Source organism: Cavia porcellus, unplaced genomic scaffold (genome assembly GCF_034190915.1).
Source record: "Cavia porcellus strain 051 isolate PalLab524CR breed Dunkin Hartley unplaced genomic scaffold, mCavPor4.1 scaffold_6, whole genome shotgun sequence".
NCBI classification, from domain to species: Eukaryota; Metazoa; Chordata; class Mammalia; order Rodentia; family Caviidae; genus Cavia; species Cavia porcellus.
The window spans coordinates 90435837-90505480 of record NW_026947489.1 but is presented as its reverse complement, the minus strand read 5'-3'; the positions used below and the strand labels follow the sequence as shown (position 1 = coordinate 90505480).

Here is a 69644-nt window from a genome sequence, read left to right as displayed (position 1 = left end):
GGGTAACCCTGACTTGTGCCCTGCTGAAAGGCACAGGGTTCATGGCTCAGGGAGTTTGCGTCAAATCTGGGCCAGGACAGATGTTCCGGGCAAACATCTTTCCCTGCAATACCCAAGTCTGTCTGGCACCCAACCAGAACCAAAAAAAAGTTCTTTTATTGAGACAGAGTCTCACCATGCAATTCAGGTTCCCCTTGCACTCACTATGCAGTCTAGGCAGGCCTCAAACTCACAGAGATCCTCCTGTCTCAGCCTCCTGAGTGCTGGGATTGTAGTCATGTGCCACTAATCCTGGTTTTTAATTTTGATTTTAATGTTTTTTTAGCACTAAGGATCAAACCCAAGCCCTCATGGATGCATGAGATCATGCTCCCCATACCCAAACTCCACATCGTAAGGAGCTCCCCCACCATGCACAGCCCTGTGGGTTTCAGGGTGGGGTGTGTAGAGGAGGCTTGAAAGACTGCAGAGTCCCCTTCCTCCTGCTTCAGGACAGAGTGTCCAGGATATGGGGGTCAGAGAAGAGGCAGGAAAGCCAGGCGTGGTTGTGCGCCTGTAATCCTGCCACTTGGGAGGCTGAGGGAGGAGGATCTCCAGGAACTCGAGGCCAGCATGCACTACACAGCAAGACTGTTTCAAGAAAAATAAACACAGAGGAGACCCAGGATGGAGGCAGTGGGAAACTCCAAACCCAGAGAAATGGGGGAGGTGTGCACAGGGCTGCAGCAGTTGGGCAAGTCAGGGCTTCGCAGGGCAAGGTGAGGCTGACGGTGGGAGTGCCCTGACAGGAGCACCCAGGTTCCCCTCCCAGCCCGTGCTGGGGCTCAGCTGAGTCCCTGGAATGAGACACAGAACTCAGGCAGGAGGAGCAGGAAGGCAGAGACCAGGTTGGGCTGCATCATGGGACCAGAGACCCCAGCTCAAAAACGACAACAGAAAGTCAGCAAAGTGGGACAGAGAAGGAGCACGGCGCTCCCTGGCTCCCTGCAGACCACAGTGCCGCCGCCTCCCCTCTGCCCCCCTCCCCTGCCTTGGCCTCCCCTCCGCCAGGCTCTGCCTTTGAAGTTCTAGGGTCTCCAGCATGCACCGAGGCTCACTCAGCCCACCTCCCTCTCTCGGCCCCCTGTGGAGCCTCTCGCAGGGGCAGGGAAACTGAGTCACCCTCCACCCTCCCTGTTTCCAACACGCTGATTCCTAGGAACCCGGCCCCCATGTCCACAGCCTGAGTCCCAGGCGGTTGGCCCTCAGCATCCCCCACCCCACTTGGTCTGCAGAGATACTTTCCAAGCCAGCCATGGTGGCACACACCTGGGATGCCAGCCCTCAGAAGGCTGAGGTGGGGGGGGATCTTGTGTTGGAAGATGGCCTGGGGCTATGCATCTTTCAAATATAACAAAGCTAGTTATAGGTGTGGTGCACAACTGTGATCCATTTAAGGAAGCTGAGGCAAGAGGATTGCCACAAGTTTGAGGCCAGCCTGAGCTACAGAGAGTGAAGATATTCACTCGTACAACCCCAATGATTAAAGGTATCAAAATCAGGAAATGTCTACTTTTTTGTTACCCCATGAATCCATAGGACCGTGCCCTTCCTTTATTTGATCTGCTACTGGATTGTGTATTAGACTCCACTGTTAGGTCTCTTTAATTCACCTGAATCAGTTTCCAGACTTTCTGTTCTGCTTTTTGAGACAGGGTTTCACTACAGACAGGCCTCCAACTCACAAGGATCCTCCTGCCTCAGCCTCCAGAGTGCCGGGATTACAGGCTTGTTCATGATACCTGACTAGTTAGTTTTTAAATTTTTACCCTTTTTTCAGTAGTACATGTTAGCAGGACAGAACAATTACATTTATCACGGGGAGCTGCGACATGTACCTAGACCCATCCTAAATCTTTTTTTCCGAGGTGCATGAATCCAAAATCTTAATTCTTTTTTCTATCTCCTAATTTTAGCTATTTTTTCTCACTTAATACTGGGTAGAAGGAATAGTACTGAAGAGTAAAGTCAGGGAGCACCGAGTTAGATCCTTAGGTGAGCTTGGCACCTGCCCGTCCTCCTCAGCACAGTGCTGACTGGAACCTTTTGCCCATTTGGAAAGAGCGTTGTTTGCATTCCCGTGATTGAGCTTTGAGTTCTTCATGTATTTTACGTATAAGCCCTTCATCAGGGATGTGATTTACAGATAGCTCTTTCAGTTCGTGTCATGTTTTTCTGTTCTCTTTGTGTTTTCTAAGAAGAAAGTTTTGTTTTGAGACAGGGTCTCACTATGCAGCTCAGGTTGGCCTTGGGCTCACTTTGTAGCCCAGGCTGGTCTCAAACTTGGATCCTCCTGCTTCAGCCTCCAGAGTTCTGGGATTACAGGAGTGCACCACCACACATGACAAGAAAGGCTTTCTTTTCATTTATTTAGTGATATCTTTTGAGGAGAAGTTTTAAATTTTTTGTACATTTTCCTGAGTTCAATCCCCGGTACAAAAGAAAAAAAAAAAAAAAAAAGAGCTGGGGGTTTAGCTCAGTGGCATATAAGTGCCTGCCTGGAAAGTATGAGGTCCTGAATTCAATGCCCAGAAAAAAAGGTTTATACACTTTTGAGAAAATGGCAGAGTGGTGAACAACAGTGAAAGAGCTTCTCCAAGATTTGGTGTCCAGACGCTGGAATATAGCAACATGAGAAAGAGAAGGAGGCAGTGGAATATTAAACAGAATATTAAAAGCTATTGGAGAAAAGAAACAAATTACCTATAAAGGAAAGCCTGTCAGAATCACCGAAGATTTCTCCACACAAACATTTAAGTCAAGCTTGAAATATTTCAGGGCCTAAAGGAAAACAACTTCCACCTACATTAATATACCCTCCAAAGCTATCTTTCAGCTAGGTATGGTGGCCCACACCTATAATCCCAGCACTGGGGAGGCTGAGGCAGGAGGATCCCTGTGCGTTCCAGGCCAGGATGGGCTGCAAAGTGAGTTCAAAGTCAGTCTGAACTGCATAGTGAGATCTTGTCTCAAAAAAAAAAAAAAAAACCAAAAAAAAAACTGCCAGGTGTGGTGGCTCACACCTATAATCCCAGCACTCAGGAGGCTGAGGTGGGAAGATCATTGCAAGTTCGAGACCAGCCTGGGCTACAAAGTGAGCTCAAGGCCAGCCTGAACTGCATAGCGAGACCCTGTCTCAAAAAAGACAAAAATAAAATAAAATAAAACAACTATCTTTCAAAATTGATGGAGAAATAAGATACTCCCATGACAGAACATCTGAGGAAATTGATTGCCACCAGAACAGCACTTGAAATGTCCTGAAGGGCGTTCTAGGACAGAGAACAAGCACTACAACCCCATGAGCCCCAACAGTAGGAATCTGCCAGGCAAATAAACAGAGAGGAAAATAAATCAAAAACAGGAAAACAACATGAGAAGGATAAGTCAGTGCTTATCAGCTATAACCATGGGAATGGTCCCAGCTCACCAATCAAAAGAAACAATCAAGAAGCAAGATCCAGGGGCTGGCGATTTAGCTCAGCGGCATAAGCGCCTGCCGTGCAAGCAGGTGGTCGTGAGTTCGATCCTCGGTACCGGTACAAAGGAAAAAGACACAAAAAAAGAAGAAGCAAGATCCAATCATTATTCCAAATAAATTCATGGGGCTGGGGATTTAGCTCAGCGGCATAAGCGCCTGCCTTGCAAGCAGGCAGTCGTGAGTTCGATCCCTGGTACCGATAAAAACGAAAAAGACAAAAAAAAAAAAAAAAAAAACTACCAAATAAATTCATGGATGAAAGTCAGAGAATGGAAAACAATACTCTATGTGACAGGAACCCAGAAAAAAACAGAGTAGCTATCCTATTGTAGACAAAATGAATTTTGAGCCGAGACACATCAAGAAAGACAAAGAAGATCACTGCATTCTTGTTAAGGGAATAATCCAAGAGGAGGAGATACCAAACATAAATATATATGCACCAAGTACCAGCGTACTCAAGTATACAACAAATGTTAGTGGACACAAACTCAAGCACTAATAGGATTGTACTGGGAGACCTCAGTACCCACTGTCACAAAAAGGCAGATCAACTGGGGCAAAAAATCAATGAAATATTAGATTAAATCGAACTTTTAAACAAAGGGATTTAGTAGATGTCTACAGAGGGTTTCATCCCTGTAGATACCATCGGAACACACGTTCTCATCTGCACACGGGACTTTCTCCAAACATGCCACACACTGGCCCCCGGAACATGCTGAGCTAAGTGCAAAGGAACTGAAATTGTCCCATGGGTCCATGGGTGTTATCAGAACACAGTGCCGTGAAATTGGAAATCAAGGGCAAAAGAAACCATGAAAACTTCATAGATATGTGGAAATTAAATAATGCCCTCCTGAATAGCCAGTAGGTCACAGGTGAAATTAAAGAAGAAACTGAACAGTTTCTGCAAGTAAAAGATAATGGTAATGCGAGGGATTTAGCTCAGCACCCTAAGCACCTGCCTGGCAAGCACGAGGTTGTGAGTTCCAGCCCCAGTACAAAAAAAAAAAAAAGGGGGGGCTGGGGAGTTAGCTCAGCGGCATAAGCGCCTGCCTTGCAAGCAGGCAGTCATGAGTTCGATCCCCAGTACCGATAAAAAAGGAAAAAGACAAAAAAAAAAAAAAAACCGGTTAAAGGCAGATCAACATGCTAGAACTTACGGGATGCAACGAGCGCCCCCTGCAAAGGAAATGGATAGCGGTGAATTGCCAGAACAGAAATAACCTAATAACTTAATGTTGAGCCTCAAGCTTCTGAAACAGAAGAGCAAGTCAAGCCAGGAGCCTGGGAGAGGGAGGAAACTATACAGGACATCAATGGTTCAAAGGGTTGGTTCCTTGAAAGATTAAATCAAATGGACAACCTTATCAAAAAAGGAAATTAGAGACTCTAACCCATGCAATTTTGAATGGAAATGGTGAAATCACCACGGATGCTGCAGAAACCTAGAAGATCACCAATATCTACTTTAAGAACCTGAATTCTGGGGCTGGGGATTTAGCTCAGTGACATAAGCGCCTGCCTTGCAAGCAGGCAGTCATGATTTTGATCCCCGGTACCGATAAAAAGGAAAAAGACACACACAAAAAAAGAAGAAGAAGAAGAAGAAGAAGAAGAAGAAGAAGAAGAAGAAGAAGAAGAAGAAGAAGAAGAAGAAGAAGAACCTGAATTCTAATGAGAGGAAACCCAGGAGAAATGGACATGGTCCTGGATACATAGGAGTTACCAAAGCAGAATCAAGAACTAATGAAAATTCTAAATAACATCAGTTAATGAGATTGAAATGGCATTTAAAACCTACCAAAAGAGAAAAGCCCTAATGTATTTGCTGCTGAATTCTCTGAGAAATTTAGAGAAGACCTAACACTACTGGTTCTCAAACTCCAATGAAGTTGAAAGGGAAACAGTACTCCCAAATTCATTCCTGGAAGCAAGCATTACCCTGATACCAAAACCAGAGAAAGTTCCAACCAAGAAAGAGAGCTGCAGGTCAATCTCCATAACAAAAAGAGACACCAGAATCCTCAGTAAGATACTGGCAAACAGAATGCAGTAAATCATCAAGCAAATTATAGGCCAGGATCCAATGTGATTCATCCCAGGGATACTGGGATACGCAAACTAGCAAATGTGAGACACCATTTCACAGAGCCAAGGACAAAAATCATATGATAAAAACACACATGGTCATCTCAACAGGTGCAGAAATAGTATCTGACAAAGTCCAGCACTCATTCATGATGGAAACCCTGCAGAAAATTGAAATAGATGATCTTTATCGCAATCTGATAAAAGCCAACTATGACAAACCAACAGCAACATCTTACTAAATGAACCAAAACTAAAGCTTTCACTCTAAGTTCAGGAACAAGACGAGGATGTCCACTGTCACTGTTAGAGTTTTCTGGCGCAATAGAGAAGCAAAAGCACCAAACGAACAGGTTTACTGAGTTGACATGGAAAGGCGCACACAGCCCAGGGCGCCTGCGCTGTCTCCTCCTCGACCGGATGCAGAGAGCAGAGGGTCCTACGGCCTCTGATTGAAGTGGTGTATGGGGCGGATATCGGTGACTGTGAGGAACCGATTGGAATTCTCTGTGTGTGCCCACAGGAAGGGGAGTTGCAGTTAGGGCTGAGGAAGAAGCAGGGAGTGGTAGGTGGTCCTGCTTTGGCCTTCCGCCACCTTAGACCACCGCCATAACCGCCATAAACTACAGTGATTTATTCTAGGGCAAGAGCCTTTCATTCAGGCTTTGTATTGTTAGGAAAAGGGCGCTGTCTCTCTTACTACATCCTGCTGGACTGAGGCGTCCTGTTGGGGTTTGGGGTTGACGAGGTGACCGTGGATGCCCGTGCAGAAGCTGGTACCAGGTGTTCCAGTGCATGCAAGGATTAATCATTGGTGACCGCTCACATCCTAGATTGGAGAAACAGACAAGGTGCCACCAGGAGGCAGCCACTGTCATAATTAGAGGACCCAGGAGAGGCGGAAGGAAAGGTGTCCTTGGTCCAAATGTGTGGCTCCATCAGGGCCTTGGGGAGGAAGAACCTGAAAAATAAGCGTGGATCGGGAGGGCTGGGGTTCTGAGAGGTGCTTGTTCCCCGCCTGAAGGGCAGAAGCTGAACGTGCAGGGAGGACTTGTCCGTGCTCCAGGGGTTGAGCTGGAGAGAGGGAAGCATGAGGAACACAAGGCCTGACAGGGGAACCGTGTTTGGGGATTACAGAGCAGGAGTGGGAGGCCGTGGCTGTGTCACCATGCGTGACAGCAGATCTTAGAGGTGCAGGGGTCTCATGTCTAACCACACAGCTGAGGGCGGAGAGAACTAAGAATAAGCAACAGAGTGTAAGGGATCAGGAGCCAAACAGGACAACAAAACAGGACCGGCCTGAAGGTTGTGGCTGTGGGGCCCTGGTGAGATGGAGACGGGCGACAGGAGGTGAGCTGACCTCTCAGGATGTGCAGGGTCAGGGCAGGCAGGGTTAGGAGGGCACCGCTGAGCCTGAGTCACGTGGAACCAGGATGGCAGCCCAGCGACCCTGATCACCGTTGAAGGTCTGAGGAAGACCGGGCAGGCTGCTCCATTTTGGTTAAAGTCCTTGGGATGATTTCCTATAACGGGACTTTAGTAACTACATCAGCTATCTCCCTGGTTGTGGGGAAGGCTCCTATCCATCCTGAAAAAGTACAAACAAAGGTGAGAAAGGGGCTGGGGATTTAGCTCAGCAGCATAAGCACCTGCCTTGCAAGCAGGCAATCGTGAGTTCGATCCCCGGTACCGATAAAAAAAAAAACAAAGGTGAGAAGATGTTTGAGAGTTCTGTGGCAGGGCACGAGTGTAAAATCCACCGGCCAGTCCTAGCAGGGCTGTGTCCTGACATCGATGATCAGGACAGGAAGGGGCGGTGTGTGCCCCTGAGGAGGGGTCCTAGCACAGAGGTGGCAGTGGGAGCTGTTGAGACCTGGGGTGAACACCGAGGAATCCTGACAATCGGGGTTTGGGGGTGGTAAAAAGGCATCTTTACGGGCTATGAAGTGAGTGGTGGAGGGAGGGATGTGAGAGAGTGTAGCACAAGGGCTCGGCACCACTGTGAGCTGGGGTAACAGCATCACTGATTACCCTGAGGGCCTGTACCAGACCACAGGACCCCTTAGGCTTGGGTCCCGGGAGAATGGGAGTATTGTAAGGTGAATGGCTAGGTTTAAGAAGACCATTGTCTAAAAGTCGCTTGAGTATAGGTTTAAGTCCCCATAAATGTTTGGGAGCTATGGGACACTGGGGAATGGGAGGAGAGGAGACATTGAGGGATCCCCGAGATGAATTAAAACAGGCGTGGCATGGGTAGTGTGGATGGGGTTGGAGGTGCCCCAAACTATGGAATGACCAGAGAAGAAGGGAGGGGAGGGGATGGCTGTGCAGCACTCTGTGAGGGTGTCTGGAGGAGGAGAGCTGTGGGGAGGGAGCCGGTGAAGGAGACGTTAAGTCCCCACCTAAAGCGGGTGTGGGACATGCTGGAGTTGCTAGGAAGCTGTGGGTAAAGAAGGGTTTGGAGCCTGCCTGGAACGGGCTCAGTCTGCAGGGGCTGTGTAGGCTGGCCGTCAACACCCACTACAGAGACTGAGGACTTCATACAAGGGCCTGAAAATCAGGAAGAACACTGTACATGGCCTCCGTGTCCACAAGTGCAGAGAATGTCTTACCTGATACCTCCAGTGAACTTGGGCTCTGAGAAGGACACTTAATGGGGGCCCTGGGGGCCCGAGCCCCATCAATCCAGCCATGCAGTGGTGACGAGATCTCCTGTGAGGGCAAGGACTTAGAGGACGGCTCACCTGCTCTCTGGCGGCTAGGACAGTGGCTCCTCCAGTGGCCCGTGAGGTTGCAGAAGGGGCATTCTCTTCTCCAGAGTCCTTTTTGTCACCCTTGAAGCGTGGTCCGCGAGGGGCTCGGGCAGCTCTGCCTTGTCTTGTTTTACCCGACTCAGAGCTCCAAGTGTCACTGCTAAACATCAGATTGTTATTTTCCTTTTCATTTTTTATCTCTGTTGTTGCAAACATGAAAAGCCATATTAAGAAGGTCTCCCTGTGGGGTCTGAGGGTGAAGTGTAGCCTTTTGTCTTGGGATCTGGCCCACAGCAGGAGCTATCAGTCTCCTCCAGGGTCACAAGACATCTAGTCCTCTGTGCTGGCTCCGTGGAGGCCATAACCCTGACTGTCTATGATATTTTTTAACTGACTTAGCTGCCTGTTACAGTTTTCCTCTGAAGAAGAAACCCAAAGTGCCATGAGGGATAGTGGGCGATGACTGATCTGGCTTCTTAAGGCTGAAGGAGGTTGAAGTCAAGGATCCTCTGCAGAGCTTTTTAACTAGTAGCCCTCATTAGAGGCACTGCAGGCATTTTCCCCGTGGGTAGGTGTACAGCTTTAAGTCTAAAGGAGACAAAGTCAAAGAATAAATGAAGGATGCAGGAGTCAAATAATACAACCAAGGGCTGGGGGTTTAGCTCAGCAGCGTAAGCACCTGCCTTGCAAGCAGGCAGTCGTGAGTTTGATCCCTGGCACCAATAAAAAAAAAAATACAACCAACAGCGTATTTATGAGTATAATTTTTTTGTCTTTTTTGTTTTTTATTGGTACCAGGGATCAAACTCACGACTGCACACTTGCAAGGCAGGCACTTATGCCGCTGAGCTAAATCCTCAACCCCCATATGAATATAATTTAATTAACAGCTTCCCATAAGGAGGATAAGGATAATGTCCAGGGATTGTAGAAACTGACATGTCATTCATTTGTCATACACACATTTAGGTTTTACAACTTTATCTCTTGTGCTGCTAAAATGTCTAATGCCATCTGATTTTGGAGGATGGCCTGTTTAATTAACTTTACCTTTTTTATTTAGGAGAGAGATCAGCTGCAGTGTCATTTAAAGCCAGTTGAGTATAGTTAATTGTGGTCCCAATATGTGTCATATAACCCTTTTCTGGAAAAGATTTGGTGGATCCCAGCAAAAGGAATACAAAAGGAATTTATAATTATCTCTTAATTTTAGTTGTTGAGCACCTAGAAGAAAAAATTGATAATAGTATAGTGTAGTAAATTCAGTAAGCTTAACGTAGAACATTAAGTGGAATTACTATTTTTTATTAACCATGGGTGTTTTAACATTTGAGCACTGAAGAAATTTGTGACATTTTTGGACTGCTCACTATTTAAGCATCTCTAAATATAACACATACATTACATAAATTTTTGTTTAAAATTGTCACTTGACTGCTGTACTCATATTGGTCTGACCTGAATCTCCTGGCTGGAGCACAAGAAAAAGGCAGATGTGTGCATCTGAAAGAAAATACTTGTCATCATAAACAATCCCAATTTTATATTTGAAGGCATGAATATACCATCAGATCAGCAACAATGAACTGTCTTAGTCATATGAACTCTGTTGGGGTGACTGCCAGAGGGTATGGAGATTACTGGGGCTTCTGATTAATGAACAAGAGCTGGTTAAAGTTACCAGGTGGCCACGTTCTTATTCACCAATTGAAGTCTGGTCCAATGTTTCCTCACCCCTCTGGATTTTGTTTAACCAGTTTTAGCATGATTTTGACCAGCTGGCAGCCTAGGTGGAAGCATGCTTTTTAAATCTATAACCCAAATAAACCTTGACTAAATGATCTGAAAATGAAAAAAGAAAAAAGGAGAAAAGATTGTTGAGCTCAGATAAAAAGGAACAGCTGTTTACAGAGCAGACAAATGGACAAACATGGACAGAGGATCGGAACAGTATACACAGACTGGACAAACAGACAACAGATACACAGATTGACAAACATCTTTCAAAATCAGAGGGCACTCAAGTATGTTTGGCCAAGTTGAACTATAATAGACTAGGTGAACCTTTTGTAGTTTAATTAATAGAGATCTCTTGAAATAAGAATAGCAGAAAAGGAACCTGATGTATGGCTACTCCGGACAGGTCGGTGAGGGGAAAAAGGAAGCGACTCTGAAGTGGCCCCGAGGACCAGCCTGGCCCGAAGCGGGCAGGGACTGGGGCTGACAGCGCTGTGGAGAGGAGGTGTAGAGGGCACCGAGCAGCCACCCGCCCAGCAGGCGTCTGTGCGCAGCTAGCTGGAGACAGGGAACCTCCAGACGGCTACCGACGACCATGAGACCCACGAGCAGACGCCGGGCTGGTCCCGCCATGAGGGGCCGCAAGATGGCGGCGCGCGGTCACGCGGCGGAGGGCCGAAGATGGCGGCCGGAGCCCCGCAGGGTGGCCGCTGAGCGCCGTGTGGCCGGCTGGAGCCACGTGTGTGAACGCACAGCACCAGCTGCGGTGAGGCGGCTCGGAAGAGGGCGATGCAGGAGCAGGGGACAAAGAAGAGCCGCCTGAGCAGGCCGCGGGGGCCGGACGTGGGGACCGGGGACTACGGGGCGGCTCATCTCAGGGGTGCGGGGGGGAGGCGCTGGGGCCCCCACGGGACGGGGGGACACAGGCCGGGAGGGGCCTGCCAGCTTCCCGCCGCCACTGTGATGAAAGCAGCAGTGACAGGACAGCTTTGGGGGTTTCATGGCCTTCTAGAGGCCGAGAGCACCATGGTCACGAACCAGCACCCCAGAGGTGTTTTTTGGGGACAGGATGTGGCCCCCATGACCGAATTAAAAGTGGCTGGGAGAACAACGTGGCTTGGGATGGAAGAGCTGTAGCTGTGGACGCTGTCCTGGTCACACCTATCCAAGGGCCGTCACCTGTTTTGAAAGCCCCCACACCCGTTCTCCTGGACATCAGGGGCAGGGTCCCAGGGAACAAGAGGGGTACAGTGCTGCCTCGGGCTGTCCAAGGAGCGTGAGAACTGCCGTCTCTGTCCAGGGAGGCAGGATGGGTTTGCTGACTCAAGCTTGCGGATTCTAGGAGCGGAAACAGAAAACCCAGAGGGCAGCTCACCTGTGATGAGGGAGGGGGTCGCTGCTGCATGGGGGTCAGGGGCGGCAAATCCACAGTCCCCGAGGAAGGAAAGGGGGTTCATAGGCAGCAGCTGGGGCTGGGAGGGGATCCAGGAGCCAGCACCCCGCCATCCAGGCCTCAAGGTACCAAAATGTTAAGAGTCACCACTGGGATTCAGTGTAGTTCTGGAAACTTCATCCAGACCAATTAGACAAGAGAAAGAAATAAAAGGAATAATGATAGGAAAGGAAAAAGCTGTCATCATTTGCAGATGACATGATACTCTACACTCAGTGGCGGCGGGAAAACCCCAAAAACTCCACCCAAAAACTTCTAGATTTAATGACCAAACTCACTAGTGTAGTAGCTGGGTGCAAAGTCAAAATTCAGAAATCAGTAATATCCGACAAACTCACCGAGAGAAAAATTAGGGAAGCAACATCTTTCACAATAGTGTGTGAAAAGAAGAAAAAGGAGGGGGAGGAGGAGAAGACAGAAGAAGAAGAACAAGAAGAAGAGAAAGAGGAAAAGAGGAAGAGGAGAAAGAGGAAGAAGAGGAAGAGGAGGAAGAAGAGGAAGAGGAGGAAGAAGAAGAAAGAGGAAGAAGAGGAGGACCAGAAAATGGAAAGCTATCCCTTCTTGTTGAGTAGGAAGAACCAATATAGATATGAAACAACTTTCACATTTCACAGTGAAAATGGCCATACTTCTAAAAATTGTAATCCAGATTTAATGCAATCCCAATCAATATCTCACAGAATTAACAAGAACACTCCTCAAATTCACTTGGAACCAGAGGAGACCTGGAACAGCAAAGGCTATCCTGCACAGGCAGCTTCACAATCACTGATCTGAAGCTGTACTATAAAGCCTCTTGTTGGAGACCTCAAATTCACAATGGCTAGCTTTGCATGCTTCCCTGAGGGATCAAATGGAAGGTGGGGATTATTGGTGCCACCCATCTGGGATTTCCCATGGACTCTTCAAAGCATGGATCATCTCCCCTCTTGAGTCTGAGCCTTTGGCGAATTGTAATCCTCCGCCAGCCCCGCCTGTCACTGTGGGGTGCGGTGGAGGAGACCCAGCCAGAGATGCTGACTTCCCAGACATTATGCATTATTATACTTGTCTCTAGTTTTTATCTTTCTTCCCTACTCTTAAAACAGACAACTGGGACTCTTGGCTGGGTTCCTGATAGCTACTGTGACACAACCCGAACAGTACTGGCAAATAAACAAACATAACAAAACAAAAACCTGATCCTGATCCTGGATCAGTGGAAGCGATTAGAAGATGCAGAAACAGCTCCAAACACACCCAATTACCCCATCTCCTACAAAGCAGCCGAACCCCTTCACCGCAAGGACAGCCTTTAATATAAACAGTGCTGGACAGACTGGCTGTCCCTACGCTGATGAGTAAAATCCTGATCATGAACTAAACTCAAATCAATATGGATTAAAGGTCCAAATATTAAACACCAAGTCTGCTGGAAGACGGAACAGGCAGAACTCTTGAAGGCACTGGAAGGCAGGCAAAACTCTTATGACCAAAACCCTGACTGCACAGGAACTATCACCAAGAGTCAACAGCTGGGGTCTCATTCAAAAGCTTTTGGGGCCAGGGATTTAGCTCAGTGATACAAATGTGAGTTCAGTCCTTGGTACCAGACAAACAAATGAAAGAAAGAAAGAAAGAAAGAAAGAAAGAAAGAAAGAAAGAAAGAAAGAAAGAAAGAAAGAAAAAGAAAGAAAAGCAAGCCTTTGAACAGCAAAGAAACCATGAACAGAATGAAGAGACAAGCAGGGAAGGATTTTTTGCCAGCAATTCCTCAAAGAACTGATCTCTAGAATAAGTAAAAAACTGAAAAAAAAAAATCAGATCTCCAAATTTAAAGACCCAACCCAAAAATGGACATCTGAAATGAATAGACACTTCTCAGATGAAGAAGCACAAATGTCAAATAAATATATGAAAAAGTCTTCAGCATCACGGGTCATTTGAGAGATGTAAATCAAAATCCTGCTGTGATCCCATCTCACCCAGAAAGAATGGCTGTCTTCAAGAAATTACCCGACCACAGACACTGGGAGGCTGTGGGGGAAAGGAAGCCTTCTCCTCTGTGGACGAGGGTGTAGACTGGTGCAGCCACTGTGGAAATCAGTGTGCAGATTCCTCCCAAAACTAATGCCATTCTTTCTTTGGTACCAGGAATTGAACTCAGAACTCATGTATTCCTGGCAGGCGCTGTGCAACTGAGCTCTATGTCCAACTCACGTAGTAAATATGTTTTTCTAAAATATAACAGAATACTACTCTGCCATAAAGAAGGGTAAATTGGAGACATTTCAACATTTTTTTTTTTTTTTGACACATTGTCACTATGCAGCCCAGGCTGGTTTTGAACTCACTATGGAGTTCAGGTTGGCCTCAAATGTACAGGATCCTCCTGCCTCAGCCTCCTGAGTACTGGGATTAGAAGCATGCTCCACTGTACTCTTCAGTGAAATAAATCTGACACATTTACTGCATCACTTCTCTGGTGCAAGAAACTGAAAGAGTGAATAAGGACCAAAATGTGTCCTGGATATTGAAAACGAGAAGGAAATGTTTATTTTTTTTTTAATTTTATTATTTTTTTTTTTGTCTTTTTCGGTACTGGGGATCGAACTCACGACCGCCTGCTTGCAAGGCAGGCGCTTATGCCGCTGAGCTAAATGCCCAGCCCCCAGGAAATGTTTAAATGAGAAGGGGAATGAGGTGGGGAGAGGAAGGAAAGGGGCAAGAAAAAAACAGAAGGAAAACATGGAAACCAAGCTTTTGTAAATAAGGAGAGTGGGGTTGAAAGGAGGAGAGAAGAATGGAGAAAAATGGAGAATGAAGATGTATGCTGAGCCAGTTTCTGTGATAAATGTGATCATTATCCGGATCTAAAATGTACTAACTATAAAAAACTTTTAAAACTAGACCACAAAGTTTTTTTTTTTTAATGAAATCTAATTTACCAATTTGTGGATTTTTAAATTTTTATTTGTTTATTTTTGGGTGCTGGGGATCAAACTCACGATCTCATGCTTGCTGAGCAGGTGCTTGTGCCACTGAGCTAAATCCTCTGCCTTTACTTACCAGTTTGACATTTTATGAATTATATTTAAGGTTTGTTCCCTCACCCAATGTCCCCAAAATTTTCTTCTGGAAGTTTTTGAGTTTTATATTTATGTAAACAATTTAAATGGTCACATTAAAGTCTGTAACTGGGTTAATGTTTGTATCTCGGGTATTGTATGGATAGAAATTTATCTTCTCTTTGACTTTTTCCTTGTTTCCATAAGTACTGATTTACTTTTTTATCTTCATTTGGAGAGGGTGTCACTGTGTGCCCAGGCTGGCCTCAGACTTGTGGCGATCCTCCTGCCTCAGCCTCCTGAGTACTGGCATCACAGGCGTGCACAATCACACTCAGCTTCTCTGTGATTCAATAAAAAGGATACAGGTTGTGCATGAGCCTAACTTCCTGCCAATTATGCAGAGCAGAAGTTCTGTGTCACCACTAAATATAAAGATCATTTTATGGGGCAGGGATATAGCTTAGTGAACAGCTTCATGAGTTTGAGCCCAGATACAAAAACCCAAAACCAAACAAACAAGCAAAAAAAAAAAACAAAACAAAAAACCCACAAAACTTTTAAAATTACCTGATCATGACTTTTTTTTTTTTTTTTTTTTTTGATAGGGAACAGTTTATTTTTTTCCCAAACTCTAGGCTTGGGATTTAGCTCAGTGCCAGACCTGAGCACCTGTCTGGCAAGCACAAGGTGCTGAGTTCGATTCCTGGTTCCAAGCAACAAAACAAAACCCACTGGGCCCCTAGGATAGTGAGAGAGGAGCCCATAGCAGGTGAGATGGTGGGGATCCAAGGCTTGGAGACTGGGAATGAGTGCCTGCCCTGTGGGTTTCAGGACCCCACCGCAGGCAAGGAACTCTGGGCTGATGAGGGAAACTGGGTTCCCCAGGAGGATTGGGGTAGGGGGGTCAGAAGGAAAGGAGCCCAGCCTGGCTGAGGTCCCTGCCCTGGGCAGCCTGGCCTATGACCCCCTCACAGCTCCCTCTGTTTTCAAGCCGGCCCAGTGTGTGGCCCACCGGATCCCTTTCATCCTTGATGTAGGGAGAATCAATCAGCTTCTCCCGAGTCTGCCCACATGGAGGCCTGAGGGGGGAGCTGCAGAGAACCCCCAGCCTGGCTCTCAAATGGAAGTTTCTGACAGGCTGAACCTGGGGGATGGACAGCATGTGGTCCAAAGGCTTATTTTGGCTGACACAGTTATTGTGGGATGACTCAGGACGCACTGCCACACCACCTGACATTTTCTTTTTTTCTTTTTTTTTTTTTTTTTTGGTCTTTTTCCTTTTTATCGGTACCGGGATCGAACTCACGACTGCCTGCTTGCAAGGCAGGCGCTTATGCCGCTGAGCTAAACCTCCAGCCCCACCACCTGACATTTTCATAGTTAGTTAGATTCAGCTATGATCCCAGCACTCAGGAGGCTGAGGCAGGAGGATTGTCGCAAAATCGAGGCCAGCCTGGGCTACACAGAGTCTCAAACAAACAAAACAAAACAAGACAGAGACAGGAAGACAGAGGAAAGGAAAGAAGAAGGGAACAAGGGAGACTACTCATATTTTCAAATGCAAAGGAAATCACTGATAGTTATTTCTTTCTTTCCAGTTTTTGTTGTTGTTATTCAATGTATTTTATTATTAAATATACAGAATTTGCCCGCAAAATGTGTAGGAACTTCAAGAAAATAGTATGAAGTTTTTTCAACAAGTGTTATAAACAACAGTGGCAAAAGGGGAGAGGTATGATTATTGGTTGAGGAAATAAGACCTCTGTGTGTGTGTGTGTGTCTTTGAGGCCTTGTGTGTTAGCGAGTCCTCCTTAAAGTTCACAATGGCTAATTTTTGTTTGTTTGTTTGTTTTTGGTCTTTTTGAGACAGGGTCTCCCTGTACAGTTCAGGCTGGCCTTGGGTTCACTTTGTAGTCCAGGCTGGTCTCGAATTTGCAAGGATCCTCCTGTCTCAGCCTCTCAAATGAGTGCTGGGATTACAGGAGTGCGTCACCACACCTGGCTACAGCGGCTAATTTTGCACCCTTTCCTTTAGGGATTATTGGTATCACCCACTGGAGACTTCCCATTCAGTCTTTTTTTGTTGTTCCTTTTTGGGACAGAATCTCACTATGCAGTTCAGGCTGGCCTTGAGCTCACTTTGTAGCCTGGGCTGGCCTTGAATTTGCAAGGATCCTCCTGCTTCTGCCTCCCAAATGCTGGGATGACAGGCGTGAGCCACCATGCCTGCTTTTCCCATTAAGCTTTAGGGGTGGGCCATCCTCTCCCACCCATTAAGACTAAGGCTAAAACTACGGTGTTTAGAAAAAAACACTCCATCCCCACCCTCTTGAGTGTTTACAGGATTATACTTGCCCATTAAGTCATAGACCTCTGTGTCTTTCTGCCAAATTCGAATCTTTCGCTAGCCCTGTCTATTTCTGTATACATCCAATGCAGAGCAGTTGTCCTGCAGGGTCACTCTCTTGGCCCATCCGGATACACTGAGTCCCCAGTCAATTCCCATGTATGACTAATCTCCTGTGTTTGGTTGTGTTATTCCTTCACCATATCCTCAGCTCAGGCAATTGGGGCTCTCGGTCAGGTTCCCAAAAGCTATGTAGTTCAGGCTGGTTTCGAACTCACTGTGTAGTCCAGGCTGGCTTCAAATTCGTGGTGATCCTCTTGCTTCAGCCTCCTCTGTGCTGGGATGATAGACATGTGCCACCATACTCATCTTGAGCACTCAAATTTAGAACTAGAACAGTACCAATCTCCTGGGTCCCCTCTGTGACCAGCCATTGCCACTATCTTTGTAGTAAACAGAATCAGGAATTATGTATTCAGCATTCTCTTTAAAGTTTCAGCCACTGGATCTGTATCCCTGAGGTCTACCTCTTGTCACAGGAGGACTCCGGGCTTTTCCTGTCCTCCTCCTGCTGATGGACAGTGTGCTGGTAAAACAATGTTGTCCACGGATGTGGTAGTGCTCGCCACAATTCCAGTATTCGGGAGGCTGAGGCAGGGGGGTCTACGGTCCAGCCCGGTTTGTACAATTTAGTGACTTACTGAGATCGTGTCTCAAACTAAATAATAACAGTGTTAAAAGGCTGAGATGTTGCTCAGCGCAAAAGCCCTGAGTTTCCTCCCCAGTGCTGCAAAAAACACTTTCACAAACAAGCAAGCCAACGTCATGTTTGTTTTTTGTTTATTTATTGTTTGTTTTTGTGTATCAGGGATCAAACTTACCACTTTGTGCTTACCAGGCAAGCACTAAAGCCACTGAGCTAAATTCCCAGCCCTCTGTTTCTGTTTTTGAAGGAGCTATTTTTTTCTTTAAACACAGTAGTATATACAAAACAAAATGCAGAATTTAATCATTTTAAGGGTAAAATTCATAAACATTAAGTACATTCCCATGTCTGGCAAATAAATCCCATGCCCATGGACTGTTTGGCTACCCCATGCTGAAATTCTGTACCCTTTATGAGTTGCTTGCTATTTGCCTTCTTTGCCTGGCTTATTTCATTTAGCATGCTGGTTTTTAAGATTCATCCATGCAGTGGCAGATAGAATTCCATCGCATTTTAAGGCTGGAGAAAAACTTCTACTGAATTTGTGGCAGAAAAGTACAAGCCGTAAATCCAACAGCTGGAATTTTAAAATTGTTTGCTCTTCCAGTGCACGTACCAAAAATGAAAAACGAAATATGTTCTCCTGCTTAGTCACAGGCAGTGTTTTATCTCGCTGTCCTCTTGCTGGTCCTGCTACAACTGTTTTTCAAACCCCAGTTCTTGATTTGTGTTTCTAGGCACAACTGGCTTGCCTTTTCTGAGCGTTTTTGGCTGTTCAGAGGGCTGGGGCTTTCAGTAAGCCTGTGACCTGGGCTCTACCACAGGGGGCAGGGATCTGTCCTGGGGGAAAACTGGGCTCCAAGTGACAGACAAGAGCACACGTCTTAACGTGGTCACCGGGTGCCAGAAAGAAGACCCTAGGGCAGTTTTGGCAGGGTATCTGCAGAACCCCTTTTTGGACTTGGTGTCCCAGCAGTGTGGCATCCTGGAACAGGGACATGGCTGGTGGGTGACCCTGATGGCTGCCAGGGCTCCCTCAGCCCTGACTCCAGAGGAATTCGGGGCCATGTAACTGGACACGTGGATAGAGGGTGTCCTTCGGCCGGCACCGGGTCAGAACAATGGGATCACAAGCCAAGAGATGCCCAGGTAGCTATTCAGGGGTGGGTCCATTTGCCTGTAGGGCTGTGTTTATGGCATTTTACACAGTGATTCCGGTGGTTGTGTTAGTATTAGTATTTTTAAAAGACACTACTAGGTGAAGGCAGCACTTTTTCTGGTACCTTCCAGGTGGTCTCCACCAACTCTGGCTCACTATATCGTTTTGGACACCTGTTAACACCAACTTAGAGACCCGGAGTGGGTCTTCCTTCCCAGGCTCTGACCTGCAATGTACTAAAAACAAAGTCGCTTTTAAAGCAACATAAGACTCAGAAAGAGCCGTACAAGGAAGCCAAAGCTCCTAGCGAGGGTTCAGCTAATAAAGGCTGGGGACGCAGGAGCAGAGGGCTCTGGGCTTCTCAAAAAAAAAAAAAAAAAAAAAAAAAGTACCAAGTTTGCATCTGCGTGCATCACAGAATTCCGATGTCTCTGCACTCTCCTCTTCCCAGAAGGGGCAGAGGGGAGGTAAGTCAGAGGCCGGGTGGGGGTGGGGTGGAGTGGGGTGGGGGGTAGAGAGTGGGTGAGTGCGTTGTTCCAAAGAGGGAAGAAATGGGGTGGGGGTGGGGGAACAGAGGGACAGGAGGAGGATGAAAGGGGAGAAGAAGCCACAAAGGAAAAAGAGACATTGAAAAGAGGGTAAAGGTAAAAGGGGAGGAGGAAAGGAATTGAGTGTCGGGAGCCGGAAGAAAAATGGAGGAGCAGGAGGGGAGGGGGAGGGGGAGGGGCGGTGGGGGGAGGGGCGGAGGAAGAGGAAGGCGACGGGGACTGGGGGACCCAAGGGGAGCAGCGTGGGGATGACCTGGGCGTTTTCTGTCCTACACACTTGCCACGCGCGTTTCGGAAATGCAAAGAGAATTCTCCAGATGTGCTCTGCGCAGTGTGGTTGAAGGTTGACCCTGTATTTTGAGGCTTTAGAGCAGAAGTGAAATTGTACTAGTAAGATTCGCCCCAGATGCAGTGTTTGGGGCAGAGGTGTGTGAGTCACAACTTTTTCCTAGATGCACTCAAGAAATCACTTTATCTCAACTGAGTTAATCAGGTTTTTTTTTTTTTTGGATGTTATTTAGCAGGGTCCCTTTTGTTTGTGAAATTGGTTTGTATATGATGGAAACGTTCCTAGTGATTCTTGCCATTTTTTGGGTGGTTTAAATACTAATGAAATAATGTATTAATGTGGAAAATTCTAACTTTTAAAAGTACATGGCACCATTTTTTTCCCCTCTAGGGCTCTGAAATATTTGAGATACATCCTAAAAAGCAATCCTAGCTAGCATCAGAAATAAATCAATTAATCTTACTAGGAGTACAATTTTTAAAAAGCAAACAAATATAATTTATTTTTCACCTAGAAAAAATCTTGTAGTCTTCAAATACACAGATATTGTATAGCTAAACCTGAATTAACTTCATACAAGTTGCTATTGTGACATATCTGAAATAAAAGTTAGAATATTTAGAAGCTATGTTAATTTCAAATACACAATTATTTCATTACTATTTCTATCTTAAAGAATATTCAGATATAGAGTCCCTCTTTTTTGTTGCTTTCTTTAATTTGTTTTATTTTAAAAACATGTCTTTTGTTGAACTTTACAATTTCCCCCCAAAAGAACTAGTGATTTATTTTGCATTTTATGGGAACTAAACAACATTGTTCACTATCTTTTAAACAAATGATTTGGGGGTTAAAAAAAAAGAAGCAAAAGGCAGTAATTCTGCTGTGTATAGAATGTTTTCAACTGTTTCTTTTACATTTCTCATTGGGGCTGAGTAGTTGAATTTTGTAATAAGATGACTTAACATCAGTTTTCAAAAGTTAACAGGATAAATTATGCCCTTTCTTGCTAAAGGGTTTACATTGTAAATCTGAACTAAAACAAAAAATTGAGAAGTGTGTGTAACACACACTGTGTGACCCACAGTATACAAACAATTGTCCTTAAAATTCTTTTTCTACCCTGAGTTCTTGGATCTCTGTAGTAAATACATTTCTTTTTAAGGTTTGAAAGGCACTGAATGCTTTTGAATGAATGATCACTTGGAGAAGAACTTTGCTTTGTGGTTCCAGTTCTCTTACATTTTATGAGACATCCTAAACACATAATTATCCTTATTTATTTGACGACACAAAATGTTGCTTGTGCTTTTAAACTGGGACTAATTTACACTTTCTCCAAATTTATAGGCACTGAGAGGAACCACACTCAGACTTCAAACTGCAGGAAGAAACAAAAACTCCCCAGGCAGTTACAATGGAAAAACAAGCAAACAACAACAAAAATAAATAAAATTAAACCCAAACAAAACACACACAAAACAAAAAACCCACAAACTCCTGTAAAAATCTTTGAAATCAAAAGCTGTCAGGAAATGTACATTTTTCTTTTTCCATATTCCTAGCAACCACATTCTTATTTCAAAATTTCATTCAGTAGAAATATAAAATAAAAATTCTATTTTAATATATTTTCCTCCTGCTTGCCAATATTTTGTTTTGTTATATTTCAAAAATAAGCCTCTGTTAAAGTGTGCTGTATATTTTGAAGATTTTAACAAAAGAAAACAATTACATGTCTCAAATGATCTATTTTGCACTATTTACAAAAGTAAAAATTTGATGTATCCTATGATACACAGATAATAAGCAATGAATTGTGTCCATTGGATTGACTAAAAATGAGTTTTGAAAAATTTGGGAAAACATGGGAAAGTGTGTGGTACAACATCAGTGAAAAGATAAAATAAGGTGACAAAATATGTCTAATTTACAGATAGACAAATGCTGGAAACATTTAAGAATAAAATTAATTTTGTCCGGTGGTGAAATGGTTTTTAGAGTCTATATCCAATTTTTAAAATTTTGTTTTATTCTCTTATTTCTCCCCCTTTGCATGATTTGTTTACATTGGAGAAAATGGATCAGAGTCCTGTCTTTCAAAAGGAGGCAAATTAGTGAATTTCATCATTAGACCCAACCGTTCTGTTGGAAAATGGAGGAGGAGGAGGAAGGGCAGCAGAGGAACAGAAAAGGAAGAACAAGAAGAAACAACAATAATTTTATTATTATTCAAGGAAGAAAAGAATTTATCCTGCAGCTGTATTTTTATTTTACTCTTATAGAAACTGAATTTAACTCTGCATGGAAGATTCACCCCTCCAAGACAAAATGTAGAAAAAAAAAAACTAAACAAGTTAGTTTTATGTAAACTCAGCAATAACAACAATAAACCAAAAGCAAGAACAGAGGTAGAGCTGTGGGACTCCAAGTCTGACCGTTCCTCTCCCCGCCCTGGGAACGTGTCTCTCCGAGGACTAACCCTCCTTTCAGGTTAATTTTAGGCTCAGAGAATAGAAATGCAAGCTCTGATCCCCCTCCTTCAGCCCCCAGCCCGGCTGAAACGCCGGGTCACAGAGGCAGCGCTGATGTGAGCCCAGGGCTGAATTCAGCCCGACGCTTCCTGCTTGTGTCCTGACAGCGCGCGCGCGAGCACACACACACACACACACACACACACACAGGCACGCACAAGCCCCTTTTTGGGGGAAGGGTGTGTGGAATCAGAATTCAGTCAAAAGCAGATTTAAAAAAAAATCACTTTCAATTGATCAATAATCAATTTAAATGATTTTTAAATAAAGTACCGAAATATATTCATATTTTCTTTCCCAATCACTTAAATACATCGATCACTGGCTAGTTTCAGCTAACATTGTGACTTTTTTTTACGTATTTTTTAAATATGCTTTGGGATTTTTTTCTCAATTTATTTTTAAATGGAAAAAAGTTAACTTAAAAGTGAACTGAATTCATTTACTTAATCTTTTTTTCTTTTAAACTTTTAACTGTGGCATAGTAAAAGGTGGCTCGCACTGGGCAGTCGTTTAAAGGTCTGGCTGCGGGTTTTTGGTGCAGGGTGGGAAGCGCTTTTGTTGCAGCGACAGAGTAGTAGATTCGTTCCCCAGGGACAAAGTCCAGAGGAGCTTTTATCAACACCTAAAGATTTACTCCAGGAAGAAAAGACCCCTTGCAATAGCTGGGACGCGGATACCCTGCCCACTCACCCTCTTCCTTGATCCCCAGAAAAGATTTAAGGAGCCGGGGAGTGGGGGCTCCCATTTAGCAGAAGGCGACGAACACAACAGACTTATTGAGACCCTCGTTTTTAGCTTAAAAAAAAAAAAAAAATCCACACTCAGCCTCTGGAAAAAGTCCCCGGGCAGCAGCCACACACACAACCTTCCGGCTTAGAGCATCGCATCCTGGACTCTTTATTAATTTCCAGACTCTCCGTGCAGGCTCTAGCAGCGCGCGCCCCCAGCACCGCGGGCTGAGCGCCTACTGTGTGGCCGGTGCCGCCCGCAGCCCATTGGCTGCGCCCGTTTAAAATCCCGCCCGCGGGCCGGCGCCGGTGCAGGCAAAGGCGGGGCGCCTCCCACCTCGCCGAAGCGCGCTTCTGCCCCGCGACCCAGAGCTCCTAGCATTTTCATTCCTGTTGCTTCGCGGGAAGAAGAAAAATGTCATAAAAGCAGAAATCCGATGCACACGTAGCCGGCTAGCGCGCAGGCGGGCTGTGGGGTGAGGGGCGGCGGGGGGCTTCCCCGCCCCCCACACCCGGCCCCATTCCTTTTCAGCGCTCTGGGAAAACCGGGAAGGGGGACAAAGGTGTCCGCGTCGCCTTTAACTCCCTGACTTTGGGGACGATCTAGGATGGTCCGGCAGGAGGCCGACGGGCAAGTCGGGCTCTGTAAACGAAAAATAGTCACAATAAAGCAATTTGAGGCGCTCGCGGCAAGGCAGTCAACACGTGTTACGGGGGCTGCCCGGGCGCGGACGGCGGAGACAATGCGCTCGGGTCGGGGGCCGGGAAAGTGACCCCTTCCCCACCTGTGTCCTCGTGCGCGCGCTCCACAGACCCGACCCGGGCTTGCACCCGCTCCACATTTCTGGGGGCGACACCCTCCTCTGCAGGGCCCCAGGCCGCAGAATTCTGGGGGCTCCGGTGTCCCCGGTCGTCCGCCCCGCCAACCCGGCCCCGCCTCCCGCCACTCGTCTGCCTCGCCCGCCGAGGGACCTGGGCGCGCGTGCAGCGAGCGTCCCGCGCTCCGCCGGGGACCGCGACGCCCCTGCGTCCCTGCCCCGCCGCCCGGCGCCCACGTGTCGTCCCGGACTCCGCCGGAGCTCCCAGGACCTGAGGATCCGAAAGGAGTCGGTGGGAGCGGGGCGCCGGTACTTGGGCGGATCCGCTCCCCGGGCCCCGCGCGAGGGGGGAGGGGCTGTGCCCGCCCCGCCCCCCGTTTCCCCCGCGCCGAGCGGAAACCGCCCCTCCCCCCGCGGGCTGACCTGGGGACGTGGGCGGGGCCTGCGCGGCCCCCGCCCCGGGCCGCTCCCGCCGTGCCGCGCCGCACCCCAAACAAAGTTCGGAGCCCGCGACCCCGCGCCCAGCTCCACCTGGGCGCCCCCGCGGGCCAGAAAGGCGCCATGGGTCCCCCACCAGTCGCAGGCGATCGCACCCCCCCCCTGCACCGCGCCCCCGCGGGCCCGGAGTCACTTGGCGGGGTTTGGGGGCGCGCGCGAGCGCTGTCCTCTCACGGCGGCCCTGGCGCGAGCGCCGTGTGCTAGGTCGCCCCCCTCACGGCTCCGGTCAGCCCCATCACGGCTCCTGGGCCTAGCGTGCCGGGTCCCCAGGTTCCCGCGTCCCGGATCCCCGGGGGCGAGGAGATCCCTCCGTGGGGGAGGGGCGTGGGGGCGGGGACCCCGGCTCTCGGATCTGGGGGAAAAGGCGCCTTTCCGTTTAAATCGCCGGCTCGTGCGACCCCCTCCGGAAGACCCCCGCGTCCCCGGCTTCTCTTTGTCTCTCCGCCGCCCCCCGCTTGTCAGTCGGTAGCAGTTAACCGGAAGGCAGGGTGCGCCACGCAGCCCCCCAAAACGAATAAAAAATTCTTGGCGTTTCACCCTGGAGGAGCGGGGACCTCGGGTCCGGGCCGCCGAGCCCAGCTCGGGCGCGTGGGGGAGGGGAGGGGAGGGTGGGGGCGGGGCGCTGCTCGAGGCCGGGTCCTGGCGAGGGGGAGGGGGCGAGGGGCGCTCGGGGACTGCTCCCCGCACGCGTTCTTCCTGCACCCCGGGGCCGAGTCGGGGACCCCAGATTCCCTCCGAGACAGGAGCCCGAGGGGTTCAGCCGGAGCGGAGCGCGGCAGGCCGGGTGGCGTCGGGGGTCCCCTGCAGCCGGCGGGGTGGGTGGGGGCTGTCACCACGTGGCTCGCCCTTTTTTTTTTTTCCGCTCCATTTTTTTTTTTTCCAAGTCGGTTTTATTTAGAGGCGGCGCCAGGGCGGCCGCGGGGAAACGTGACCCAGCCCGCCCGGAGGGTCCGGCCGCAGGGAGCAGGCGCCGCGCCGCGTCCCCGCCCGCCCGCAGCCGCGCTCCGCCCGGGCCCGCTCGCAGCCGCGCGGGGTGCGCAGAAAGTTTGCGGCTGCCGGCGCTCGCGATCGGCCTCGTCCGGGCGACACCGCCACCATGAACAAGCTGTATATAGGCAACCTCAACGAGAGCGTGACCCCCGCCGACCTGGAGAAGGTCTTCGCCGAGCACAAGATCTCCTTCAGCGGCCCGTTCCTGGTCAAGTCGGGCTACGCCTTCGTGGACTGCCCCGACGAGCACTGGGCCATGAAAGCCATCGAAACTTTCTCGGGTAAGCGCGGCCACCACCTCCCCGGACGCGCACGACCAGGCCCCGGGCCAGGGACCCCGCCCGCTGCGCGCAGGCCTGCAACTCCTGGGACCCCGTGCGCCCCGGGGTGCGGGCTGGGCCTCCCCTGCCACGCCGATCACCCCTTGGGCCCCCCCACCCTGGCACCCGAGAGCCCCTCGCCCTTCCCCCAGCCCCGAGAGAGGAGCTTGGGGGTTCTCTACCCCTCCTTCCCCTTCGACGGGGCGGGTGTCCGGCTTGGCAGAGGGGGAGGTGGAGTTCAGGGCGCCCAGGCCACCCCGATCTGGGGGTTATTTCCGCGTCCAGCCTCTCCCAGGCCACCCTGGATGGCCCCTCCACTTGGGCACCCCCCCAGTGCTCCGTCCTCGGCCTTAGGCCTTTCTAGGTCCCCCACCCTCCTCGTCTTCGTTGTCCCCGCTTTCCCTAGGGACTGCACCCCTTGGACAGAGCCCGGGGTAAGGGGCTCCCGCGTCCCGCCCAGGGACTGGGGCTCGAGCCATTTTGATTTGAAAGTGGGGCGTGAGCGGGGCAGCGCGCAGCGCGAGTCGCCATGCTGCTCCCGAGACGCCGTGGCCGGGCCAGGGGCTCGCGCTGCACCCGCCGGGGACCCTGTGGCCCCGGGGCCCCCAGCCGCCCCGACAGGTGACCGCCTGCGGGCACGAACCTTTCTCCGGGGCTCCGAGGAAAAATAGTTTCCTTTCCCCACGTCCCCACCCCTTCCAAAAGCCAGCCCCCTCCTCCCTCTGCGGCTCGGGTGCGTGGAGGCCGGGCGCGCACACGAATGCCCTGCACATGTCCGAAGTCGGGCCCGCAGAGCGAGCCACACGTTTCTCTTCCGTGATTAAAACAAAAACTAAGCTAACAACGAATTTTTGGCTTCCACCATGCCTAAAACGACCTTTCCCCGTCGGCCTGCCAGACCTCCGCCCGGGCTCCTAGGAAGAACTGGAATCTCAGGAACTCGGGTGTCGTCCCTGTCCCCGTCCCTGTCCTTCCACCGGTCACTCCTTCCTGAGTATCCATGCCTTTTTCCCCCCATCTTTTTAAATCTTCAGGGAAAGTAGAACTACAAGGAAAACGCCTAGAGATTGAGCACTCGGTCCCCAAAAAACAAAGGTAAGAAACACGCCTTCGGGAGAAGGGGGATGTTTAGGGGTCCTCAGTGTCTCCCGGGGAAGAAACCCCACGCCGGCCTTTCCTGCCCCCAACGCCGGATGTTGGGGGCTGGGAGTGAAGATTTGGCCAAGACCTTGTAAATGGGTGGTTTGCAGCTTGTTCGGATGGAGGGTAGGAGAAAAGAAAAGTTTGGGCCTACTGGGAGATGCGGCTTGCTGAACGAAACGGGAGGGGGAAAAATCACTGGGCTTTAACAAACCTCCCTCAAACTGGAGCCATTTTTGTGGGGTAGCGAAACAATCCTCCGAGTTGATATTGGTGGCCGTCGCCTAGGGTGCTGCTTCCTCTGGGATCTCCCGTTCTGTGCCCCCACCCTTCGCACCCATAATTCCGAAGTGACTTTAGGGTGATGTTTTCCAAATCCCAGGGGCATGTGGCTCGAGCCCCCACTCCCAGAATTCTTCTATGTTGTGTGTTACATTTGTGTAACAGGCACAGACACTGGGCGTGTGGGTACATATTTCCACCAGGCCTCCTGCCCCCCAGTGCCTTGGCGTCTTACACTGACCCCTTCACAACTGTATTTTCCAAAGAATATTCTGCGGCTGCCCCAGTCTTCCGAGCCCCCCCCCCCCTTCAGCCCATTGTTACAACGGACCATCTGGGGTGAGAGCTTTGTTGAGGCTGTGAGCTGGGGCTCTTTGCATGGTCTAGAACTCCGTGGCTGAATGCTCTGTGTGTGTGTGTGTTCCAATACCCTCTATCCTTTCCAACAAAACGGGGTACCTCTGCGTGCTTGCAAAAAAAAAAAAAAAAAAAAAAAAAAAAAAATCATGGTGGATTTCGGATCTGCCGCCAACTCTTCCTGCTTCTGCCTTCTCATCAGACTTGAAACACTGGCAGGGCAGGGTTCTCTCCTGGCCGCAGCTGTGGGCAGCTCCCAGAAATCTTTGATCTCCCCAACCTTCAGGTCCACTTCCCAGTTGCTCTGCACAGCCCATAGAGCCTGTTCAGTGGGAGACGTGGCTGCGCGGGGCTGTGGTTTTTTGTGTTTCTGGAGAGCTGTGAGGGGTCCAGCTGGGAGGTTTGTCTGGTGATATTTAAGTAACTGGCAACTGTTGTATCCATGAATGATCAATACGCTTGTTACTATGTTTAGAGAGCTTGCACTGAACCTCAAATGTTTAAAACACTCTTATTGGGAATGTAATTAGGGTTAGGCATCAAGGGGCACTAAAATTTGAAGGAAGGAAATAGAGTACTGTTTGGAAGCATTTTCTGCCGATGAAACTACGAAACACTCATTAACCCCATAGATTTATTGAAGAGGGTGGAGGTTTGAATAGAGACGCTGAGAAATTCGGCCTCCTAACTGGAATTCTGGAATATGCAATCATTTTTCCTTTAGCTTTGAGAATGGTTTAGATTTTAAAGGGAATGAAATAAAAAGCAAAGTGAAATCACAACATGTGATGAAACAGAACTCAAAACGTTTATATTTTAATTTTCATGGTGCGCTGTGTTTGTGGATCTTTTTCCCCAAGCCAGCAGCCTGCTTTTGAGTCATTTTTGGGTTCCTTGTCCCCCCAAAACATGTTGCTGAGGGCTCTTTTGAGGTGGGATGGGGGTGGGTCCTTGTGAGGAGACTGGAGGAAAAAAATCTCCCTTTCCACATGGGTATTAAATGAGACCTTTTGTGTGTTCTTCCCTTTCCTGATACATTTTTTGAGTCCAAACATTGATTCGAGATTGTGCTTTCCTTTCTTTTTTGGGGGGGTGCCATGGTGAGGGTGAGAGGGTGACTTCATTTTCCCAGAGTGAGTCAAGTTTTCAAAAGCTCAGGATCTTAAAAAACAGTTTATTTTCCTTAAGTCCGTTTGCTCTGTCGTTTTGTGTTCTCTGAGGAAGCTTCTTGGGATGTCTTCAGGCTGTGTCTGAAAGTATTTCTGGACTCTGGGCTTCTTCCTGGCTTTTTTAATCTTGGGAAGAGAAAACCAGCTGATTAAGGATCATATTCCGAGCCAGATGAACTGCATGGAGGTAGTTTGTGTGTATATATATGTTCCTGAGTTTCCACTATTTAAAATAGAGGACTTTTCTTGATGAAAGTTAGTTTCAAATGAGTTGTAATTTAAATTTCTAAGGTCTCACAGAACCCAGCAACCTTGGTGTTCCTGGTTTTCTTTTCCTTTAAAGATGAGGAAAATCAAACAAAAGATGTATTACACAATTATCTCTGGACAGCTCCGATTGGAAAGTATTAATATATTTTGTTCTCATTTCAAAACCACTTTAATAAATATAATTTACATCTTTTTAAGAAGTCAAGGGACAACATTAAATTTAAGTCAAAAATAGCAATGTGGATCTTTCCAAACCCCTTTCTTAATTTCGTTAAGAATTTAAGCTTTTTGTTGAGAATTTATGTAGACATACAGAGTCGTGTCCATGGTTGGTGCTGAGGAGAAAAGCCAAAAGCATTTTGAAGAGTTGTGGAGTTTGGCCGTTTCCTTGGGAGAGACCAAGAGTGGCCAGGCTAGAGTTTCACAGTCCTAAGTTTGGTGATTGTCTCCAGGGGTGGGCTGAGAGTTGTGATTCTGTCCTTCAGGCTGATTTAAAGTGAGGTGGCTCAACATTTCCCCCTAAATTTCCAACCAGCAAAATGAAAACCAGTCTCCAAAGACCATGTGTCCTGACTTGACTCTTGCCTTAGAGTTAAATTTTCTGATGTTAGTGGCTTTTAAAAATACCTGTGAAAGTTTCTTATAAATGGTTTAAAAAAGTTGGCAGCTTAAAAAATGATTTATAGAGATTCTGAAGAACTTGGCTGACAAAGTATTTTCAAAACAAGCTCAAAATTTTACCTTTAGGAATAGTTTCCCATTTGATGAAAGAAAAATACAAACTTAGAGTTAAAGGCTGAAAATAAAGGGTTTTTTTTGGTTTTGAAATAAGGGTGTGAAAGGTACCAACAAGTGAAGTTTTCAGGTACTTTTCTGCAATCTGCTAAGTAGAGGTTAGTTAGTATCTGCATCAGAAAGGAAGCTGACAACCCAGGAGGAGACAGATACTACATATAAGGTTGTTCAATTTCAAGTGGAAACAATGTAGGATCCTTTATCAAAGACTCTTAAATGAGGTTAGATTTTTTTTTTTTACAGTGGAAAAGTAGCTAGTTCTTAAGTTTCTGTTTATTTTTGTAGAAAACATGCAAGTTGGTTCATTTTGTCAATTTTAACTTCTTCCTAGAAATTAAAGTTTATAAACTGAACTGATTTTCCTTCCTTGCTAGTACCTCCTAGTTCCTTGATTTGGTGGTCAGTGTTTCAGGATGAGACATTCCTAAGGGCAGCGTGTTTGGCTGTCCTGTAGAATTTTCCATAATCCTTGATGGCTTTCCATAATCCTTGATTTTCTGACTCAAATTAGAAGCATGAAATTTAGCTCTGATGGCTTCTCAGATGGAGAACTTTTTACTAATGAAGGGGTGGGACTGCAGTTGGGGGCTAAATTATTCAAAGTGCAGTTAATTCTTCCAGGCGAACCATTTTAAGTTGTATAGCTTTTGGTAGAGAAGAAAAGTTCTCCTAAAATCATGTTTCAGAGATGAAATGTGTAACACTTGCAATTGGAAGACAATTCAAAGATTCTTAGTTTCTAAGCTTTTAAAATTACCTGATTATGTATCATTTGAACTTGGCGGCGTGTGGTGTTTGTGTATGTACTTTTAAAGTGTATTCTGCCAGTGTGTTTATAATTGTGCCAGGCAGTTGAGACTAAGCTAGGCTAGTGCATAGACACTTGGAGCGTGATTTTTAAAATTTCAGATCTGATTCAGTTGAATGAGAAGGGAGACTGGCAAGTGCTGGTTGAGGTTCAGGGATTGGGGTGGAGACACAGATATTGATTATTTGTGGGGAGGGGATTGGGACCCTCTGAATGCGTGTGTGGTGTGAACCAAAGCCATTTGAAGAACTGTTCTTTCAGCTGTTGGAATCTAAATGTCAGCTCCTTCACTCCTTTCTCCTGAAAGATGCTGAGGAGGTGGCTGGCACCTTTCAGAAAGTGAGCTTAGATGTTGGGAGAGGGGTGTTAGGGACTCTAGGTGGGGAGCTGGGAGGAGCAGCGTGGAGAGTGGAGGGTTCCCGGCTTTCTTTTGAAACAAGACAAGCCCCTGCAGGCTGCCATCTCCCTGCCCAGTGAGGGGTTTGGGGGCCACAGGGTCTGTGCTGGGGCAGGGCTGTTTTGTGTCCGGAGTTCCCTGTGCCTCCAAAGATGACATCTTTCTCCAGGGTCCCCAAGAGTCTGGAAAGTTGTGCACCCTGTCCCTTGGCACCCCATCCCTTCCCTCTCACCCTCCAGTGAGAGACCGTCGGAGATGGGGTGAGAGGAGGAAACGGGGTGGGGGTGCAGTTCTTGTTCCGGCTGTGGGGCCCCTTGACCCCCGGGACAGAGCCTTGCGGAGTCACTTGGTCACCCGCAGTCTTCGCAGAAGGCGCCGTGTGGCCAGTCCGTAAGGTTGAGGAATGATAGGGTCCGCAGGTGGATTTTGCTTTGGCCACACAGGCCAGGCATCCGGGCCTTCGCTTGTAGGCTCTGGGACTCCCTCAAGGTCTTTGCCAGAGTTTGGCTCTGCAGGAACAGGAGTCCGAGGCTCTTCCCCAGTGGCCATGCCCTGCTCTGCCCCACCTTGAAGTGGGTGCCTGCAGGGAGATCGGGCCCTCATGGGTGGCCCCTGTGGGACATCAGACCCCAGCCTTTTCACCCTCAGGCACCCAGGGACCTGGCTGCCAACAGGAAACTGTCCTAACGAAGTGTGGGCCAGATACATGGACAATTCTAAAGAATTGTTGACCAAGCTGTGCAGATAGACACCTTGACACAGATCTGATTTTAGATCAGTGACATTTTGGTGGCTGGAAAGTGTGTGGGACTGAGGAAGGGATGGCTGGGAGCTGCGCTTTTAGTTTAAACAAGAATTTAAGGGGTTGGGGATTTTGCTCAGTGGCATAAGCGCCTGCCTTGCAAGCAGGCAGTCATGAGTTCGATCCCCGGTACCGATAAAAAGGAAAAAGGCAAAAAAAAAAAAAAAAAAAAAAAATTTAAACATTTTCCCTGAAGGAGAGAAGGCACAGAACTCAGCAGCCTCTCCTGGCTCTCCCCTCCAGCCTGCCTGCTCCCCTCCAGCCTGCCTGCTCCGTGCGGTCCACTTGGGTTTTCAGTGTCCTTTGGAAAGTGGGGTTAAGAGGTTCTTCCTTTTTTTTTTTGTTTAATTTTGAGTTAATTTCAGTTAAAATCAGTCGTCCCTGGCTGGATCCCAGAAAATGCACATTTTGGTTGGGTGTTTTGGTTTAGTGGTTGGATGGGGTTTGGATATGTAAGACATAAAATGAATTCAGAGATGGAAATAAACTCGCCACCGGTGAAGGTTGTCAGTGGGCTCCAGCTTTTTTAAGGCTCAAGAGGAAGGAAGCCGGGTAAGGTCAGAGTTCTGTGACCTCACTCCAAGTCGTCCAGGGGCTTTCTTCTACGGGGGTACAGAGGAAAGGTCTCCCAGGAGACAGAGTGTGGGGAAGCTGGGGCTCAGTTTCTTGTTTACATTTTTTGAGTCTCACTGTGTGGTTCAAGGCTGACTTTGAACTCAGCGATTCTCCTGCCTCAGTCTCCCTAGTGCTGGAATCACAGGCCATTGCCACCAGGCCCAGCTGAGCGTCAGTTTTAGTAACTGTCCCTTACCTCCCTCTCAGTGGAAGGCCTGGCGAGAAGGGCAGCCCGTTGGAGAAGCTGCAGGTTGTCTTCCAGGGGAAGTGGCATTTTATTCTCTCTCTGTTTTTCTTTGGTACTGGGAATCAAACTCACAGCCTTGTGCTTGCCAGCAGGTACTTACGCCACTGAGCTAAACCCCTGGGCTTTTTTTTTTGTCTTTTTGAGACAGGGTCTTGCTATGTGGCTCAGGCTGGCCTTGAGCTCACTTTGTAGCCCCCAGGCTGATCTCTTTAACTCCCTGTGATCCTCCTGCCTCAGCCTCCTGAGTGCTGAGATAAGACGGTCACTGCCACGCCTGGCTGCCTTTTACTCACTTGCTAGAGACTGTGCTGCTGCCTGGGCTGGGCTTCCGGGGGAGATTTCACATGTTAGGGTTACTGTCAAGTTAACCTGTCGGATAGGGGCGTGAGCCTGTGATCCCAGCCCTGGGGGAGGCTGAGGCAGGAGGATCATTGTGAGCTCAAGGCCAGCCTGAGCTACATAGTGAGACCCTGCCTCAGCAATACAAAGCAAAAGGAAACAGAATTAAGGATGCAGGGAGCTGTCTTTGTCCTCTGGGTCTGAGGAAGGAAGGGCATCTGCCCTCCCCTGGTGCAGAGGTGCCTGCTGCTCTTAGCTGAGCTGGTAAAATGGGGGTGCAGGCCCTGGGGGAGGTGAGGGAGCTTGCCTTCCCCCTCCTCCGCCCTTCCCTGGAGTCCCAGTCAGGAGACACCTCCAGCGCCACCCTCGGAACTGACCCTTTTGGGCGCACTTCCTCTGTTGGGCCCACCCAGCTCCAAGCTTGGTCCCCACACTGCACCCGAACTCCCACTGGCCCGTGGGCCGGGAGTGGCTGATCTTTCTGTTGGGCCTGGACTGGGAAAGGCAGGAGCTCAGGGGCTCACAGCCTGGGTGTGGTTTGCAGCCCTTGGACAGGCATGTGGCCTTCACAGGGACGAGACCTCAAGCTTCTCAAGGCGCCTGGACTCCCATTGCCTTCCTTCTCTTTGAAGGAGGAGAGGATGAGGCAGCCGGGATGCTGAGGGTCTGCTCAGAGGCAGGGGTGTTTATTCCACTTCCCCTCTGAGGTCTGGGAGCCGCTGGGGAGGAGGAAAAGTCCGACCCACTGAAATAGAGACCGCCGCTCTGGGTGGGTTCAGCGCTGTGGGTGGGTTTGGATCGGGAGCCCTAAATTAGAGGGCAGAGAGGATCTGGAGCCAAGCCACTGGGCTGGGGCTGGAACTGGGTGTCCTGGGCGGTGCTTGGTGGGGGAGCAGGGCGATGTTGTCTCCTTTTTGTTTGGATTGTGACTCCAGCTAGAGATGATCCAGGACCTCCATCTGGTACTGAACTGCCTCCTTAGTCCAGGGTCACTTCCAAAGTGCGTCCTCCAGCTGGGCGTGGTGACACACGGCTGTCACCCAACACTAGGAAGGCTGAGTCAGGAGGATTGCCGTGAGTTTGAGGCCAGCCTGGACTACAGAGAGGACCCTGTCTCCAAATGCCAAACCAAAACATAGTGTCCACTCCTGAAACTTTTCATTTTATGTGAAGGAGAGGAAAATCTGACTGAGGATTCTTATTTAAATGGTTCCCCCATTACTTACTGCGGCCAGATCTGCTTTGGAATAGTAGTAGAGAGAGTAGGCGGAGAGGGACTTTTTGCAGAATGAGTGCCATGGGTCCCCAGGAGGATCTGGAAGACCCCCGAGTCTCTGAGGGGATCTGTGACTCCATCCCCACCACCAGCAGCCTTGCCTGGGGATACACGGGGTGGGAGGGGATGACTCACTACCCAGTCTGGCCATTGAAAGAGTTTACAAGCCTGCCCTGTGGCCCGAGCTCTAATCCCAGCCAAGGGAAGGCTGAGGCAGGAGGGTGGGAGGTTTGAGTGCCTGCTGGGTGGGTAACTTAGTGGGTGTGCAGCTGGGGAATGGAGGACCCTTGGGCCCGATCCTCAGTGCAAACCCAAACCCAGCTGACGACAGACCCGCACAGCGCACGTGGGGAGGTGTCTCGGGGAAGCTGTGAGAGCCGTGGGAGCTGCCAAGCCAGAGCCTGCTTCCCACCGGTCTCCAGCTCCTTCCTGCATTGCCCGTTTATCTTTTTCTTCCTGCTTTTCTAGTGTCCTGTGCTGCTCTCTGCAAGGGAGAGACCTTGGTCTTGTAGTGGGAAGTATATTTTATCAATTAGTATTTTTCAAGAAAACTCAAGGTGTTTCCTTTTTATGCTTGTTCTCTCTCCGCCTCTCTTTCTCTGGGTCTCACCGTGCAGTTCAGGCTGGCCTAGAGCTCAGTACCTCTCCTTCCAAGCAACCAGGATTACAGGCAAAAAAAGACAATTTTTCTTGCTTTTGTTTTTTTTTTTCAGGCAGAGTCTTTTGTAGTTTAGTGTGGTCCTGAACTTAATATGTAGCCCAACCTGGCCTGGAACTTGGGCAATCCTCCTGCTGCATCCTCCCAAAGTTTGCACCATCATGCCTAGATTTAAAAAAAAAATGATCATTTGGGGACCTTTATTCGGTTTTTCCTACAGACTGGGCGTGGTGCCTACACCTCTAACCTCATCACTTGCAAAGATGAAAGGGAGGTTTTTAGCCCAGGCCCAGCCAGGGCTCTTTGTACAGTTTCAGGCCGAGCTGAACTGCATAGTTAGATCCTGTCTCAGAAAAACCAAAAAAACCCACCCAAATATCAGGTTTATTGGCCCTTGCCTGTAGTCCCAGCACTCAGGAGGCTGAGGCAGGAGGATCCCCGTGAGTTTGAGGCCAGCCTGAGCTACATAGTGAATGCAAGGTCAGCCTGCACCATATAGTGAGGCTCTGTCTCAAAATTAAAACAAACAGAAGAAGAAAATGGGTGCGGGCCCTGCCCAAAGCACCTTAGATCTTGGGCTTTCTTTATTCTTTAGGCTCAGGGCTTGGGGAGGGCCCTTCCTGGGGAGGGGTGCAGGATGAATCCCTGTCCCCAGCATCTCTTTCTAGACCTGAGGATACCCTCATCACGACCTCAGTGGAGGGAGGCTCCCAGCTAAGCAGGGAGAGGGCAGGAGCGGGGCAGGGGACCCTGGGGGCCAGTGGCTGCATCTGGGGAAGGGCTTTCTCCCTGAGGGGGTGATGATTAGATTAGTGGGGAGAAGTTACAGGTGGGGACCCAGATGCAGACACCCTATTAACATCACAGAACTCCACATCTCTTTGTTCTCTTTGGCCCTGAAGCCCAGGCTGGCCTCTAGATTCATAGGAATCCTCCTGCCTCAGCCTCCTTGAGTGCTGGAGGGGCAGATATACATCGCCCTGCCTGGCTTTGACACTTACTTCCTTGAAGCCCCAGAAGAACCCCAGAGCTCCAAGTGGCACCCATAACCCACCTGAAGGCAGGCCTTGAACAAGTGGGGCTCCTGTGTGTCTCTCCACGGATGAGCTCTCCTGGGTGGCTTGGGGTGACTTAGGGGCGTTAACTGCTGCCTGCCCTCTCCAGGTGTGCAGGCTGGGGGTTTTGTGGGATCTGGGTTCCCTGTCTCTTTCCCCTTCCAAGAAACCTCAGGAGATCAGCTGCAGAGGAATTTAGGGTTCCCGCATCCTCTGACAACCAGGAGGCTCCAGGCTGGAACTTGTGTCCCCTCTGATGGTTTGGGTTCAACCCAGGGCAGTGGGAGTTTAGGGGAGGGTGGTTGCTGGCTCTAATTGGTTGGATCATTCTGTTCCTGAGGGACAAAGAACAGACTTTAAGCACTGAACTAAACCTCCAGTCCCCTTCTTTGGTCTTTTTGAGGCAGGGTCTCACTACTGTGCAGTTCAGGCTGGCCTTGAGCTTACTCTGTAGCCCAGGCTGGTCTCCAACTTGCAGTGATCCTTCTGCCTCAGCCTCCCATGAGTCACCACACCTGGCTTCAGTTGTTACATTTTTGACACAACACTGTGGCTGGTGTCATTTTGGGCCAGTCAGTCCACTCCCTTTCCGAGCCTCTTTCTGGACCTGTAGACCAGAAGGGGCATTCTCAAACTGGGCTCAGGAGGCTGAGCCAGAAAGATCCCAACCTGGGCTGCTAAGGAGTCCAAGGCCAGCCTGAGCCGGTTACACAGGGAGGCTGAGGCAGGAAGATCAAGGAGGAGCCAAAATCAAACCAAAGCAGCAGCACTCTCGGCCCTAACGCGAAGCAGAGTGGGTTATCAGTCATGCCCATGAAGAGGCCGCACCCCAACGGGCATCCTCACCCTCGCCTGTCTGCTCGCTGCTGGCTGGCTGGCTGGCTGCTCTTTGCAGAGCCTCCCGGAAGGCTTAGGGACCCGGCCGTCCCAGGCAGGCAGGGGAGGCCCAGCCCCACCCCCCTGGTTGGAGCCCCCTTCCCCTCCCCACCCCATGGCAGGCGCCCCTCCCCCACGGCCAGCGCGGAGCTCGGGGCTGGATTCGCTGGAGGAGCCCGGGCGCCCGAGCTCGGGTTTCCCAGTGGCTCTGGAGAGAGACAAAGGGCAAAGTCCCGGTCCCCACCCCCACCCTGCAGCCCCGGCGCGGGTCCCCTCCCCCTCCCGCCCTGGCCGGGCCTGGGGACCTGCTTGGAGCCCCTAGGGGTTGAGTTGGAGCAGGGCAGGGTGGGGAGCAGCCTGTGGCCCCCTCCTCGACTTGGGGTGCCTGCTGTCCCTGCCCACCCAGGGGCCAGGGCCAGAAGGGGAGGCCCAGCATCCCCGCCCCAGCTCAGCCCTGCCCCAAGCTGCCCACGGGGTCCCCTGTGCCCTGGCTGCTGGTGCCTTTCAGGGCCTGAGACACTGGTGGCCCTGACTTCTGGGGAGGCCACTGCTGGGCCCCCTGGCTGCTGGGGAGGGAGGACCGGTCCCGCCCCGGCAAGGCAAGGTCCGGTGATGACAGCCCTCTGGGAAGTCCTGGGCTGGGCAGAAGGAGCTGGGAGAGGGCAGGGTGAGGGGGCCAGGAAGGCCCTGAATTTCCCTGGCGGTCTTTGTTGGCAGGAGGGTAGCAGGCGTACCCCCTCTCTGCTGCTCGTGGGTGTAGTCCTCCGCACCTCAGGGGTCTCTGGTTCCCAGGGCACCAACCGAGTGTCTGCATGGCGCCGAGGCTTCCTGAGGAGTGAGGTGGGGGCCGGAGATGCTGTGCCCCTGGGAGGCCCCAGAACCTCTAAGAGCTCAGCCAGCGCCCCCCAGGGTACAGTGTCTCTAGCTTGCTCTCCTGATGGCCCAGCTGTGCTCAGAGCCCTTCCCTGCCTCCCTGCCTCTCTCTTTCTCTTCCTTCCTTTTCCTTCTCTCCTGTTGTATCCTCCCTACCCTCTACCCTTGTCTTTTTGAGGCAGGGTCCGCAGTTCAGGCTGGCCTTGAGCTCACTTTGCAGCTCAGGCTGGTCTTGAACTCGCAGCGATCCTCCTGCCTCAGCCTTCCGAGTGTTGGGATTACAGCCATGAGCCACCATGCCCGAATATGCTGTTTTATTTCTGCAGCACTAGAGCCTGAAACTCAACACTGAGCTGCACCCCAGCCCTCCTCTTCCTTCTCCCGCTGTGAAATGAAGTCTGGTTAAGTTGCCCTGGTTGCCTCAGACCTGTGCCCCTCCTGCTGTAGCGTCCTGAGCAGCTGGGTGACAGGCATGTGCCACCACACCCAGCTTCGGTCACTTCTTTAGTCTTGCTATGCATTCCAGATGGGCCTTAAACTCACTGTTGTAGCCCGACTGGGTGATCTCCCTGCCTCGGCCTCCTGACCACCTCCTCTTGTCCCCATGCTGCTGGGTTTTCCCCCGTGATTTCTTACGGACATTTCCCACACCCAGGACTCTTCTCCTCTCTGAGGTGCTCCCTGTGTGACCCACTCTGAGGTTAGAAGAGAGCAGGCAGAAAGCACAAGGGTGGACCAGGTGGCCGTGGGGTGTCTGAAGCAAGATCCGTGGTTCCGGCTTCTGTTTGGCTTCCTCTCCTGCTCCCCCGATGGGCGAGGGGGGAGAACCCACTGGCATCCGTGTGGGCCCGCGTGTTCCAGGCTGTGGGTCCCGTAGTTGTGCAGGCCTGGAGCTGTGACCCCCCCTCTTGGTTCACAGATCCCTGACAGCCGCCCAGGCGTATTACAGGGTCGTTAGCTCTTCTGCAAATTAAATCTGTGCCCAAATTAGAGCCAGCAGCCACTTGGCACACACTTACCCACAGAGAATGTGGGCATTTTTCCCGCACCCGACGCCGGCTCTGCAAGCTTCTGTTCTGTTGACAGCTGACTCTTCTCCCGTGAGAAGGCAGCGCAGCTGGGGAAGTGAACCCTGGGGTCCCGAGTTCCAGTTCCTCTACCGACTTAGCAAGTTTGTCGTCCTCTGAGCCTCAGTTTCTCCTTCTATGTCACGAAGGTGACTTTTGTTTTCTGAGACAGGGTCTCACTATGTAGCTCTGGTTGCCCTTAACTGTCAGCTATGTAGCCTGGACTGCCCTCAACTCATGGCCCTCCTGCCTCAGCCTCCGCAGTTCTGAGATCACAGGGGCACGCCACCATGGCCGCCTTGGGGGACTGTTTGGGGGCAGGATTAGGGGTTTCGTTTTCTTGCTGTCTCAGCATAGGAATCTGATCTCCTTCGAGTGGAACCTCCTGGTGACAGGTTAAGGGCTGGGTTTGGCTGTCGTCTTCCCGGATTGCTGTGAAATGTGGGTAGGCGACGTGGGGACGCAGCCTCCTGCCAGAGTGTGCGTGCCACTCAAAGGGCCACGTGTTCACGTGGCGTCCCTGACTCCCAGCCGCCCGAGGTCTACTCTGTTCTGTCCGACTCGGGGCGGCCGGTGGCTCCCTGTTCCCAGCCCGGAGCCCTGACCCCGTCAGCCCGCCCGTCTGGCTGCCCGGCCGCTGGATGGCCTGGCACAGGGCCCTGGGCATGGGGCCAGCACCTCCTCCCCCGGCCACGCCCACCTCTGCCTCAGCCTCGGCCTGGCCGCTTCCTGGCCCTTTCTTCCTCTTCATGCTTCTCTCTATCCTCTGTCCTCCTCCTCCGAGCAGAGGGCTGGGGAGGAAGGGCTGCTTCCGGGTGATTTCCGGGAAGACCGAGGTGGGCATCGTGGGCACTTCCCTTTGGGAGGCTCCGATGCTCCAGAGCGCTGCCCTCTCTGCCCATCTGTGTCAGCCACCCTGGCTCCTCCTGTCACAGCGCCAGCAAGGCCACCTGTTTCTGAGGCCAAGGCCCCTCGGACAGCCGTCCTGGGCTCTCTTGTTAACCTCGTCTGTTCTCTTCCTGTTCGGGATCACTGGCCAGGACGCCTCAGGCCTGGAAACTCAGTGAAGGCAAGAGCCCGGCCTGTCCCTGTGCCAGCCTGGTGGCACACAGCCTAGCACTGAGGGGCCCAGCTAGGGGGAGCTCCATGGGGAGACCCCCATTCCCAGTAGCCACATTAAAGAAGAAATAGGGAAACAGACCAGGCGTGTCTCATGCCTGTCATCCCAACGAGAGGCTGAGGCAGGAGGATCCCTGAGAGAGTTTGTGGCCAGCCAGAATGCACCACAAGACCTTGTCTCTAAAAGCAAAAGTAAATAAATGTTGTCCACTCAACACGCAGCCAGCCTCAATAGCAGTCTTATCCCTTTGCAGGGGTCTTGAAATCTGGGTAACCCACATGCGTGTGTTTTTAAACTTAGCTCATTGCCAAATTCAGAGGCTGGGTTTTCCTTGGAGCCAGACGCCGTTAAATTCACGGTAGCAGAAGTTAAATTTCCACAGCCCTTGGATTAGAACTAAAAATCCAGTCCCTCTGGGGCAGTAGTTACACTACAAGTGTCCAGAGGCCACAGGTGGCTGCGGCTCCCCCAGCAGCTGGGGGACAGCCACGTCCAGTGCCACAGCCACTATGGTCACCTCTGGCATGCAGACTCAGGCAACTGGACTCTTCTCCAGGAGGGGGAACATGTCACAGCTGCAGGCTTCCAGATACTTGATTAGAAATGGGTTAAGCTCCCTGAGTGTCCACAGGTTTGGAAGAATTTTGTTGTTTGCACTTTTGTGACATTCTTTTGGTGTTTTGCTGGCTGTTTTTTTTCCCGAGGGGGTTGTATCAGGAATTGAACTCAGGATCTTGTGCTTGTAGGCAGGCACTGTGCCACTGAGCATAATCCCCAGCTTGCTCTTGTTTTTCTGAGACTGGGGACTGAGTGTCACCATATAGATTAAGGTGGCCTCAAGTTCCAGTGGGCCCTCCTGCCGGTGCTGTGTTTAGTCAAGGGCCACTACCCCCAGCTTTGGGTGTGTCTTTTGCTGTCCAGGTTTTTCTCTTTTGGCACCAGGAATTGAACTCAGGCCTTACACTTGCTAGGCATGCGCTGTGCCGCTGAGCTACATCCCTGGGCCCATGGGTGGGTGTGTCTTTTACTTATTATTTGTAGCAACACTGGGCATTGAACCCAGGACCTTCCCACTGAGCTACATCCCCAGCCCTTTGCTTTTATTTTTTATTCTGAGACAAGGTTCCCCTAAGTTGCTCAAGGCAAGGCTAGAATTTGCAATCCTCCTGCCTCGGCCTTGCAAAGGGCTGGAATCACAGAGCGTCCACCATATCCAGCCTGCTTTTGTATCTTCCGCACACTTACGAGATTTCAAAGTTTTTGAGAGTTCCCCAAATCTTGATATCGTGTGCACACAGTTCACATTTTCCCCAGTTATTTAGACCATGGAGGCAGAGAGAATTCCTCTAATTCCGAAGGCTTCCTTTCAGGCAGGCCGGTCTGTCTCTGTCTCTGTCCGTAGATTGGAAGGTGCATGACCTCTACTCCTATTTTCCCTGGTGGCAGGAACCCAGTTGGCCTGTGGTCTGGCCTTGGGTAGGGGCCGAGGTGAAGGTGAGTCTCCCAGTGGCTGCAGGTGAAAGTTCAGGCTACACTCAGGTCCCCTACCTTGACGGATTCCAAAACCGGCTGTGCCCCTTCACCTTGGGTTGGTGCAAACCCCACCCCCATTCCTGGCAGCTTTCCCGGGGGGCCCATTTACAGCGAGGGGTGGCCCCCTCCCTCAGGGAAAGGGTGTTGGAAGAGGACAGACCAGTTTGGCAAAAGACTGGGACTTTATTAATTGCTACCTAAAACAAGTCAGTTGAGGTGGTGCATGCCTGTAATCCCAGCCTTTAGGAGGCTGATGCAGGAAAATCTCCAGTTTGAGGCCAGCCTGGAAAACATAGACCTTGTCTCAAAAGACAAACAGTGCCAGTGTGATGACACTCTGGGAGGCTGAGTCAGGAGGACTAACACAAGTTGGAGGCCAGTGAGATTCTGTACTAAGCCTCCCCCCACCAAAGAAACTCCCTGAAAACAGTGTGGGGACATACAGCAGGAGCCAGAAGTGAGACGCTTAGAGGAGAGCTGGGGTGTCTTGGCCTTGGGGCGGCAGCACCTGTAGGCCTCGCTGAGTGAGCTGCACCTTGCCCGTCAGTCACGGCTGCAGGCTTTCGGGTTTGGATCCGGACTCTGACTCCTTCCTGCCAGATGTGAAGCCGCCTGAGGCTCCTGGGGATGGCCTGATCTGGTGTGAAGACCTCAGGGCTAGGGGTCCCCAGCAGCAGTGGCTGCCTTCCCGTCCCCACCCTGTCACTGTTGACTGCGCAGTGACATCTGTGAGCCTGAGGGTGAAGTAGGAGCCCTTCGCCCGTTCCTGCCCAGACTGGGCCCTGGGCCTCCGCCATGGCCTCTGCCGCTTTCCCTTCTGGGCACCACAAGCCCGGGCAGCTGCACCTGGGGACCCCCTCTGGCCCTGCTTGCTGGCTGCTTCTCCCTTTCCAGCTACAGGGCAAGGGAAGTGCGTTTGGAGACTGCTGGGGTTCTCTCTACTCCTCCCACCCCGTACTCCTCCCACCCCGGCATTTTGGAGTGCAGCAGAGCACTAGGTCTTGTCCAGCAGAAGCTGGAGGTGGAAGGGCAGGGTGCAACCCCCCCGCCCCCGCCAGTGGTTTTCTTCTTTCTTCCTCATCTCCGCTGACTCAGAGCTCAGTGTGCGGCCCCAGCTGTCCCTTTCTTTACCACCTGGGACCCTGGCGGACTCCTGGGACCCTGTGCACAGCTGGCCTTGTGTGGCTCCTGCTTAGACCTTAAGCAAAAGTGGGGGAGATCTAATGTGATGAGTGTGGGTGACCGGAGCTCTAAGTGCTGCCCCGGCCAGCCGTGCTTGGTCTCCCCGGCCTCCGATGCACTTGTAGAATGAATGAATGGACGCTCAGACGGATGGACCATGAGCGTCCCCAGACCGGGTGCAGGAATGAAGCTTCAGTGGTCAGCACTGCCCCTGAGCTTGGGCCTAAGAGGAATTAGGTGGCCGGGGGCTTAGAAGACAAAGGTTCCTGTGGCCTGGGCTTCCATAGCCCCTCCCTGCTGGGTTTGGGTCGCAGCTGGGGGCTCTGCAGTGTAGCCGGCAAGTTCCCAGGGTGGGGTGCCTGCCCTGCAGGGCTGGGGGAGGCCGAGAGGCCCTGCCCTCCTCCCTCCCTCCCTCCCCTCCCCGGCGCATTCCACACATTCCAGACGATGTGCTGGCCAGGGCTTCCAGGATGTGGATTAGTGTCCTGCACAGATTCGGTTTCACCACTGCCACCCTGCCTGTCCCCTGAAGGAGAGCCCTGAAAATGAAGGTTTGACCTAGGTGATGGGAGGCATCTTGGGAAGGACTTCAGTCCCTCCCCCCTGGTCCAGGGCGGGTCCTGGTGCCCAGCCCAGCCCTGAAGTCATGCAGAGCCCATGACTCTAATTCCCACCTCCTGGGGGACCTCCGGTGTGATTTGGCCATTACTTTGGGAGCCTAACCCGGGACAGATGTGGGTACCCTTGGGCCAGGGATTGGGACCTGAGGCCCCAGGAAAGATGTACTCAAGGTTCACTGCATCTGCCAGCAGCATAGAGCACCTCAAAAATTCTTTTCTCCTTGATTTTTTTCTTTTTAAAGACAGGATCTCATTATGTAGCCCAGGCTGGCCTTAAACTCACAGGGATCCTCCTGCCTCAGCCTCCTTAAAAGCTGGGCCTGTGGGTATGCACCACCACCCATGGCTTCAGAGACTGACTTCTCCACGGAGCCTCCTTTTCTGTTAACTCCTCCCAGTAAGGCTCTGCAGAGCTGGAGGGACCCTGGAGACCCTTGCATTCCCTCTTACACCCGGACATGCACGGTCCCTGCATTGACTCTGGCACCTGGAGTCCTTTCCTCCCCACTGTGGAGCAGAAACAGGACTTGCATAGCCTCACTTCATGGCCGATCCAATTGGAGGACGGGGTGGAAGGTGGACCCTCAGGCCGGCCTGGGTCATGCCCTCCGATGGGGCTTTCTGGCTTTCTAGTTGAGTTCCTTGATGTAGGAGAAAAAAATTCCTGACCTCTACTGTAGGTCCGTACAGAGTTTGTGTTTCCTAAAATCCTAGAATGAATTTTAGGAACAACAGAGGTTAAGAGCAGCATCTATTGATTGAGAGAAAGAAGGCTGCTGTCTGAGAGACAGAGGGATCCGGAGCGGGTTCCAGGGACTCTGTTTTCTAGGGGTGAGGTAAGGGTCTAAGGTGGGGGGAACTGGGAACTTGCACAGCAGACGGGCATGAGGTGGGACACAGTTGTGGTCAGCCAGAAGGTTTAATAGTTCAAGTTAAAACTGGCCAAATTGGGGACAAGAGAGGAGGCCACTCGCATAGCAGGCGAGCATGCTTAGGGTCAGTGACTTCCTGTAGGCTGGGGTGATGATTTCTGGCCTCCCAAGGTATCCCTAGGGTGTGGTGCATTGGTTTACCTTCTGTCAGAGGCCTGGCCCACAGCAAGAGGTATGTGTGTGCCCCCCAGGGTCACAGACATCTATCTGGTCCTCTGTGCTTCCTTCCTGGAGGGCCCAGCCCCGCCTGACTGCCTGTAAAATTTCTCACTAGCTCAGCTGCCCGGGGCTTGGTGGACTTATCTTGAAGCAAGCTTGTGATCAGGGCGGCACAGGGGCAGATTGGCAGTTGATTGAAGAATCCAGTGGGTCTTGAGCCTAGGGAGGAGGGCACTGATCCAGGTGGTGAGGACCACAGCACCTGGAAGCTTCCCGGGTAGTTACATTAGTGAGGGGGCCTTTGAGGGCCACGGAGTTGGGAGATTGCAGGCTTCACAGGTGAGGCCCTGGGTCCAGTCCCCAGCACTACAAAACCAGCAAAACCAATGAAAGACGAAACCAGAAAAAACTTAGATGTCAAAGGTACATTTTGTAGGGTGTGGTGATGCATGTCTGTAATCCCAACACTCTGGGATGCTGGGGCAGAAGGATCGGCACCCAGGCTCGTTGATGAATCCCCATTTCCAAATAAAAAGGGAGGCTGGAGGTATGTAACTAGTGGTGAAAAAGTAAAATGGGACAGAAGGCACTGAAAGAGGAGATGCAGACAGACGTGGTTGAACACGCCTATAATCCCAGCATTTGGGAGACCGAGGCAGGAGTATCGCTATGGGTTCAAGACCAGCCTGAATGACAAACCCAGAGGTTCCAAAAGCAAAAAAAAAATGTGGCTAGCCAGGTGTGGTGGTGTACTGCTGTAATCCCAGCACTCTGGAGGCTGAGGCAGACTGATCTTCGCAAGTTCCAGACCAGGCTGGGCTACAAAGTGAGCCCAAGGCCAGCCTGAACTGCATAGTGAGACCCTGTCTCAAAAAGATAAAAAGAAAAATGAGGGCTTTGCCGGGAGGGGAAGGCGATTGGAGCAGGTCAGGTGCCTTAATCGGGCCACCTTAGTGTTTGCCAAGGTGCGGCTTAGGTTTCCTTTTAAGTACCCAAGGCCAATCCCTTCGGCTGGCTTTATAAATATTATCTCCCACCACCCACCGCCTGTGAATAGGGATTAACCCTGCCTTACTTAGGAGGAACTGTGGCCGCAAGTTAAATAATCTTTGAAAGACCCGAGCTAATAAGTGGTTCAAGTCCGGGTCTGTGCCAAGGGCTTAGCCAAACTATTGTCCTGCTGGAATTTGCGCTCTGCCAAGCCCCGAGAGGTATGGCCTGGGCTTCCTAGCAGAGTGTCGGGTAGCTGCCAGGGAAACACTTGCCAGAGGAATTGGTGACTTTTTTTGTTTCTGAGAGTCTCGCTAGGTAGTTTAGGCTGGCTTCGAACTCTGCAGTCCTCCTGCCTCAGCCTCCCTCAAGGTGGGAGTACAGACATGCACCACTACTCCAGTCTAATAACTTCCGTGTTCCTTGTTCAAGTGCCTGAGAGTAGCAGGGAGGGGAGGGAGATGCTGGCTGGCTGGAGGAGCCAGGAAGACGCTAAGAGGTCTAAACAGACCAACACTGAGAGAGTCCACCTTCAGCCTCAGTCCCTAAAACACCCTCGGCGACGCCTGCCTGCGCCTGTGAGCAGACGCCGAGGAGGTGAAACCTGGGGCCAGGACTGGAAACTGCCAGGAGCTCACGGCCCTCAGCACCTGGATCTGCCTCTCACTGCTGTCCTCTTTCATTTCAGGAGCCGGAAAATTCAGATCCGAAACATACCGCCCCAGCTGCGGTGGGAAGTGAGTGTCCCCGGGCCTGAGTAGGGGTTTGTGGGGTGGGGGTGGCCTGGATCCCAAGCTCCAGGTGGGCTGGGTTGGTGGCAGAGGCCTCTCCACCTCCAGGACTGGTTGGCTGCCATCACTAACTATCCCAGGACTCCAACTTTTGCGGGCGTCCGCAAGGCGGGGCATTAGCTGGTGGGCGTGGCCTGAGTGACTGGGCGGGGCATTAGCTGGTGGGCGTGGCCGGGAGGTAGTGGAAGGCAACCCAGGGGCCCAGTTGCTGCCAGCTTCTCCGCAGACCTTCGCTGTGCCAGCAGAGGAAGCAGGTGGGGGCTGCGGTGGGGTGGGCCTGGTCGGGTTGTGTTGTAACTGCCCCTGTCGTCTTCTGACCTCAGGTGCTGGACAGCCTGCTGGCTCAGTACGGCACCGTGGAGAACTGCGAGCAAGGTGAGATCAGGGGTGTGGAGGGTTGTGGGGGCCTGGGCTTTAGGCCCTGCTGTTTCTCAGTGGAACTGGGTTTCTCTTCTGTCTGGTGGGAAGCTTGGGTAAATTCCCAGCATGAAAGACCCAGCCTTTTAAGGTGATGATTTAGGGGTGCAAATTGTGTATTCCATCTGCAGAAGTCTACTGCCCTTCGTTGGGTTTTTGACACAGGTCTCTTATGATACAGCCCAGGCTGTCCTGAAACGAGTGTCCGTCCTCCTGCCTCAGCCTACTGAGTATGGGGTTACAGGCACCACCGCTCCCGGCCCCCAAACCCTTTCACTTTAAAAACATCTTTTTCCTTGATATTGGCTAGAATAACCCACAGGTCACCTTTTTTTTTAGACACCTCAAAGATGTGTCTTTGGTCAATGTAAAAAAAAAAAAAAAAAGTAGAGAGTTTATTAGTTAATACGGTTTGATGGGCGGTGGGGCCACAGAAGGAATAATCCAGAATCCTAAATCATCAATATATGCTGGAATTTTAGGGTTGCTCCAGGACTGGGGTTATAGATTCCTGCTGGGCCTTGTGGCTGCAGGCCTATCAGCGGGAGGGTGAGGCAGGAGGACTTCCAGGAGTTCGAGGGCTACATAGTGATTTCAGGGCACCCTGAATGACAGCAGAACCTGTGTGTGTGGGGGGGGCGGGGTCTAATGCACAAAAACAGAAATTCACCTCTTTGTGGCGTGCACTGGGGTGTCTTGATCCACGCATTCCCTGGTCACCTGGCTCTGCAGACCCTGGTTGTCTTTCAGGGAAAACTCCCATCTTGAAGCCACCTGACACCAGTGTGCCATCTGCAGCCCTTTCCCCCAGCCATGTGGTGCGCAGCACCCCCAATCCCTCAGCACCCAAATACCTTCTGCTGACCTTTATGCTCTCCACCCCTGCAGTAGCATCTTATTCTCCCCTGAGCTAGACTGAGCCAGGGGCTGCGCCCAGAGCTACCTCCCTCAGTTCCCCCCTTTTCAGACGGGGCCTTGCCCCAACTCCGATCCTCCCGCCTCAGCCCCCCAAGTGCTGGGATCTCAGTGCTAGGATGCCTGTGATCCTCAGAGCCGGAAACCCTCCCCTGGGCAAGACGCAGGCAGATTTTCACCCTTCCCTGCGGGGCCAGCAGCCACCCTGTCCACACCTCCAGCCAGGACTTTGGACACTGGTGAGGTGTCCTTGGGGACAGGAAGGGTTCTGGAGGGACTCGGAGTCCCAGGCTTCCTCTGCCCAGGTCTTCCCTGCCCGTTTCTGGGCTGTTTGCTCCTGCAACCCTGCTCCTTGCCCGTGTGTTGATGGTTAACTAATTTCCCTCTCCGAGGCTGAGTTTGTCTTTGGGGCCGGGCCTTTATGCATGTGGGGGTTCCCTGGTGCAGAGCGGTTTATGGCAGCCACACCCCTTTCCTCCTGCCTTTTGGGGGGCAGTGGGTGAGGAAATGAAAATGGGAGAAGGGAAGGCCAAAGGCTGTTGGGGATCCTGGTGGCCAGGATGGGTCAATGGTGACTTCTCTGACATTACTTGAGGGTTTTGGAGGCCAGCTCACCTTCTGCACCTCTTCTTTACTCAGCTCGAGGAATGCTGGGCTTGGGGCTTGGTTGGTCTCAGGCCTGCTCAGGTCTGACACCTGCTCTCTCTCCACAGTGAACACGGAGAGCGAGACCGCAGTGGTGAACGTCACCTACTCCAACCGGGAGCAGACCAGGCAGTGAGTGCCTTCTGGGCTGGGGTCCCTCTGCATGGCTAGGACCACAGCAGCCGGGTGAGGGGTCATTAGGGGTCCAGAAGGGCTGGAATCGTCCCTGGCTCAGTTCTGAGTTGGATTTGGCCGACTCCGGACTCTGAAGAGGACTTTTCGCGATGTGTACCATCTGTGTCCCCTGCCTACACATCTCAGAGGTTCCTGAGCTGGGCACAAACCTCTCAGGAGGGCAGGCGGACAGGCTTTGCTGCGTTGACAGCGCCATCTAGTGGCGACGGAGGGAAATGCAGGGTCCAAAAAAGGGGTTCCAGCGAGATGCCCACTGGACCAGGTAACTCCGGCAGTGATGGTTTAGAGTCTTGGGCTCACTCACGCTTTCCAGGGGCCCATTGCAAATGCTCTGCTGCTGAGCCTCGGCCCCAGCCCTGCCAATTCCCATTAGATGGCACCTCCTCGGGTCAGGATGTTCTAGAGGTTTCTGCTGCCTCTGTGGCCACCCAGGTGTCCTGGCTTCTTTTTATATAGAGCTTGCCTGTGGTGGCCAAGTGATTTCATTCAGTGTGGTGGCTTGAACCCAGGGCCCGCTCCCTAGCTCAGTCCCTACTCCTGCATAATGTTCTTGAATTTCGAGACAAGATCTCATGAAGCCACTTAGGCTGGCCTGGAACTTGTGATCCTCCTTCCTCAGCCTTCCAGGGTGCTGGGATTCCAGGCATGTGCCTCCTTGAGCCGCTCTTGTGAGCGTTTCTGACCCCCGCCAGCCTTGGGAGTGGATGGTAGATAACGCCTCCCTCCACGCCTGCCCCAAAGCCCCAGATTAGACCCTCACACACGAGCGTGGACCTCCATGAGGTGAGCAAGCCATCCTGCTGCTTAACCTCCCAGTTTCAAAGATGCGGCAATGTAAAGATTATTCACATGGTCACAGCCAATGCCAGTGGATCAGGGTTGGCAGCCTAGAGAGAAGTCCATGGCAGAGGACTGAGCAGTAACAGGCCTCCTGGGAAGTCCTGGGAAGTGCAGGAGCCAGGTGTGGGCCCGTGGCAGACCCTGGTGCCCTGGGTCTCGCAGGATGCCCGCCGACTCAGTTTTCCTTCTGCCTCTCTGCTGGGGAGCACCTCCTTCCCTGTGGAGCACCTGACCTGTTGTCCCTTCCCTGTCCCCAGAGCTATCATGAAGCTTAATGGCCACCAGCTGGAGAACCACGCCCTCAAGGTCTCCTATATTCCTGACGAGCAGATCTCGCAGGGGCCCGAGAATGGACGCCGGGGCGGCTTTGGCTCGAGGGGTCAGCCCCGCCAGGGCTCGCCGGTGGCCGCAGGGGCCCCAGCCAAGCAGCAGCAGGTGGACATCCCCCTCCGGCTCCTGGTGCCCACGCAGTATGTGGGCGCCATCATTGGCAAGGAAGGCGCCACCATCCGAAACATCACCAAGCAGACCCAGTCCAAGTGAGCCTGGGGCCCTCAACAGGGGACGTGGGGAGGTCAGCGCTTTCCTCTTAGAGGCTGGGCTGTGGACCTTCCGGAGTCCCTGCCTCCAATCCTGCATCCCCTCCGAGGGCTGGGCAAATGGGAGGGAAGAGAGGGGCTGGGGTGCACCGAGGTTTCTCAAAAGTTGAGTGTGGTGTCCCCTGCCTATGATCTTAATCCTCAGGAGGCTGAAGCAGGAGGATCACCAAAGTTTGGGGCCAGTTGGGGCTACATAGTGAGACCGAGGTCTGTCTGAATTACAAAGGGCAATCTTCTCTCATCCATCCATCAAAGGGCTCTCTAGGTTTTCCTTTAAATTTCACTGAAAGTCCTGAGGGTCATCTTCTTCCAGAGCTTGGGCAGTGGAGACCCCAGAACTGGCCAGAGTGGGGGCCACCACCCAAGATTCTGGTCAGGTGGCGTTTTCGCCATCTAGCACAGCGCCCCCCCCTTGCTGTGGTCACAGCTGATCAGTGTGCTTGGCAGGGACACACGGTGACACTGTTTCCTCAGCCTCCATATTAAAGGTGGCGCTTTGCTCAGTGCTGGGACAGTGACTTCCTGTTACTGCTGCAAGTCCAGTGAGAAGTGGGGTTCTAGTGCAGCCCCCCAACCTCTCCCCAGACCCTGGTAGGCCGGGGGGACAGTTAGTGTCACCTGGCCACCCCTCCCTGGACCCTCTTGGCCCCCCAGTTTTGCCCTTGACCCATCTTCCTGGAAGAGGCGGGGGTCCCGAGCCTTAGAGGGAAGGAGCCCTGGAAGCCCGGTCACTGGGAGCTAATGGACTCTTCCTGCCGAGCAGGATCGACGTACACCGGAAGGAGAACGCAGGCGCCGCGGAGAAGGCCATCAGTGTGCACTCCACACCCGAGGGCTGCTCCTCAGCCTGCAGGATGATCCTGGAGATCATGCACAAGGAGGCCAAGGACACCAAGACGTAAGTATCTGTGCACCGGGCTCAGGGAGCGCCTGCCTTTGGATTTGGGACCCTCCTGCATCAGCCTCCTGGAGTGCCGAGATGATCAGGGTTCAAGACCGTGACTTGCCTAGTTGGGCCCACATTTATTAATTTTATTTTATTTTATTTTATTTTTGTCTTTTTGAGACAGGGTCTTGCTATGCAGTTCAGGTTGGCCTTGAGCTCACTTTGTAGCCCAGGTTGGTCTTGAACTCACAATGATCCTCCTGCTTCAGCCTCCCGAGTGCTGGGATTACAGGCATGAGCCACCACACCCGGCTATTGGGCCCACAATTAGATAGCAGTAAGGACTCAGATCCTGAGAGCCAAGGGGTAGTGACTGAATATTGCTGTTAATTCCCTCCAAAAACTTCCTTCTTGTTCCCTGTGTTTTCTGGAGTAAGCAGTTCTGTAAGTCTAGTCCTTTGTCTCTTGGGATTTTTTTAAAGCTCTCCTTATGCAGTTCAGATTGGCCTTGAGTTTGCAGGATCCTCCTGTCCCAGCCTCCTGAGTGCTGGGATTGTAAGTCTCCACACCTGGCTCTCATGAGCATCTTTATTTATATGATTCGATAAGAAAAACAGAACACAGTGCCTGCTGCTGCCGGGGGCCATCTCGTGGAAAGCCAGGCTATAAAACCTGACGCAGGCGACTTGTGGTTTTTCCCAGCCAAAATGTCCAGCGCCTTTTTGTGGCATTTTGAATCAGTTCTGGATATCGGGGCAGTCACGACAACACTGAAGACGGTCATGAAAGAGGACTTCCAGGGCTGCTCCAGAGAGTGACAGGAAGGCTGGGTGTCAGGATGCTCGCCTCTAATCCCAGCCCTTGGGAGGCTGAAGCAGGAGGATCGCTGAGAGTGCCATGCCAGACTGGGCTTGCAGCAGGAACTGCATGATGAGACCCTGTCTCAAAAAAATAAAAAAGTAGCTAGATCGGTGGGACAGATACATGAAGTGAGCTGGGAAAGGTATTTACAGCAGTGTGTTTTTGTTCTGTGAGGTTTTCCCCCTTTTTGTCTTGGTTCCGACTGGCCTTATGGGCACTTTATAGCTGAAACTGGCCTTGAACTTGCAGTGATCCTCCTGCCTCATCCTCCTGAGGTGAGAGCTGGGATTACAGGCATGTGTCACCGTGCCCGGCTGTTTTTTTTTTTTTTTTTTTAAACATGGTTATCTTTAAGTTATTGATAATTCTTCTATCAATATCTAAAGATATTGATAATATCTTTAAGTTATTGATAATTGTCCAAATAGTATTAGCACAAACCTTTCTTTTTAGTGAACAAAGAGAAATTAGTAATATAACTAAACTGTCTTTTATATATATTCCTTTCTTTTCCCTTCCTTTTCTCCGTTTCCTCATCCCAGTTTCCTTTTCCTGTTTTACAATACCTGTGGCACATTTTGTATCTTGTGTACTCTTTCAGCTTCACACACGAGAGACTGTTTACACTTGCACGCCTGATTTGTTTGACTTCTAAAAGTCTCTAGTCTGTCCTGAGTAGTACTCCATCATGTTAAAATACCACCTCTTTTTTTATCCGTTCCTCTGTTGATGGGCATTTGCATTGTTTCTAAGATTTAGCTATTACAAATTCTGCTGCTACAAACATGGGTGCACATATGATGTTATTAATTCTTCTGGAAAGGTACGTAGAAGAGGGGCAGCTGGGCCAAGTTGTACCTTTAATCCTAGCTTTTTGAGGACTCTTCACACTGATTTCCACAGTGGTTGTCCAGTCTATACTCCCACCCACAGTGGAGAAGGGTTTCTTTTTCCCCACAGCCCCTCCAGCATTTGTTACTGGTTGATTTCTTGCTAATATTTATTCTTTCTGGGGTGAGGTGGGATCTCAGAATTGTTTTAATTTGCATCTTTTGAATGACCAGTGACGGCGAACGTTTTTCATGTATTTATTTGCTGCTTGTATTTCTTCATCTGAGGACTGGATTTATTAGACGTGCATTTTTGAGTTGGGAGGACTGGTTATTTTGAGTTCTTTATGTGCTCTTGATAGTAATCCTTTGAGGAATAGCCGGCAGAAATTTTCCCCCCACGCTGTGGGCTGTCTCTTACTCTGTTGGTCTCTCCTGTGCAAAAGCTTTAGTGAGAGGAGATCTCAGTTGCTGATTCTTTGTGATAGTTCCTGAGCCATCTGGGGTTTGGGGGTCTTCTATGTAGAGTATCGTGTTATCTGCAAAGAATGCTAGTTTGACTTCTTCCTTTCCATCTGATTCCTTTTATTTCCTTTTATTTCCTTCTCTGGTCTAATTGCCCAGGCTAAAGTTTCCAGGACCATGTTGAGTGAGAGTGGAGACAGTGGACATCCTTGTCTTGGTCCTGATTTTAGAGCGAGAGCTTTCGGTTTTTGTCCATTGGTGCAATGTTGGCTGCTGGTTTGTTGCAGGTGGCTTTAATCAGATTGAGATAAAGACCACCTACTCCAGCTTTCTGTAGGATTTTTATCATGAATGGGTGCTGGACAAAAGGATTTTCTGCATCTGTTGAGATGATGATTTTTGTCCCTGGCTCTGTTATATGGGGCATTACATTTATGGATTTACCTATGTTGAACCATCATCCCTGCATTCCTGGGATGAATCCCACTTGGTCATGATGTATAATCTTCTTGGTGATTTGCTGCATTATGTTTGCCAGTATCTTACTGATTTTTGCATCTGTGTTCATTAGGGGATTGGCCTGTAATTCTGCTTCCTTAGTTTGACCCTTTCCAGGAACGAATTTTGGGAGTATTGCTTCCCTTTCATTAAAGAGTTTGAGAGGCAGTGGTGTCAGGTCCTCTCTAAATTTCTCATAGCAATTCAGCAGCAAATCTGCCCGGGCCTGGGCTTTTTTCTTTGTTGCTAGGTTTTTATTTATTACATCTTTGGGCTGGGGATTTAGCTCAGCAGCATAAGCACCTGCCTTCCAAGAGTGTAGTTGTGAGTTCGATCCCCGGTACCACCAAACCAAAAAAAAAAAAAAAAAAAAATACATCTTTGATTTCTTTGATTGATATTGGTTCATATGGGATTATTATATCTTCTTGATTCAGCTTTGGTAATTCATATGCAGCCAGGAATCGGTCCGTTTCTTGTGGCTGTTTTGTCATTAGAATACACATTTTCAGAGTAGATGTAGATCTGGGTTTCAGGATCTGAGGGGATTTTACCCTTTTTATTCCTGGTTGCATGGATTTGAGTCTTTTCCTTTTTTTTGTTAACATTTGATAAGGGTTTGTTGATTTTTAATCTTTCAAAGAACCAACTGTTTGATTCCTTGATTCTTTTTTTTTAGTCTCAGTGAGTTAATTTCTGCTCTGATCTTTATAATTTCCTCCTTCATGAGCTTTTGGCTTAGCCTGCTCTTTTTCTAGAAGTTTGAGGTTCATAATTAAGTTGTTATTTGCACTTGCTCTGTTTGCCTGTTAGGGGTGTTCACTGCTATAAATTTCCCTCTTTCTGTTTTCATTGTGTCCCCTAAGTTCTGGTAGGTTGCATTATTGTTACTCAACTGTGTGTGGGTTTTTTGTTTTGTTTGTTTCGGTCTTTTTAAGACCGTTTCACTATGCAGTTCAAGGTGGCCTTGAACTCACTTTATAGCCCAGACTGGCCTCCAATTCACAGCATTTTTCCTGCTCACCCTCTCGAGTGCTGGAATTACAGTACACGCCTGAGCCACCACACCTGGCTAGGGTTGTAGAAGCTGTGTGATCTCTTCTTTAGGTTCATCTGTGACCCATTGGCTGTTCAGCAGGGTGCTGTTTAACTTCCATGTGTTGATGAAGTTCTCGTGGTTTCTTTCGCCATTGATTTCCAATTTCACTGTGGTCTGATGGTCTGCCTGGGCCAATTTTTGTTCCTGGCGTTCACCTCAGTCGCATGTTCTGGGAGCCAGTGTGTGGGTGTGTGGGGAGCATCTGGGTGCAACTGAGAAGCTGTGTAATCTGATGTCATGGCTGGAACACTGCAGACATCTACTAAGTCCTCTTGTTTGAAAGTTTGGTTCAGTTCTATTGGTTTTTTTTTTGTTGTTGTTGTTGTCTAGTTGATCTGTCTTTTTTGTGACAGCAAGGTATTGAGATCCCCAATCATTGTATTAGTGCTTATTTGATGTTTCATGCCCATTAATGTTTGTTTTATATAGTTGGGTGCACTGATAGATATATATCATATATACGTAGTTCTTTCGAGGGGTACTGGGAATGTAAACGTATATACAAGGATGTAGTGACTGTCTTTATCTCTCTTAATCAGTCTTGGCTTGAAATTGCTTGCAAAATAGAAAAGCTACCCCTGGAAAGTTCTGGGTTCCTTTCACATTAAGTATTATTTTCCAGCCTTTGTTTTCCAGTCTTTCAATTCGTTTTATAATTAAATGTGTTTCTTGTGTGCAGCACGTTGTCGGATCTTGCTTCTTGGTGCATTCTGCCAGTCTGTAGTCTTTTGATCGGTGAATTGAGACCATTAAATTGATGGTTACAACTGATACGTACCCAGTCCTCAGAAGGCTGAGGCAGGAGGATCCTTGCAAGTTCAAGACCAGCCTGGGCTACAAAGTGAGCCCAAGCCCAGACCGAGCTGCGAAGTGAGACCCCGTCTCAATTGATTTACCCTCGTCATGTTCCTTTCCTGTTGTTAGCTACCCCCATTTTCCCCCCTTTCTGTTTGTTTGCTTTTCCTTGTAAAATTCCTTCTGTTGAGGTTCATGGAATTGTAGTCCTGGTTATCTCTTTCTAGAAAGTCCTTCAGAGCACTTTGGAGTGCAGGTTTGGTCGGCACAGATGTTCTTTGTTGTGGAAATATCCTATTACTTCATCAGTTTGAGGAGATAGTTTTGTGCGTGCATCCTTCTGGGTTGAAGGTTTTTTCCTTCAGAACTTGAAATACTTCGCTCCAAGCTCGTGGACCCGAGGGCTTGTGCTCAGCAGTGAGCCACAGTTGGGGTGGCTTCCCTTGATGGCAGGTCTGTTTCTTTTCCCTAACAGCTTTTAAGATTCCGTTCTCGAACTGCATTTCTGGAGTCTGGACTCTGGGATGGTTGGTTGGTTGGTTTGTGGCTACCTGGAGTTCTGTGTGCGTCACCTGTGTGTGCTCTTTTTCTCTGCCGGGAAGTTTTCTGCCATGGTGTCTGTGAACAGGTCTTTTTCACTGATGCCAATTTTAAATTATTCTTGTGGGCCTTGTGTAGCACCTCATGGTCCTTTGCTATTTTTAAGCACCTGCCTGGCGATTGCGGGGTGGGGAGATGGATCCCTGCTACCGTGCCCCGCCGCAAAGAAATCTTTCCGTATCTGAAATCCTGTCCTCAGGTTGGCTTACTCTGCCACAAAAATTTCCAATGGCGGTTTTATTCTCCCGCATATCTGCTTGGTTCGGCCTTCTGCATTCTGTTCGTTTCCCATGTCGAGCATTCAGGGCTTCCGTGATTCTCTGCAGCGCGTCTGTGTTTCTGTCCATATCTGCCCTAGAGCTCGGCCTTCACTGTGGACACCATCTCTGCAGTTACCTGAGCGATTCTTTCTGATTTGTCTTCCAGTGCCTCACTGCATTGCTTTGTTGTTAAGGTTAGGGTTCCTGGGGTGATATTTGTGGCTGCTTTATTACTGGCGTTTAGGACCCTGGGGTAAAGAGTGGCTGCTTCTCCGAGGTGTCTGCCGGGTGCAGCTGGCTTTTGGCTTCTGAGTCTATCGCAGGACCCTACCTCTTCAGTTTGTTTGAATGAGACATTACCGCTTGCCTGGCCCAGTCTCCGGCACTGTGCCACAGTATTTTCTGTGTGGTCTTGGGCAGTCTCCGTGGTGGAATGTGGGAAAGAACAGCCGTTTAGAATATTTGTGTCGCTTTTGGCTGCAGTGGTACCAAGAGCATCAGACACAGCGGAGAAGGCCGGGGATTTAGCTCAGCCGCCCAGGCGCTGGCCTAGTAAGTGTGAGGTCTTGCCCCTAGTACCAAGGGGCGGACGGGGTAAGGGGGACCCAGTAGATACAGCCTAGGAAATGACAAACTGAGCTGGCCATTAATTTGCCACTTTTAACCACATGAACTGGATCTGTGATTGTGTAACAAAGTCTAAAACCAGAAAATGATACGCGTACAAACCCTTAATGTGTCAACTTTGACCTCAGGGTTTAAAATGTAAAATGGGTAGAGTAGAAAATAGAGAAGTGCAAGAAGAGGAAGCGATTACAAGTAAGGTTGGGGGGCACAGGGGCTCACGCTAACTTTGGGGAACTGGTGCAGAAGACTGGAGGGAAAGAAGGAAGGAACAGAAAGAGACGAACGGGGCAGAAACAACCAGAGAGGCAATTGCGCAAATTCACGCTCATGAAGAAACACGACCAGACAGTGAAGGGGGAAAAGCAAAAAACAAATCACAATCACAACAAAATCACAGCAGAAGGGAAAAGGGGGGACAGAAAAAGCCCACTTTCAAGCTTGCCTCTGCCAGCCCCAGGGGACCTGGAGACAGAGCCCCATCCCAGCTGGTCTCAGCCTGCATGTTCGGGCCAGGACCAGGCCCCGAGCCCTGCCCTGTGAGCCTGGCCGGAGCTGGAAGGGGCTCTGAGCTCTGACCTCAGCCTGCCCGTCTCCAGGACGGCTCCAGGCCACCTGCCGTCCGTCTCATGCAGGAGGACAGAGGCCTCAGCCCTCACTGCCAGCCAGCACAAACTTTCCCGTCAGCTGACGCCCGTGCATGGTGCCATGGCAGGGGCGGCACGGGGTGGGGGGAGGGGAGCGATATGGTTTTTACTATAATGGAATTTTTCTGGTATGGGGAATCGAACTCAGGACCTTGCATTTGCCAGGCAAGCACTGCGCTGCTGAGCTGACCCCCAGACTATTAGGGATTTTTAAATATTTTGAGACCAGGCCCAGGCTAGCCTTGAGCTTGGGACAGTACTCGAAGTATTTGGCCATCTGGGTGTACATGTACACAATACCTTAGCAGTATCTTTCAGCAAGAAAAACACTGAAGAGTGAAGACCCAACAAAGTTAACGAGGTAGAATGAAAATCTGCTCCAAATACTTGTTTCTGAGGCAAAGGCACCTCACACCTGTTCGGTTAAGAAACCCATCCTCACAAGACAGAACCGTTTTTTAAGTGGGCCCTGGAACACATAGCTGCTGGCCGAAGTCCACACTATTGAGCGGTCTGGCTCTGCACTTCAGGCTGGCTGGGGTCCTCCTTCCTCAGGCTCCCACACTGGAAGCCTGCCCTTGGCGGGGCTGTGATAACGCGTACCCAGCCTGTTGGCACCGCTGTTGTTCAGACAGAGTGGGGACCCCAGCCTGGGGCCCCTCGCTGGTTTTTGTGTGCAACACTTTGGTCCTGGAAGTCAGAGGTGGCTTGGTCGCTGGGCCCCCGTGACCACCGTCCAAGGCGCTCTGATTACCCCGTGTCTTCCGCAGGGCTGACGAGGTACCCCTGAAGATCCTGGCCCACAATAACTTTGTAGGGCGTCTCATTGGCAAGGAGGGGCGCAACCTGAAGAAGGTGGAGCAGGACACGGACACGAAGATCACCATCTCCTCGTGAGGCTCCCGGGGTCCCTGCAGGGGGTGGCGCTTGGGGTGGGTGCTTTGTCCTCAACTAGGAGCCGGGGCTGCAAGTCCTTGGGCACCTAAGGGCCAGGTCAGCTCCTGGCAGTGCTGTGCCCTGTCAGTCTTGAGTGGGCACAGTAACCCTAACAAAGCAGCAGATGATGGCCTTGCACCTTGGGGATGCTGGCTGCCTCAGCCTCCTGCCCCACGTGATCGGTGCCCATCGCTTGTCACAGTGGCTTCATGTAGATGTGCTCAATGGTTGCCCTGGCAACCACCTGGCATCCCCAAATTTAGTGGCACGGAGAGTAATTCGCCAGCAGTTAGGTAGTTCAGGCTGAGGTGGAAGGATGGCTGCAAATTCAAGGTTGCCTGGACCACATAGCCAGGCCCTGTCCCCAAAGGCTGACAGACAGAAGCGAGGTGGTCTGGAGATCAGCTGGTCAGCCCGCAGTGGCCTCTGGGCCTGGGCAGTGTTGGTGACACCCCTGTACCTCTGTCTCCTGCCAGGCTGCAGGACCTCACGCTCTACAACCCTGAGAGGACCATCACTGTGAAGGGCGCCATCGAGAACTGCTGCCGGGCCGAGCAGGAGATCATGAAGAAGGTCCGGGAGGCCTACGAGAACGACGTGGCCGCCATGAGTGTGAGTCTCGTCCCTCTGCTGCCCTCCCTGGGTGACGGGCAGGCAGGACTGCCGCAGCGCCACCTGCAAGCTCTGGGCAGATTTGGGCACCGACAAGGACTCGGTCCTTACACAAACCTCAGGCCCTGTGGCTTGGGGAGGGAAGTGACCCCGGGGTTTGCAGGTAGGAGGGAGAGCTCCCGTTGTCTTGGTCTTCACGGTGAGGGGCCGTTTCTAACAAGCAAAGGAATAGGAGCTGTGGGCTGGGGATTTAGCTCAGCGGCATAAGCACCTGCCTTGCAAGCAGGCAGTCGTGAGTTCGATCCCTGGTACCAATAAAAAAAACGAAAAAGACAAAACAAAAAAAAACAAAACAAACAAACAAAAAAAATTTCAGAAAAAAAAAAAAAAAAGGAATAGGAGCTGTACCAGAACTGTCACCTGGGCAGCTAACAGAAGCTGTGGTGTGCTGGCTGGGGACAGGGTGGGGTTCACAGCCCATGTTCCCTCCGGGGCCTGTGGGTGGCCCTGGGTTGCAGGTTCACTTCGTCAGTGACAAAAGCCCCAAACTGATACCCTCACAGGACCACACTGAGTTCTGGCCAGGCTCCATACTTATCATTGGAGTGAGTTCGTTCTTTCTTTCTTTGGTTCGTTTATTAGTTCGTTCGTTCGTTTTTTTGGGACAGGGTCTCACCATGTAGTCAGGCTGACCTTGAGCTCAGTATGTAGCCTGGGCTGATCTCAAACTCCAGAGGAGCCTCCTATCTGCACCTCCTGAGTGCTTGGGCCTTTGGTTTTTGGCTTTGGTCTCGTGAAACAGGGTCTTGTTCTGTAGTTGAGTGTGGCCTGAGCTCACTGTGTAGGCCAGGCTGGCTTTGAACCTGTGATCCTCCTGCCTCAGCCTCCCACATGCTCCACCACACTGGCTCCAAGTGTCTGTAAAAGTGGGGAAACCACAGGCTGGGCAGGCTCTTGTGCCCGAGCATGTTCTCCTTGCATGTGGCACCCCCTCCAGGGGGCTCACCCTGCTTGCTTAGCCAGTGCCACACATGAAGTCCCAGCCCTGCCCAGATGAGCTGACCGTGATCCTGACCTGTCCCTCCCCTCTCTTCGCAGCTTCAGTCCCACCTCATCCCCGGTCTCAACCTGGCCGCCGTGGGGCTCTTCCCGGCCTCGTCCAGTGCCGTCCCACCGCCCCCCAGCAGCGTCACCGGGGCTGCTCCCTACAGCTCCTTCATGGTAGGTGGGGATCCCATCCCAGGTGGCCCCCTAAAGAGGTCCCTTTTCCCGTCCTCCTCGAGGTCTGGGAAGTTTATATTTGCAATCCCATGGAAGCGTTGTTGGAATTCTAGTGAGTTAATTCCAATCTACCACCCCCTAAGCAACCCACGGAGAGTAAAAGGACACTAGGACATATTTATAGCACGGGCAGCTGAGGGGTCCTAAGTCTGGCCCAGGTGAGGGTTCAGGGAACGAAGGCCTTGACCCAGGCCCCACCCCAGAGTTTATTAGTTTGTGGAGAAGGGAGTGGCTGGGGGATGGGTAACTGGGAGGATGGCGGAAATGACATGAGTACCCCGGCTGGGGGAGCTGGGAGGTCTGGAAGCACCTCGAGCATTATGCAGAGAAGGCCGAGCAGAAAGGCCGGGCTGCAGAGCATCTGGTATGAGGAGGCCGGGGCTTCAGTTCTGATGTGTTCTACCTCGGGCGCTGGCTGTGCCAGCCTGCTGGGCTGAACCTTTTGGAGAGACACTGTGGTGGGGAAAACGGACTGATGTCTGCCTTTGAAGATCAACCCCAGTACCTCAGCCAGCCCCGTTTAGATTGCTCAGAGCCCTTTGAAAGGAAAGGAAATGACCCAGCCAGCTCTGTACCGGGTACGGGGAGACAGGGCCGGGCCAAGTTTAATCAAAGTGGAGGTGACTGCTTTGTATTCAAGGAGAGGGCTCCCCCCACCCCACCCCCGCTCCTGGTGGTCTCCACAGCTTTCCTTAGGGACCCCAGCTGCCGCAGGAGTCTCTGTTGCCCAGGGAGAGGAAGTGAGTTTCAGGGGCCTCCAGAGGCTGCTGGAAGCTGCACGACTTGCCTGGCCACCGCCTCTCCCCCTTGACCTAGTTGGGCTCACAGTATCCTCTGGCCGCCCGGGGTGGCAGGTGGGGCTGGGGCCATGGGTCCTCAATTGTCCCCTGGTAGTAAGGTGCCCCTGTCCCGCAGCAGGCCCCGGAGCAGGAGATGGTACAGGTGTTCATCCCCGCCCAGGCTGTGGGCGCCATCATCGGCAAGAAGGGGCAGCACATCAAGCAGCTGTCCCGCTTCGCCAGCGCCTCCATCAAGGTACCGGGTCCCCCGAGGCTTCTGCGGGCCTGGAGGGGTTTACTCCTCCAAGTAGGGTCTCCTCTTCCCCTGGCCTCGTGGTGTTTTTGCTTTCCACCTTGCTGGATTCTCTGTGAGTGCGTCCAGGGCTTCCAGCTGGGTGGGCGCCATGTGGGTGTCAGCTCCAGCCTGCTGCCCTATGACATTCTGGGCACCCAAGCGCCTCACCAGGTTGGGGAGGGGCAGGAAGCCTGGGAAAATGTCCGTCTGTGACCCCCTGTTACCCTGCAGATTGCACCGCCAGAAACACCTGACTCCAAGGTTCGAATGGTCATCATCACTGGACCGCCAGAGGCACAGTTCAAGGTGACCTTCCCCACCCAGAAGGGTTGCAGCCACTTCTCTTAGCTGCCAAGGCCTCGTCATGCCTTTTCCAAAGGGTACACAACTCTCAGGAGTGGGCATGGTGCCCTTGAGCCCCGTGTTTCCTCCCCTTCAGTGCCTGCAGCTGCAAGAGGGCCGGGGTCAGGGAGGAAGTCAGGGTCCCTGCATTTGACGCCAAGCACTCTTGGGTTCTTAAACTTGAAGTCAGTTGTCACAACTCCTAGGCTTCACTAGGATTGGGCTGTGACAGCTTTCTGGCCCAGGAGAGGGTCGGACAAGGCTCCTCTCGGTCAGCTGGTCATTGCTGCTGCTTTGGGCTGACGTCCTGGGTCGGGTTAAATGGATGCCTGAATCATGATGTCCCCAAGTCTGCGCGATTACGGTGGGCAGGTGGTCACAGGTGTCCACCCTCTCAGGTTGGGGTCTCATCCCTCTGCCCACCACCCTGTTGGCCACCTGATTAATAAGCACCTGCTTTGCCAGGCTCAGGGAAGAATCTATGGCAAACTGAAAGAGGAGAACTTCTTTGGACCCAAGGAGGAAGTCAAGCTGGAGACCCACATACGGGTGCCGGCTTCTGCTGCCGGCCGGGTCATCGGCAAGGGAGGCAAAACGGTGAGCCCACGGGCCCAGCTGGAGGCCTCCTGCCCTGTCCTGGCTGCTGTGGGGCTCCCCAGTTGCTTCCAGCTTGCCCAGCTCAGCTTCTAGTTCTTCCACTGCTAGGCCTCTTCCCTTGAGGTCTGCCTGCCTGTGCCTGCTTTTTTCTTTGGGGGGGCAGCACTGTGGTTGGAATCCAGACCTCCTCACAAATGCCAGACAAGCCCTCTACACCTCACGCAGTCTGGGCAGTACCTGAGCTCCTCTGGTCACCCCTAGGTGAACGAGTTGCAGAATTTGACAGCGGCGGAGGTGGTGGTGCCGAGAGACCAGACCCCCGATGAGAACGACCAGGTCATTGTGAAGATCATCGGGCATTTCTATGCCAGCCAGGTACCCGTGGGCTGTCTGGGAGGAAGGCAGGCACAGGAGCAGAGGCAAAAAAGGCTCAGAAGGTCGCCATCAGCACCCTGAGTGTTGGGTTTTATTTTGTGATCTTTTTTTTTTTTTTTTTTTTTTTTGGTCCAGGGATCGAACTCACAGCCTTGTGCTTGCCAGGTGGGTACTTGTGCCCGGCAGGCCAAGTGCTGGGATTGCAGGCATGTGCCTCACTCTGGCTTGATTTGCCAAGTTTCACTGGGTTGCGTGACTGCTTATGGAACCGCAATGTTATCCTTACACATCGCCTTCCTGTTTGTCCCTCATTTATGCCCTTTATGCACTAGATGCATTATCCTGCACCCAGTCATGTTCATGGGATCATGATAACCATGGCAACGCCCTGTTTGCAGGTGTGATTCCTTTTGTCTTTTCCCAGCCTCTTCCCATTTTTTCCCCCTCCAGCTCCCTTCCTGAGAGCCGCCCAGACCTGCCCGGCACCAGGGCATATAGGGTGAGGCGAATCTCAGGTTCCAATTTTGCTGGACTCCAGCAGTTCGAGGACAGGGTGACTGCAATGAATGCAGTTCTAAAACTGGAGCTGGCCAGGTGCAGGAACCAGAACCCAGCTGTGTTCTACGGGAAGAATGAAGGGAGTAGGCCTGGGATTTATTTAGCTCAGTGACACAGGTGCCAGCCTGGCAAGCAGGAGGTTGTGAGTTCGATCCCCAGTTCCCAAAAGAAGAAAAGAGTAGGAAACCGGGTTCCCAGGCACCGAGTGCTTGCCACGGTGCTGTAGAGCCTCTGGAGCGGTGTGGGATGCAGTTCTTTTGGGGGAGGAAGCTCCCGTTTCGGGGTCTGTGACCTCCCCACCCGGCCTGTTCTTGCCGTCCTAGATGGCCCAGCGGAAGATCCGTGACATCCTGGCGCAAGTAAAGCAGCAGCACCAGAAGGGACAGAACAGCCAGGGACAGGCGCGGAGGAAGTGACCAGCACCTTCCCATGCCCCAGGCTGTGGGGCCGAACCCCAGAGCCCACTGTGCCCCCTGCAGGCCTGAGAAGGTGTGGGAATCGGGGACCCCGGGGCCTTTGGGAGATCAGGTTTGCCCACCCACCTGACACAGCTGCTCCGTGAGGAACCTGATCCCTGGCTCCTCAGAGCCCTGGCCAAGCAGCCCAGGCTGCTCACCCCTCGGCATCACCGCAGAAACCAGCTCAGGGAGCTTTTAAACGTGGATTGTTGCAGGAAGTTCTCCGCCCCACCCCCAAGAAGGTGGGATTAGGGCCCATGGGGACGAGAAATAAAATTTCCTTCAGGTTTTTAAAAACCTCCAAGGATGGTTTGTTTCTTGACCCTAAAGTCTCTCCAGTTTTCTTCCCCCTACTTGGTACCTCCAGTCTCACGTTGGGGTGCCCCTGCCTCCTATATTTGCTCTGTTTTATCTTAACTGCTACAAAAAAAAAAAAAAAAATCAGAGCTAAGTAGAGCGGTGTGGCACGGCTATAGCACCAGGTCCTCAGAGACCGGTCCTGCTCTGGAGCCTAAATCCAGTCTTTCCCGTGGGAACTGCAGGGAATAAACAGGGAGGGAAGCCGGGCGTGGTGGCGCACGCCTGTCCTCCCAGCAGCACTCAGGAGGCTGAGGCAGGAGGTTCGCTTTGAGTTTGAGGAGCCTGATAAAGCAAGCCCCTGTATCTCAAACGACAAAACAAAAGCAAATTAAAGAGAGGGGAGAAATGGGGAGAAAGATGAATTAAATTACATGGCAATCCACGTTTAAAAGAAGTGCCCGTGGGCTGGGTTTATAGCTCAGTGGCCCAGCACTGCCTAGCGTGTGCGAGGTTTTGATTCCCAGCACCACAGACAGAGAAAGAGCGCCCTGTGGGCTGGCCCGGTCCCCAAAGCCACTGTTCTTGAGAGTAAAATCTGGCCCAGTGTGTTGGGGCCTCCCCGCTGCGCGCTTCCCTTGAGCCCTGGGGGTCCCACGTGGTGTCCAGAGGAGGTATTGGGTGGCACTGAATGCCTGGCAGGGTGGGTGGGCTCCCTGCCGTCCCTGGCTCCCCTCGTTCTCAGGAGGATTTTATATTTTTCTAGAGTCTATTTTAATGATTGGATGTGAGCACTGGGAAGGGACCTGACTCCCCTTGAGAGAGCCTCAGGCCCGAGGCCGAGTCCAGTGGCCCAGAGGAGCCCTGGCTCCAGCCCACGCCCTGCCGCAGGAAGGGCTGGTGGGGGGATGTCGGGGTCCCGCTATCCACCACAGCACTGTCTCCCACGGGGGTTGTGGCTGGCTGGGGGGACACTCTGCCCACCCCTGACCTCCCACTCCAGCCAAGGCCCAGCGCCTGGCCAATTCGGTCTGTGGGAGAGAACTGACTTGTGTGTTTTAACCCTAGAGGAGATGATGGCACTGATGGCTTGTGGCTCCGAGAATTCCTGTCATGGTGGGAGGTGCGCCTGGAACGGAATTCTGAGTGCAGGGCGCTGGGGCGGGTAGAGGGGAAAAGATTCACAGATCCATTCACCAGGCAGAGCCTGTGGGAGCGCAGCCCTGCACAGGGCAGGAGCTGCCTGCCACGAGGTCCCCGGCCTCTGTGACTGTCAATGCATCTTACCAGGTGATGCACTTTAGCTACCCTGGACACAGCTGTGGAGCAGCCGGGAGGGTGGAGGGCTCCCCCTCCTGACCCACCGACACTGCAGAGTGACCCTGGAGAGACTACCGAAGTGACATGGGGTGGTGGGTGTCAGGCAGTGCTGTGTGAAGTGAAACTACCTCAAGGTGTGAATTACCTCAGCAATTGTCCCCTTTTCCTTCCCCTCGTCCCTGTTTCTTCTTTCTTTTTTTTTTTTTTTTTTAATTATTTTTGATTTTTTTTTTCTTTTTCGTTGCGGCTTGCTGATATTTTATATATAAAAAAAAGAAAAGCAGAGCAAAAAAAAAAAAAAGCGGATAGTCTTGAATATTTTATTTTTTTAATGAAAAGAAAAAAATGAGAAAGTTATGTTTCAGAATTTCTTATGCTGTGAGCCAGTCTGTCACCTGTTAGGACAGGAGGGGCCCGCTGGGCAGGGTGGTGGCTGGGGACGGACCCGGGGCTTCGAGTGTGGGGCTTTTCTGGGCTCTGTCTCTGGCTTTGGACCCCAAACCAATGGGCCGGCCCTCGGGTTCCCCTCCCCCTCTTGGCCGATGGCACCCTGGCCTCGAATGGCACCCGGCCAGTCTGCCCTCCAGGGGGTGCCATTGTGATATTTTAAAATAGTGCCTCCGTTTTACCGAGGAGAGAAATAGCTACAAAACACACCCTTTCAAAAAGCAAAACAAAAACACAATACCCTGTGCCTCTCTGTCTTAAAAAACTAGGGGAGCCGATATCCCATGCACAGGAGGAAGATGAGGCTGCCTCTCCTTGGGGTTCCCTGGGCCCGTGTCCGCCTGGCCATTGCCAGGCTTGTCCTGTGGATTCTGGTTTCGGTGTCTTTGCCCGTACTGTCTCGCTCTCAGTGTGGGTGCGCTTGGGGCCTCACTGCCCCCAGCTCCTTGTCATCTGGAGATCCATTGAGCTTCTGGGCGTGGATTCCCATTTAGACGCAGGACCGGAGAGGAGAGGAGGGCATGGACAGCCGTGTCTGCCCGTGGGCAGTGCCACCTCTGTCCTGTGACATCCTGTGGTGGCCCCAGAACTGGAGAAAGCACCTCAGGGTGATGTGCAGCTCCCCTGTCCCAGCCATGGAAAGGGTCTCCTGGCTGCTTTCCGGCTCTGGCTCTATGCTTTGTCCCCAAATGAAGCAGAGAATGTTCAGACTTTTGGCCGTTTAGTGATTTAAAGTGGATTTTCAGCAGCAAGCGTCCTTTGATATCCGATTCAAACGATCATCAGGAAAAACAAAACGAAAAAGCCCACAGTATCCGCAATGTGATTGTTGCAGTGTTAGGTTCCCGGGGGGCCTGCACCCTCCCCGAAGGGGCCACCACGCGTGACCCCCCATCCCCCCCAGGGGACCATCCCGTCCCCCACTGCCCAATGGGATAGTCACTCATGGACCACCAGTGCCTCGAGCTGGCGAGAACGTGTTAAGCCTGGGACCCTTTCCTTTAACTCGTGCAGCCCCCAGAGACCTGGATGGGGTGGGCGCAGGACCCAGAGCCTCCTGGGAGCCCCAGGCTCGCTGGGCAGGGAGTAGTGCCCACCGCAGCCGGCCCAGGTTTGCCAGCGACTGGCTGATTGGCAAGCAGGCTGCAGGGACAGGGTTGACGATGGCTTAGGTGGCGCAGGAAGGAGGGAGAGCTGTCTGGGTGCAGGTGCTCCTGTGACCCGCGGGGCCAGGTCTTAGGGCGCCCCCGCCCGAGTCCTAAAGCCCTGGGTGGGGGGAGGCGGACAGGTCTAAGGTATGCGCATGCGCATTGCGCTTGCGTGATTGTGAAAGGACCATCTTTTTAGAATCGATTTTGTAAAACTCTTGGAAACACAGAAAAAAGCCGAACAGTTTGGTTCACTGACTGTGAAGCTGCATCTGCCAGTTGCACCCCAGTGGCTTTAACCCCTCGAGGGGCCTGGCTGGGGTGGGGTCCCCGGAGGACGGGAGCCCACCTCTCCCAGATCCAGCAGTCTTTTCACGCCTTGTTTCTTACGCCTCGGCATTGGCAGTAACACCCCGGGGCGCGGGGCGCAGGAGGGAGCCCTCGGGGGCCCAGTGTCCACGTGTCCACCGTGCCAAAGACAGAGGCCGACAGTCTTCTGCCACCTCTCCCGAGGTGGGGGTGGACCGGGTCACCGGCTCTGTTGCACTTTGGTGAAGTGGGGAGACCTCCTGGGCCCCAGCTCCTCCTGGGGTCCGGACTCCTGTCCCCTGCCGAGGCGGCACCACAGGGTTCCCTTCAGGCCTGGCAGACTGGCCTTGAGGAGGGGCCTCTCCAGGGTGCCTTCCCCTCCTCGGGGCCCAGATCCCCTCTGCCAACCCGGGAGCCAGGTGCCACCAACTACCTCACGGAGCACGGGGTGCCCCGCCTCCACCCCGCTTCCTTCGGGGTGGGGGGCAGGGGAGGTCTCCTTTCCCCCCACTGCCCCTGGGCAGGTGCTAGTGGCTTTGCCACTCCAACTATGCGAATGTTTGCTTGCTTGGAGCCCAGTGGACCCCAGACTGCACAGCCGGGGGGGGGGGGGCACAAAAAGACCGAAGAGAAACCCCCACCAGCCAAGGGACACAAAAGCCATTTACCTCCGGTACTCCGTGGTGTAGATGCAGGGCCCAGTGGGATTCAGATGTACAGAACCCGGGACTGGGCTCTCCCGGGGCAGGGGCTCATGACCCGAGCTGGGTGTCCCTCGCCTGGTGGGCACCCTGCCTGATAGGGTGGGGTCCGGACTGACTTAGACAAAGGAGATTTTGTTTTTCTTTCCCGAAATTGAGTGGCAGGAGGCTCCTCGCAGGGGCCCGGGCAGCCCCAGGAGCAGGATCCAGAGTAGGAGCGTGTTAGCTACCTCAGTCCTCACGGTGAGCTCGGACAGCCGAGGGCTGGGACTCGGGTCCCAGCCGAGAGGAGCCAGTCGTGGCTCGTGCCACAAAAGGCCTGTCCTGGGGACCCACAGGCCTGCCAGGGCCCCCCCCCTGCCTCATTTCACCCCCCTGCCTAGCACCCTTCTCTGGCCTTCTGCGCCTGGCGGTGGGCAGTGACCTCAGCCCAGTCCCCTCCTGATGGTCCTCCCAGGAGACCTGAGCAGGATCCTCTGCCCTGGGAGAGCCGAGGGTCCCAGACTCGCCCAGGCCTGCTTTGTAGTTGGGGAGCCCCTCCCCTCCCTCTAATGGACCTCCTCATAGATCCCCATTTTCACGTTTGTTTTTTTATCTACCTCTTAGCAAAACAATAGAGTTAGGTAGTGGCAAAACATCACTTGCTTAGGTTAGAGGGGGGAAAGGATTTCTTTTTCCAAAGGAAAAAAAAAATACCTTAAAAATACTTTCCAAAAAACTTTTTAAAAAAACCAAAAAAAAATGTTTTTTTGTTTTTTTTAATTTTTTTGAGCGGGAAACATTTTGCAGTGACCGCTGGACTGTTTTCATTTCCTAAACTTCTCTGTTGTTATTTTTGTGTTTTTTCCCCCCGTGAATAAGTTTTGCTCTTTGGCTGTTTTCACTTACCAAGCTAGCTAGGAACAGGTGCAGTCATGTGATTGCAGGGTCCCCACCCCAGGCAGGACCAGAGGTGTGTGTGTGTGTGTGTGTGTGTGTGTGTGTGTGTGTGTGTGTGTGTGTGTGTGAGAGAGAGAGAGAGAGAGAGGTAAGCTGTAAAATCCTTACTGTATCCCTGTGGGGGTGCATGGGGGGACCCTTTGGGACATTTTCCTGCAAAATCCTGTGTAAGCCACTGCCAGTAAAGGCACCTGAAACGGATTTTTATCCGCACCTCCTCCTGTCAGCCGGAATGAGTCGTCAGCTATTCGGGTCCCTGGATCCAGAAATCTGTTTCTTAGGAATGGGAATAGGGGGCGGGGCTGGGGCTCCTAGGACTTGTGACTGTTTTTCTAAAAACCCAGCTCTACCTTGTTCTGTGACAGTGACCCTGAACCTTGTACTGTACCAGACACCTGCCGGCCATGCCACCCCGGCTGGATTGTACCTCCTGCCCTTGTGACTGTGCTGTATTCCGGGGTGGGGGGTGAGCGCTCCTGTTTTCTTCCCATAAACAAGTTCATTCCGCTGTTTCAGTTGCAAAATAAAAGGAAACTTCTAGGAACACCTCAGTGTGTGTGTGTGTGTCTCAGGGAAGGATGGGGGCACGTCCAGGAGCTGAGATGTTCACACCCTCGGGTCAATCTCAGCACCGGAGCTCTGGGTACCAGCAAAACCAAGTGGGCTAGAACTCGTGTAACGTTTCTGAGCTGGGTGTGGTGGTGCACGCCTGTAATCACAGCTCTCAGGAGGCTGAGGCAGGAAGATCACTGCAAGGTTGATACGAATGTGGGCTGCGTAGTCCTATTTCTTCATCTACAACCCAGGTAAATGCAGGCAGTTGTGCTTGTATGTGAGGTCACTCAGGATCATCCTTGGTGATTGGTTGTCACCTCCTGCCATGGCCAGCGATAAACTGTGCGTAGTGATGTCAGAAATGGTCAGTGGAGGACATGGTAGCCATCCCAAGCTGTCTCAGGTTGGCGACATTGCTGGCAGCCATGTGAGTGTCCATCTGACATCCATGCCAGATCCAGAGTCTCCCTGTTGCTGGGAATGGGACCCCCATGCCTTGATCATTGCCCTTACCCAGGGCCCAGCTTCTTTGTTTGTTTTGAAGCAGGGTCTTGTTAGGTAACCCAGCCTGGCCTCGAACTTGGGGTGATCCTCCTGTCTCAGCCTCCCAGAGCTGTGA

The 69644-nt window shown here is 51.5% G+C and overlaps 1 protein-coding gene across 2 annotated transcripts; it reads left to right on the top strand.

Moving 5' to 3' along the window:
• Positions 1 to 25210: 25210 nt before the first annotated feature.
• Positions 25211 to 69009, top strand: Igf2bp1 (insulin like growth factor 2 mRNA binding protein 1). 2 transcript variants are annotated; one of them, XM_003467049.4, is made up of 15 exons: positions 25211 to 25508; positions 26582 to 26642; positions 45798 to 45846; positions 46224 to 46275; positions 47946 to 48009; positions 49170 to 49451; positions 50275 to 50409; positions 57847 to 57969; positions 58489 to 58624; positions 59723 to 59845; positions 60824 to 60940; positions 61211 to 61285; positions 61787 to 61918; positions 62180 to 62293; positions 63175 to 69009. In XM_003467049.4, the coding sequence occupies exons 1-15, from the start codon at positions 25334 to 25336 to the stop codon at positions 63265 to 63267; spliced, it is 1731 nt and encodes a 576-aa protein (XP_003467097.3). In that variant the 5' UTR covers positions 25211 to 25333; the 3' UTR covers positions 63268 to 69009. The 2 variants fall into 2 exon arrangements, with proteins under 2 accessions (XP_003467097.3, XP_063107469.1); XM_063251399.1 differs by having other exon boundaries at positions 25213 to 25508; positions 60821 to 60940.
• The last annotated feature ends 635 nt before the right edge of the window (positions 69010 to 69644 follow it).

Coding starts and splice junctions, on each gene's coding strand:
- Igf2bp1 (XM_063251399.1), top strand. CDS start 25,334: ATGAACAAGCTGTATATAGGCAACCTCAACGAGAGCGTGACCCCCGCC. Junction 46,276..47,945: donor CGTGGAGAACTGCGAGCAAG/GTGAGATCAGGG, acceptor CTCTCTCCACAG/TGAACACGGAGAGCGAGACC. Junction 61,286..61,786: donor CGCCAGAGGCACAGTTCAAG/GTGACCTTCCCC, acceptor CTGCTTTGCCAG/GCTCAGGGAAGAATCTATGG.